At 46.8% G+C, this 58,965-nt stretch overlaps 2 protein-coding genes and 1 non-coding gene across 6 annotated transcripts in view; all 3 read left to right on the top strand.

The window, feature by feature from the left end:
• The window catches only part of KLHDC8A (kelch domain containing 8A), an 8,413-nt gene extending 5,096 nt beyond the window's left edge, over positions 1-3,317 (top strand). For all 4 annotated transcript variants that reach the window (XM_060178704.1, XM_060178706.1, XM_060178705.1 and 1 more), the window contains 2 exons: positions 524-625; positions 2,352-3,317. In XM_060178704.1, the coding sequence (XP_060034687.1) occupies positions 524-625; positions 2,352-2,545 (296 nt within the window). In that variant the 3' untranslated portion in view covers positions 2,546-3,317. The remainder of the gene's footprint in view (positions 1-523; positions 626-2,351) is intronic.
• A 10,007-nt stretch (positions 3,318-13,324) lies between these two features.
• TRNAK-CUU (transfer RNA lysine (anticodon CUU)) lies at positions 13,325-13,397 on the top strand. Its single transcript has one exon. It is a non-coding gene; the product is annotated as a tRNA-Lys (tRNA).
• A 9,021-nt stretch (positions 13,398-22,418) lies between these two features.
• NUAK2 (NUAK family kinase 2) lies at positions 22,419-42,603 on the top strand. Its single transcript, XM_007523135.3, has 7 exons — positions 22,419-22,772; positions 34,690-34,810; positions 36,958-37,109; positions 37,390-37,455; positions 38,567-38,686; positions 39,193-39,325; positions 40,576-42,603. The coding sequence occupies exons 1-7, from the start codon at positions 22,431-22,433 to the stop codon at positions 41,625-41,627; spliced, it is 1,986 nt and encodes a 661-aa protein (XP_007523197.2). The 5' UTR covers positions 22,419-22,430; the 3' UTR covers positions 41,628-42,603.
• Positions 42,604-58,965: the final 16,362 nt, after the last annotated feature.

The following is a 58,965-nucleotide window of genomic DNA, read 5'->3' as shown; positions in this document are numbered from 1 at the left end:
TGATTATGTAAATAGACTATAGTGTCAGCAATGGAGGGTGGAATGGGGGGCTGGCTTAAAGCCCTCTCCCCTTCACTCCCCCCACCCCAGAGACAGAAATTGAGGAGGAGGAGATAGACCACCTGTAGCACTGCTTCACTGCCCTTGAAGCTTTTCTCCTGCAGGTGGGGAGCAGGGGCTTGAACCCTGCTCCTTGTGCATGGGAAAGTGTGCATGCTACTAGGTGTGCCACTACCTGGCCCCCTCTTGTCTCTTCTCCTAACAGCCAGGCAGGCCACATGAGGACTGGATTTTTCTAACTTTTTGCTGATAAACAGAAAGAGTGTATTCCCTATACTTGTCGCCTCTAGTCCTCATTCTCTGCAGTTAGAACACTGAGGTCCTAGGTAGCGCAGGTGACTCACAGAGGGGCTGATGGCTCCTTAGAATGGAGCAGGCTCAGGGCAGGAGGAGATCAGGCAGAGTTGTGTGGGGCTCAGTGTTAAATTTTTCTGTTCATTCTGCTTTCATTCTTGGCATGTAGGGGGATGGCTGAAGATGGAACGTTCCTTCTTCCTCAAGAAGCGGCGGGCAGACTTTGTGGCCGGCTCTCTGAATGGACGGGTGATAGTGGCTGGAGGACTTGGTAAGGATGGATCTCACAGGTTGGTATAGGGGTCCTAGTGCTTGGTAGACCCTGAGGACTTGGTGTGGCTCATGTACAGTTCTAAAGAACTCAAATCCTGCACTTAACGTGCAGTCCCAGATGTGGCCTTTCTGCCCTTGTTCATAGGACAAGCTGGGGCCCATGTGGCATCCGTGTAGCATAGTCTTGGCAAACACAAACCCCGGAGGTCCTATCTAGGAGTGACAAGAGATGGAAGTGATGAGAACTAGCTTTGGTCCTCTTTCTCTTCCCCATATCTCCTTTCTGTGTCTCTGCCAAAGGAGAAGAAGTCTGATCAGGGGTCAGGGGAGTCGGGCAGTGGCACAGCAGGTTAAGTGCAGGTGGCGCAAAGTACAAGGACCAGCGTAAGGATTCCGGTTTGAGCCCCCGGCTCCCCACCTGCAGGGGAGTCGCTTCACAGGTGGTGAAGCAGGTCTGCAGGTGTGTCTTTCTCTCCCCCTCTCTGTCTTCCTCTCCTCTCTCCATTTCTCTCTGTCCTATCCAACAATGACAACATCAATAACCACAACAATGTTAAACAACAAGGGCAACAAAAGGGAAAGTAAATAAATACTTATTAAAAAAAAAAAGAAGTCTGATCAGTTAAGTCACTATGTGAACTCAGGGTTTATTGGGGGTTTTTTGTTTGTTTGTTTGCTATTTTTCCCCTTTTTGTTGCCCTTGTTGTTTATTATTGCTATTATCATTGTTGTTAGTAGTATTGTTGTTGTTGTTGTTGGATAGGACAGAGAGAAATGGAGAAAGGAGGGGAAGACAGAGGGGGAGAGAAAGACAGACACCTGCAGACCTGCTTCACTGCCTGTGAAGCGCCCCCCCTGCAGGTGGGGAGCCGGGGCCTTGAACCAGGATCCTTAGGCCGGTCCTTGTGCTTCATGGCATGTTCGCTTAAACTGCTGCACCATCACCCGGCGCCCCTGTTTTTTTTTTTTTATTTGATTTATTTGTTTGTTTTGCCACCATGGTATTGCTGGAGTTCAATGCCTGTACCACACCCGTTTCTGGTTGCCATATTTTTGACAGAGGGAGAGGGATGTATAGAGAGACAAGTGGAGAGAGAGAGAAGTAGAGAAAAAAGGAGAGACACTGCAACTCCACTCTAGTACTCATAAAGCTTCCCCCCTGCAAATGTTCCCATGTATCAATTTGGGGGTTCAAACCTAGGCCCTTGCACATGGTAGTGTATGTGCTTTACCAAGTAAGCTGCTTTTTCAGTAACCGGAGGGAGTAAACACAGGAATATCTAGAAATGTCTAGTTGACGTAAGGAGTGGGAAAGGAAAGCTCCCCCCTTTTTTTTTCTGGAACTGGACCTCCAGGCTACTTTTATTCAAAAAGACAGAGACAAAAGAGAGGGAGAGACACTGTAGAATTGAAGCTTCCTCCAATGCCATAGCACCTCCCATGTGGTACCAGAGCTCAACCCTCGGTCATGTTGGCATGGCAATGCAGGCATGCTCCCCAGTGAGCTTTCTCTCAGCCCAAGAAAGCTGACACATTATGAGATGGAAAGATGGGGACAAGGCAGGAGGGGCAACATGCTGGCTTGGCAGAGCCACTGACCCAGGGAAGAAATAAGAAGCAGCTAAGCTGTGGTTTCCAGAGGGAGGGCTGGTGGTAGAGCAGGTGCAAGGGGTGGACTGATGGCTGGACTCCTTTGTAAGGTCCCCTTCCTTTGGTGTTTTCAGGGAACCAGCCCACTGTCCTGGAGACAGCTGAGGCCTTCCACCCAGGGAAGAACAAATGGGAGCCCCTCCCAGCCATGCCCACGCCCCGCTGTGCCTGTTCCAGCATCGTCATCAAGAACTGCCTCCTGGCAGTAGGAGGCGTCAACCAGGGTCTGAGTGATGCTGTGGAAGCCCTATGCATGTTGGACTCTTAGCTGTCCCTGCACCCTGGCCCTGGACCAGCCCACTCTCAAGGTCCCCTCTGAGCAATCAGGGCTACTTCCTAGGAAACTTGTCACTGTCAGGGCACAGAGCTCTCAGTGACTTCCCTATTCTTCCAAACTCAGTGGTTTCCCTGGTCCTGGGCTGACCTCTGGGGCATATTCATACTTACTGCTGAGGCAGGGAAGGGCACAGGCACATCTAATGCCCCCTCCTGCCAGTTCACCCTCCCCATCTGCAGGGAAGAGCGGGGAAGACAGTGCTGAGTTGAGGGCATGAGCTGTTATCATTATCCTTTCAGCAGTTCAGAACTTGTGTGTGGGTCTGTCAGGATGGCAAATGGGGAAGAGTTGGAGTAGGGCCCCTAAGCCTCCCTTCTCCCTGGCTTCCATCCCTTCTTTTCACTTGGTGGCCACCTTTGGGGCTGTCCTGGACCTCATTTATTCAGCAAGACTTGACCTTGGAACCAGGAGAGCCAGATCGTATGGACTGCTCCAGCTCAGGAGGACCCATGCTGCTCAGGGTCCTTGATAGCAGTGTGACAGTGGGGAGGGAGCTGATTCCCAGTCCAAGGTCCACTAGCCACTCTGCTCACTGACTTGCTCCTGCAACCCCTCTCCACCAGAGATGGGAGCTTTTTGTCACCGACAGCCCTGGAGTGATCTGTGCGAGACCTTCTCATTTACACTGTGGCATCTAATCCACCAAGGCTGGATTCACTGCACTCTGGTCAACACAGCACAATGATTAAACTCTATATTCCTAGCTCGTCTGCCATGTGGTGTGTGGGGAGGGCAGGGGATTGACAGGCAGTGTCCTGATGGAGAATGGGGACCCATGAAATCATCCCTGATATTCTCAGGCCTACCAGGATTCTGAGTGATACCTGTTCTGGTCTCTTCTGTCTAAGGACAGCAGCCAGGGATCGATCCTGACAAACTGACTCCCCTTCTCTTAAGCACTGAAACTCTGCTTAGAAAAGGCTGTGTTTGCTGACCATATCTAGCCTCAACTCCTTTAGCTGAAGCCCTTTCTGTCTCAGCCAAAATAGTTACTTAGAAGCTCGAAGCATGTGCCTTCTTTTAGCTTGTATAGCACTTCATTTTAATTCCTAGTTTATTCTTAAAGAGAATGTGCTTATTATAGACAGAAAAGGAAGACACATACAGCAAGTGGACTATCCCCTAGAAAAGAATTAACCCCCAGTTATTTTTAAGATTTATTTATTAGTGAGAAAGATAGGATTAGAGAAATAACCAGACATCACTCTGGTATGTGTGGTGCTGGGCATTGAAGTTGGACCTCATGCTTGAGAGTCCAGTGCTTTATCTGCTGCTCTGCCACCTCCTGGACCACGCCCCCAGTTATTTTTTTGTTAGAGACTTATTTATGAGAAAGAGAGGAAGAGGAGAGAGAAACAGAACATCACTCTGTCACATACTGTGCTGGGGATTGAACTCATATTTGAGTCCAACATTTTATCCACTGTGTCACCTCCCAGGTCGCACCCTCCAGTTATTTTTATATGAAGATATGATTATTTTGTAAGTGAAGAGAAAGAAAGAGACCAGAGAACCTTGTTACAGCATATCTAGTGCCAGGGGTTGAACCTGAGGCCCCCACACATGTAAATCCTGCCCTCTACTGCCTGACCCCCATCCTCAACCACTCAGTAATTTTTCTTCATTTTTTTTTTTTTATCATTTTTAAAGATTTATTTTGAGAGAGAAACTGGAGTATCACATGCAGTGCTGGAGATTGAATTCAGGACCTTATGCTTGTGAGTCCAATACTGTTCTGCCTACCACCTCCCAGGCTACCTGTTTGCTTTTCAAAGCTGTGCTAGTTCTGGGACTGCAAGGATGGGAAAGTGTCTGCCCTGGAGGGGTTGTGGAGGAGTCAGGTGATACTACTATGACAGTATATTTACTCCTCAGGAGATAGGAAGGGAGGATCTAAGGGGTCTGGAAGCCTCCAAGGGGAGGGGCACCTCCACTGCACTTTCAAGCACAAGAGGAAGCTGGGTCCTCAACATAGGGGTGTTCTTCCTTCTCTGGGACCCTGAGTTTTCCCACATTTGAAATCTGGCAAGACACTGCTGCCACCTGCTGGCAGCCTCTCTCCGCAACTAGAGGCAGCTAGTGGCCTGGGAGGCCCTGGCAAGCAAACTGCAAACTGCAAAGGGGCCTGCCCTGGGGCTTGTGGGACCATGCTTTTAATTTAGTCCCCAGAAGAGCCTGCTGGGAAAGAGTGGGAGGAGCAGTGGTAGGTAGACCACATGAGGTAGAGCTGTCCTGTGGCCCCCACCCTGCCCTGGTCTCCAAATTTGACTCCTTTTTAATATTTTTCTTATTAGAGACAGAAACTGAGATGGAAGGGGGAAATAAACACCTACAGAATTGCTTCACCACTGGTGAAGCTTCCCCCCTGCAGGTAAGGACTATGGGTTTGAACTAAGTATGCATTACCCAGCCCCCAAATTCCACTTCTATTTCTTTCCCCCACATTTTCTAATCCCCTCTCCAAGAAAGGTGTTTATAAACACCCTTTACAGAAGGACATCAAGTCATGTGGGCATAAAGAGAGTAGGCCTTTCCAACCACACAAGGCACTAGCGATCAGCAGGTAGGGGTGGGGCATGCTCTGATGGCCAGCAGCCCAGAAGTCCCTTCCCTGTGTAAGACTGGTGCCTTGGCATCTGGAGCCTGTGAGGGTTACTCAGGCTGGAGCTGGTCTATGCTGAGGTCACAATTATACCTCACAGTGCCAACCACTTAGGCATCTCAGGATGCCTGGTGTTGGATGGCCCCACTCCCTTCCTCTGTTCCCCTCTGGAAGTCACCACCTCCTTAGTGTTTCTGCATGTCCTGACCAAAATAAGAACAGTGAAGCTACCACCTCACATGGTGGTGAAGTGCCTTCCTGTCCTCAGCTCAGCTCTGTGGAGCAGGTGGTAACCTCATGCTTTGACAAAAAGAAAACCTATGCTCATGAGGTGCCAGAACTTTCCCAAGGTTATGGGCTAGTAAGTGGCCAAAGCAGGTCAAATCCAAACCCCTGGCTACAGCTCTGCTCCACCCAGAGTGAAAGCATGCAGGGAAAGCAGGGAGACAGCGCTGCTGTAAGGAGCTCTTGTGTCAGCCTGGCCGGAGGGAAACTTTCCCAAGGAAGGTGAGGACTTGGAAGGGCTCCCTCTTGTAGTGTGAGCACAGGACATTCCCAAATTGGCAACTCAGGGAAGTTCCCTCCTTCCATTCACTATTTCCAGCCTCCACTTGGCATTGAACTCCTGTCCCATGCCTAGCACGGTGCTGGGCTTAGGTTCCTGCCCCCTAGCAGGTACAGTCTTCAGAGGGACACAGGACACTCAGCCTGTGGTGATGGCTTGATGAGAAAAGCGCCAGCCTTTGTCAGCATAACCTAGATTTGTGGCAACTGCAGAGGCTGAGGAGGAACTGAGGGTATAGATGCAGGCTTCCAGAAAACAAGTATCAGACTCTGCTCTGAAAAAGGACTTGGAAGACAGCATAATGGTTATGCAGAAAGCCTTTCATTTTTGAGGAATTCATATCTTGCTGTGCATTATGACTCAGGTTGGAGCCCCAACACCACATGCGAGGTGCTGTGATATAAGGGAAGCTCCTGAGTTATGACGTCTGCCCCGTCAGAATGAGAAGGCAGCCCAGATCAAAGAAATTATGCAGGGGACTGGGTGGTGGCACACCTGGTTGAGTGCACATGTGATCAAGGACCTGGGTTTGATCCCCCTATCCCCCACTTGCAGGGGGGAAACTTTGTGAGTGGTGAAACAGTGCTGCAGGTGTCTCTCTTTCTCTCTCCCTCTCTATCTTCCCCTACCCTCTCTATTTCTGGCTGTTTCTATCCAGTAAATAAAGATTATAATGAAAAAATTTGGGGGCAAATGGTGGTGCACTTCATTGAGTGCACATGTTAGAGTGTGCAGGGATCTGGGTTCAAGGCCTTGGTCCCCACCTGCAGGGCTAAAGCTTCACAAGTGGTGAAGCAGTGCTGCAGATGTCTCTGTCTCTCTTCTTTTCTCTCTCCCCCTTCTCAATTTCTGGCTATCTCTATCCAATAAATAAAGATACTACAAAAATTAAAATTAAAAAAATCATGCAAACTCAAGGTCTTGGCTTCACTGGGGAAAAAAAAGAACCTGGAATAGCCCATGTTTTTGGTCTTATCACAATGCTCCTTCACTTAAAATCATTCATTTGTTTCTAATTTCCTGTTTAGAGGGAGTCCACCTTCACAATGCGTATAAGGCCTCACGTGATCCATGCTGCTCAAAACTCTAGATTCTTTCCCATGCAACTATCTCCCAAACAAGCCAACCCCTCCCCATAGCAGGCTGGAGAACACTCTTACTTCTTCAACATCAAAGCTCATAATACAGCTGCTCACCTAACACCAGACATTTGACAAATAACAGGCAACACTTTGCCTCTGAGGGAGGTCTTCTTTGGTCTATTTTATAAATAAGGAAACAGACTCAGAAGAGACTAACAACATGCCCAAGATCAGTAGGTAAACGATGACCACAGCTTGAACCCATCTTCCTTGCCTTGAAGTCTGGGATCACCCTTCTCTGCCAGACTTGTTCTTTCTCTGAGGAGGCCATTCAATAAGAGTTCATGTGCAAGGTCCTTATTTCATTTCAGTTGTTTCACAAATCTATAAAGTCTATTGTCTCACAATTCTAGAAGTTTGAGATCATGAGGTAGTCAGCCACCTTCCTCACCTCTTCCATTTCCTGGTGGCTCCCAGCATGCCTTGGTGTCCCTTGGCTCATAGCAGTGTAACTCTGACTTCTCTGTCTGTAGTGTCCTGTGGGAAGTTTGTCATTTGCATTCTCCTGGTTTTGTTTGTCATTTGCATTCTCTATGGCACTTTGTTTGAATGAATCCAACAGTGGACAGTTTCTGTAGCCATCCCAGTGTACTTGAGCACCCCAGGCATGAGTGTACCTGGATCAGAGAACCCCCAGAGCCTGGATCCCAGTGGCAGGAAGCAAAGTGCTATGAAACCATGTCCACAGCCCAGTGGTCAAAGCATCCCTCTTTCCAGGAGCACGCATATTCTCTGCAGAGTGTGAGGAGTCAGTGTTCCATACCAGATGAGCTCCCCATGACTCCCTCTGGCTTGCCCAAACACACAGCCCTCCCTTCCTCTTCATCTTTCTCCCACATACAGGCTCAGGCACCCCACACATACTCATGCTTACTTCTGTCAGTCCTCTGGTGGCGGTTTACACTCCCAGTCATTCATGCTCACACACTCACAGCTGTACACTTCACACTTGTCCCATACTCTTACAACATACCTCACACTTAAATGGGTTGTAAACTCAATCTAAAAAAAAAAAAAAATTGTGGGAGTTGGGCAGTAGTGTAGCGGGTTAAGTGCATGTGGCGAAGCACAAGGACCAGTGTAAGGATCCTGATTCGAGCCCCCAGATCCCCACTTGCAGGGGAGTCGCTTCACAGGCGGTGAAGCAGGTCTGCAGGTGTCTTTCTCTCCCCCTCTCTGTCTTCCCCTCCTTTCACCATTTCTGTCTGTCCTATCCAACAATGATAACATCAATAACAACAACAATAATAACTACAACAATAAAAACAAGGACAACAAAAGGGAAAAAATAAATACTAAAAAAGAAATTTAAAAAAGATTACTTTTGAGAGATAGTACAAGTAAGAGAAAAGAGTAATAAACCAGAATACTGGGGTCAGAAGTTGGCACACCTGGTTGAATGAACATGTTACCACACACAAGAATCCAAGTTCAAGTTCCTAGTCCTATAGGAAAGAAGCTTTGCAAGTAGCAAATCAGTGTTGAAAGAATCTCTCCTTCTCTTTTCCTCTATCTTACCTTCCAATCTCAATTTTTCTGTCTCTATCTAATAAAGAAAGAAAGAAATATTTTTTAGAAGGAAAATTTAGTATTCTGACGAATGCAGTAGGGGGGATCAGATCCTGGCCTCACACATATGAGTCCCGTAGACTACCCATTAGCCACTGTAAGTGGCAACATGCCTTATACTTTTACACTCGCCCTCACACTTCAAATGCACACACCTCACCTTTGTTAACACACCCCACACCTATAACATACTCTCTCTCACTCACACCCAGGGACAGAGGCCTTATACTGTGGAGGGTTAGTCCCCAACTACATTTCTCCCCTACTTCTGCACCCAGTTGAGAAAAACTGGAGTCCTTCTGTTTTATGGATAGGGAAACTGAAAACTAAAGAGACTGACTACACACATTACTATGTGCAAGGACCCAGGTTCAAGCCTCCAGTCTTCATCGGCAAGTATCTGCAGGTGTCTCTCTCCCTCCCTATTTCTCTTTCCCTCTCAACTTATCTGTCTCCATCCAAAAAATAAAAATAATGGCTTAGGCAACTAGTCTCCCACTCAACACAACATGAGCCTTATCTCACCCCATTTAGCGATTGATAGTCTGAAAAACAAGCACTTGGGGGAAGGCAGTGGCACACCTGGTTGAGCTCACACATTACAGTGCACAAAGACCCTGGTTCAAGCCTCCGGTCTCAACTTGGGGGGTGGGAATGTTGTAGTTGTCTCTCTCTCTTGCCCTGTCTCCCCTTCCTTCTCAATTGCTCTCTGTCTCTAGCCATGGTAAATAAAAATAGGTAGAAAAAATGTTTAAATTAAAATTTTATTTGAAAAAAATACATATGGGAGTCAGGCGGTAGCACAGTGGGTTAAGCACACGTGGCACAAAGTGCAAGGAAAGGCGTAAGGATCTTGGTTCAAGCCCCCGGCTCCCCACCTGCAGGAGAGTCACTTCACAGGCAGTCTACAGGTGTCTATCTTTCTCTCCCCCTCTCTGTCTTCCCCTCCTCTCTCCATTTCTCTCTGTCCTATCCAACAACGATGACATCAACAATAACCATAACAATAAAAACACAAGGGCAACAAAAGAGAATAAATAAATAAATATTTTAAAAAAGAAAAAGAATACATATATAGGAACTGAAATCCACAAACCCCTCACCAGGCTTCCCATTCCAGGCCATGTCCATCCCCATGGCCTGTAGAAGAAGGAGAAGCAGGGAACTGGGCTGTGGTGCAGCGGGTTAAGCACACATGGTGCAAAGCACAAGCCCCTGGATTCCCCACCTGCAGGGGGTTTGCTTCACAGGCGATGAAGCAGGTCTGCAGGTGTCTATATTTCTCTCCCCTCTCTGTCTTACCCTCCTCCCATGATTTCTCTCTGTCCTATCCAACAATGATGATAGCAATAACAATAATAATAACAACAACAAGGGCAACAAAAGAGGAAAAAAGAAAAATAACACTTTTTTAAAAATATATGCTTAGGGGGCTGCATGATGACATATGGTGACATGTTATCATGTCTCCAAATAAATATTTTTTTAAAAAAAGAAGAAGGAGAAGCATTGCATTGTCTTTGGACTTGGTCTTGCTCCTCCTCAGACATCTGCTTCTGATTCCTGTACCTACAGGAAGTGGGCCCCAGCCTAGGCAGCAAAGGACACCTTATTCTCACACACACACACCCCTACACACACACACACACACACACACACACACACACACACAACTTCTCACACAGTCTCTTCTCTAGCCCCATGATCCCACCTGCTCAGGCCTTTGTCATGGTCTCACAGCCTTGAAGCCTCCTCCAGTGTCCCCTCCACATTGCTGCTAGGCCCCGCTATCCACTCAGAAATCTTTCCCATCTACAAATCCTACAAGTTGACAGGGGGTTCCAACACCCTCCCCCAACCACCCCCACCCCTGCCACAAGTCCTCCAGGTGATTCACAGCCCTTTTCTTGGCCTCTTAAAAAAGTTCCACCTTCCAAGTCCCCCTTGCTTGGCCAGTGCTCCATACTGGAGCCCCAGGATCCATCATTTCATGCCCCTGCTGCTTGCCTTTTCATCCTGCCTAGCCTGTCCCTCTGCCCAGAGGCCCCTTCCTCTGTGCAACTGGGGAACACAAGCCACCATATCTCTCCTCTCCCCCATCCACAGGACCACAATGACCTTCGTCACTCTGATCCTTGTCTGCCCCAGGCCTCTCAGTACTGGACAGGTCATGTCTAATGTGTAACCAGTCACCCAATGGGAGAAATCCATAGCAAATACTGGACTGAATGAAGGTCAGGAATCCCAGAGCCCAGCCTTGAGAGTGACTTCCAGTGTCCCTCTTCCTTGGAGCTCTCGCCCTTCCTGTGACTGAACCAGGGGCCAGGAAATCAGCAGGATTTCAAAGTCCCAGCTTAGGGGTAGTGCCCCTCTTTTGTGGTGAGCTTTCACAAGAGTGGGGGCTCAGCACTGGGCTGAGTCTCATGACTCAGGCCCAGTCAGCCTGTCTGTCCTGGCTGTGCTCTCAGCCCCAACATGAGGCAGTGCCATTGTCGTTCAGGGCCAGGAGGAATGCCAGCTCCCACCTGTCTTTACCTGTTGTGGTGGTGGTCTGGTGTCGGGCTGCACCGCAGAGAAGAGAGCGGACGTCCAGAGCAAAGGGGTACACAAATCTTTATTATAGGATGGGGGGGGGGGTCTGGTTCAGACCACGTGGAGCCAGCCGGCAATGGCCGACCACGGGGGGAGAGCAGGGAGTGAGACCTCAGAGAGGGAGAGCTGAGAGCCCAGGGGGGGGGGGGTGAGGGGGCTTTTTATTGGGCGACAACCAGGGGTGATGTGTAGGGCCAGGATTGGTTGAAGGGGGCAATGCTAGGGTTTCACGCGGCGTAGTGAAACCTGGGGGCGGAGACTGCATCAGAATAACTCCTCAGCAACATCTCCTCCTATCCCTTTATATCTAAATGGACACAGTAAAGAAAAATGGAATGGAGCAGGCTTAAATGTTTTAGAGGAATGCCATGCTCAGGTGGGAAGATGTAGGACTTTCTGTGGAGGAGGGAAGGCTTAAATGGCTGCGAACCTTGTGAGATTTATGCGTCCTCCTGTGCTCAACCCCTCTTTAGAGAGAGAGACTTACCTGGAGAGACTCATCTCATAGGTTTAAGCGCAGCCTGCTCAACCATCTCTTCACAATATCTCTACATCTTTTCTATCTTTCTATCTAGTAATTGCATAAGATGTACAAAGTCTGTAAAAGACTATCATGGGGCAGAAACCTTTTGGGCATAAGCCTAAATGATATAACAAAATAGGAAGGGACAAGTAGGGGAGTAGTAAAAGCCAGTGTGGTGTGAAGGGAAGGATTGGTGTGTAAAGGAACATTCCCTGCTTGGGTGGGGAAAGGGACAAGGGTACATAATGAGGGGGAGGTGGGAGGCATGACCCACCAAACAGAGGGGCTATTTGGCATTGTATAGTCCTCAAGGCAACAGTCTGTAAAGTCTATGAATTACTCAGGATCAGTCTATGAAAAACCAGCAGCGTGAAGGGAAATAAGCTGCTTCAAAATTGTGTAAAATGTATATAGGGTATGTCAGAAAGTCCGATACAAGTTTCAGTCCGAAGTAGATGGCTAGGGGAAGAATCGGCAGGGGATGCAACGCTGCATGAGGGAGGTCAGCCGCTGGAATGTTGCTTTTCTGTAGATAGCCAGCTGGAACTGCCAACACGTGACAAGCAGGTCAGAAGCAGGAACGGTAACCAGGCATGAAGAAAGTTCTGTCCTTGGAGTCTGTGTATCAGGTTCTTCAGATCGCGTTGAGTGACATCTAAGGTTTCGGGGGGTGTGCCACGGTAGTCGTGCCATCTAGTGGGTGACGTCAGGGTGTGCAGGGGTTCAGATGTTTTTTCCGGGATTCCTGTGAAAGAAACACAAACAATCTGCTTCTCATGGTTAATTTGAACTTGTAACAAGTTATAGGTTTGTTATAGTTGATACCTCGATGATTATAATTGGTTTAGAATCTCTTTATGATTTTATTTAAAGGTCATCTAATGTGACCTCCTGTAGCAGCCTCTACCGCAGGATCTTGAGACAATTTTAGCTAAAATATGTATTTTAAACAGACTCAAATTGCTTAGGGAGTTAACGCATATTCGTGACAATGATTTTAACGTTTACAGTGCCAGATTGATGCCAGATCTGTTGTGGATTAATTTCCACAAGATAGTTTATAGGGCACCTTTGGGGGCCCTTCAAAGGTGTCCTGTATATAAAATTTATATAGTTTAGTTTGGGGAATGAATAGTCACGTTGAACATTTAGACTTTTACCTAAATAGTAAGTTACCTTAACAAATTAATTTTTACCTTGTCTGGTAAAAGTGTAGCTGTAGGGTTACACTTTTGACCGTTAAGTTAGTGTTACCAAACTTGAGACATACCCATAAACATTTAGTTATAACAAACTGGAGGAAAAAGAACTTTTGTTATAAAAACACATTATTTAAAAATAAATTTAAATCTGTCATTAGTCACTCAGTTTAAGACTAAACACTTACATATATACCAAAACTATATATAAAATTCAAAAGAGAGAGAAAGAAAAAAAATTTTGGAATGTTTCTGGACGTCTCCAGAAACTTTGGCTGCATCCAGCATTTTTATATAAAGCCAATTACCTTTTAGAGTACTTCAAGCAGATGGGTCATGCAAAAAAAAAAAATTTTTTTTTTTGTCATTCAACACACTCACTCACAAAAACAACTGGCCAGTTATAACATAAGACATACAGGGAAAGGGTAGGAGAGAGGTCTCTGTGAGCCAGATTTTGTAGGTTCTGCCATGTCGTATTACGGGTCCTGGGATGTATCCTGCATCTGGTCCTCATGGCCCGGCTAGCTCAGTCGGTAGAGCATGAGACTCTTAATCTCAGGGTCGTGGGTTCGTGCCCCACGTTGGGCGCCAGATGTTGTTGTGGTGGTCTGGTGTTGGGCTGCACCGCGGAGAAGAGAACGGACGTCCAGAGCAAAGGGGTACACAAATCTTTATTATAGGATGGGGGGGTTTGGTTCAGACCACGTGGAGCCAGCCGGCAATGGCCGACCACGGGGGGAGAGCAGGGAGTGAGACCTCAGAGAGGGAGAGCTGAGAGCCCAGAGAGAGGGGGGGGTGAGGGGGCTTTTTATTGGGCGACAACCAGGGGTGACGTGTAGGGCCAGGATTGGTTGAAGGGGGCAATGCTAGGGTTTCGCGCAGCGTAGTGAAACCTGGGGGCGGAGACTGCATCAGAATAACTCCTCAGCAACATTCACCAAGGACCAGGAGCTGGTGACCTGGATCAAGAATGTGCTTTGCTTGGGGTTTGCATTCCAGGGCCAGCTTGGGAGGCCAACAGCTCGGGTTGCCAGTGGGAGCCAGGCACGGGACAGGGAGGTGACACTGGGCAGACCTGCCTCCCATCTCCTCCTGGGAAACCCTCCCAATACCTTCCTTGCCTCCCAGAGGCTCTTTGGGTGCAGGAGGGCAGCTGTGAAAACAGGCCAGAAGAGTACAGAGCAGAGGCAACTTTAAATGGAGGGTGAAGAACTGCATCCTGAGTTGTTATTTCCACAGCCACAGATGCCATCTGCTGAGGAGTCGTTCATAGTTTATGTCCACTTTCAGGGTTTTCTTTGAACAGTTGGGAAGTGAAGTGTCACCTGCCCTAGGTCATGAGATTAGCCAGAAGGGGGCACAAGGTATGGACCCCTGTGCTGAGTCCACCATCCCCTAGCCCCAGTCTCCTCAACACCCAGTTTCTGGACATGAAAAACTAAATCAGGATCCCAACTCTTCAGCTCAGTGAGTTAGTGAATGCCAACCTAGGAGGTTCTCTTCATTTTTTACTCCTTGTAAAAATATGGTAGTGTTAGTGCAGTGAAAAATATGTGATGATTCAGGGTGTTCTACACCCTGAACCCCATGAAATCCTCTACCCCAATCATAAGCAAAGGTACCCCTACACCTGTAGCAATGGGGGAGGGCACACAGCTCAGAGACATTAAGTGAGGGGCCAGAGAAGGTGCTTTAATTTTTGTTTCACCATGGGCAATTGGGTAAGGTAACCCTTTTCAGTGCACTGAGTAGAAGCCCCTCACCTCTCAACTCTCAGAATTCTTGCGTTTTAGCACTGAGGGCCCAGGAGATAGTGCCCTTGTATACAACAGACTTTAGAGCTGGGAAGCTAGCATGATGTTTATGTAAAAGACTTTCTTACCTTAGGATCTGAAATCCTAGGTTCAGTTCCCAGAACCACTATAAACTAGGGCTGAACAATGTTCTCGTAAAAGAAAATAAAAATAAAAATGTGGACTGCACACTTTGCCAAGCATGAGGACTCAGAATTAAGCCCCTGGCCACCACATGGGAGAACTGTGTGAAGGGAAAGTTTCAGGAATGGAGGGGGTGGTACTGTGGTGTCTCTTCTCTCTCTCCCTTTTTCTCTTTCATCCTCTATCTGGGAAAAAGAAGGAGGAGGAAAAGGGGAGAGAGAGGGAAGAAGGGGAAGAGGAAAAAGTAATCCAGACCAGGAGGTGGCACAGTGAATAAAGTGTTGGAATCTCAAGTATGAGGTCCTGAGTTCAATCCCCAGCATCACAGTTGCCAGTGATACTCTGGCTCTCTCTCCTCCTCATAAATAAATAAATTAAAAAAAATTATTCACTGCTTCAGGCACAGTTATTCAGGTGCATAAGCCCCAGTGAAGCTCTGATAGAAAACAACCACCACCAATCAGCTCTGAGACAGAACAGCCTACTGATCCTTCCTCCTCTCCCCCAGGCCCAACTCCTCCCTGTCTCCCACCTCCCACAGCATAAGCACCCTCCCTCTGGGCTTTGATTAGATATCCTCTGTCTGTGCCAGATAACAGGTAACTTCCAGGATATGATAAGCCCTTTGCTATCTTAATGTTTTCTCCCTCTCCCTTCTCTCTCTCTCTAATACACACACACACACACACACACACACACACACACACACACACACACACACACCTCTGCCAGGAAAGGAGACTTGGGAAGACCAGAGCCTAACAAAATCCCAAGCAGACATTTAGGAAATCATCAACCCCCCCCCCCCCCACGCTTCCTATCTCATTCCACCCCACAGCAAGCCCAGGGCTCAGTCACAAGATACATCAGGTTAAGTCAACAATGACATAAAGGAATGTCTACTGGGACTTGGGCAAATCAAGAATGTTCTGTAGATCAAAGCATGATGACCGGAAGTGTTTATGGAATCAGACTGCATGCCATTCCAGCCCCACCATTTGCCAGCTCTATGATCCTGGGTAGTGCATTCTTCTGTGTCTCGGTCTCCTCATCTGTGCAATCAGTTACCGTCTGCTTTACAGAGTTGTGGTAGAAACAGTTCACTGACACAGGTAAAACTCCCAAGGGTTAGTGCACAGTATGTGCAGAAGAGAGGTGAAGTCTGTCCATATATTTGCTGAGATAGGACAGTCACAGTCAATGACAGAGCAGAGCTGTCAGACTCCTAAACCAAAACCTCATGTCAGGCTGGGGATGGGAGAGGGATTGGGGCTTCTGAGTGCCCCACAGTGAGGAAGCCAGTTCCCAGGTGGGCAACAGAGCAGTGGTGAGTGAGGTTTCTATTTTAAAAATAGCTATTTAATCATTAACGAGAAAGAGAAGAGGAGGAGGAGAGGAGGAGAAGAGAAAAGAGAGGACACCAGAGCATCGCTCTGGCACATTTAATTCAATGTGGGGGATCAAGCTCAGGACTTTCTCCTTCTAAGTTCAAAACCCAAGCCACTATGCCACCTCCAAAGGCACTGAGGTTTCTAATTTGTTCCTATTCCAATACTGTAGAGAAGTGACAGCAGAAATGAAATGGAACTCAGAATTGATTTATTAACATGGCTTTTTAGACATTAAGTTTTTACTGTTAAAATTTTTAGGGAGTCAGGCGGTAGCGCAGGGGATTAAGCGCACGTGGCACAAAGCTCAAAGACGAGCATAAGGATCCTAGTTTGAGCCCCCGGCTCCCCACCTGCAAGGGGGTCACTTCACAGGCAGTGAAGCAGGTCTGCAGATGTCTATCTTTCTCTCCTCCTCTCTGTCTTCCCCATCTCTCTCCACTTCTCTCCTAACAATGGCAACATCAATAACAACAACAATAACTACAACAACAATGAAAAACAACAAGGGCAACAAAAGGGAAAATAAATATTTAATTTTAAAATGCTTTCATAGAGATGAGCAAAATTCTTCCAGGAGAGAAAGTCCTTGGCTCGGTCCACAGTGTGGGATGGTGGTGGAGTTAGAACTGGGGGCCCCTAATTTCTGGGTTCCATGTGTGTATTCCCTTCTGATTCAAGTGGGAGGCAGGCATGCTCTCTAGCTTGAGGACAAGGGCTCACTTCTCCTTGGGTCACACTTAACTCCAGGCCTGGCCTCTGAATACCTTTTAGCTTCTTATAGTAACTCAGAATTTGGGGACTGTTTTCAGTACAAAATTTCCCCAAACCCTTGGCCACCACAAGGCAACAAAATTCTTTTGTTGTTGTTGCTACAGTTTCATAGCTCCAGATTGACAGTTTCAGATAGAAAAAGAAGAGGTCTGGAGAGAGGGGTATCACAGAAACAAAGCATCTTCCAAGACAGAAAAACTTGAGTTTTGAGGGAGCCAGACTGAAAAACTTGAGTTGTGTGCATGGCAAAGTAGGAGCACTATCTAAGTGAACTATTTTGCTGACTATGGCAATGTGATGCTTGAATTCAGTCTATTATGGCAGATTGACAGAAGTTGCCTCCATGCTCTGGTTAGCTTTTTGTTTTCTTTTGACTTTTTTAAACCTCTGGGACTTCATGGGTACTTCATACCTACAAAAGTCCCCACTTCCACTGAATCTTTCCCTTTCAATTTCAGTTAGAGAGAAAGGGAAAGAGAAACAGAGATAGGAGAGGCCTCACAGCACAGTTCCAGTGTTCATGAAACTTCCTCTGTGCATGTGGTGCCAAGGCTCAAATCCAAGTCTTCATGAATAGGAAAGTAGTTTCTGCATCAGGTAAGCCATCTCCCAACCCACCGTGTTGTGTATTCTTGGGCATGATGCTACATTTAAGGTGTTTAAACCAGGATGGCTCAATAAATTTTGGATATCTTTTTCTTTTTTAAATATTTATTTACTCCTTTTTGTTGCCCTTGTTGCTTTACTGTTGTAGTTATTATTGTTATTGATGTCGTCATTGTTGGATAGGATAGAGAGAAATGGAGAGAGGAGGGGAAGACAGAGAGGGGGAGAGAAAGTTAGACACCTGCAGATCTGCTTCACTGCCTGTGAAGGGACTCCCCCTGCAGGTGGGGAGTTGGGGGCTCAAACTGGGATCCTTATCCTTATCCTTGTGTTTGTTTCATCACATGTGCTTAACCCACTGTGCTACCGCCCAACTCCCCAATTTTGGATAGCTTTATAACTATTATTGCAGTTAATCAGCAAATATCTTTTGAATGAATGAATGACTCATAGTAACAGATCACCTTATTAGGCCCCCTAACCTCCACTGGTGGCCAGTTTGGGACATCCAATAAAACTTGCTAGGCTTAGTTTGATCAGAAGAGGGCAGCATTCAGTTAAGCATGCCAATTTGCCTATTAATTACAGATTTTACAATCCTCTGGGGTCTCCAAGTTTCACTTGTAATGGTAAGTTCCTAAACAGTTCCAGCAGCCCCTGAAAGGGGAAGGTCAGTGTCTTCGAGGTCACAGTGTTCACCATCCAGGGGTGACTGTGGCCTGCAGCTCATGCAAAGGGCTCTGGGGAGGGAGAATGGTAGTTGTGGTCTGGGGTTAAAGATGAGTGATGAACTGAGCCTCCAGCCTGTATCCCTTTCCTAGAGCAAAAGAAAGAAGGGCTCAGGCACCCACATTATGACTAATCTCAAAGTAGGAAATGCTCAATATCTCCCTCCATTACCTCACCCCACCCCATCCCTGAAAGGCTTTCCTTGCAACTTGCCAAATCCACTCTCCCAGGACTGGTGAGATAGCTCAGTGGGTAAAACATGGGACTTTCATGCCTGAAGCCTCAAGTTCTAACCCCAGTATTACACATAGCAGAGGTGAGTAGTACTCTGTTCTCTCTCATAAAAATAAATCTAGGGCTGGGGAGATAGCATAGTGGTGACTCAAAAGCCTTTCATGCCTGAGGCTGAGATTCCAGCTTCAGTCCTTGGCACCAGAGTTGAGTAAGTAAATAAATCTACAAAAATACTGTGTGTGTGTGTGTGTGTGTGTGTGTGTGTGTGTGTGTGTGTGTGTGTGTGTGACTGAGGCTTTGCACATGCACTACTTCACTGTTCCTGGAGTGACTTTATCATCATTTTAAATTTCAGATAGAGAACCAGGGAGATAGCAATAGTGGTTATGCAAAAAACTTCTTGTCTGAAGCTCCAGGGTCCCATGTTCAATCCCCAGTACCACTATCAGTCAGAGCTGAGCAGTGCTCTGGTATAAATAAATAAATAAATAAATAAATAGGCTTCAGGCAAAGAAAGAAGCAGGCAGAAAAACACCACAACACCGGAGCTTCCCCTAGTGCCATGGTGCTCCCATGTGGTGTTTGTGAACCCAGGTCCCACACATCACAAAGCAAGTACCCTACTAGGTAAGCTATCACCCTGGTATGATAAGAATACATTTTTCAAAGCCTACCCTTCCTTCAAAATCCAATTGGCCTCTTCTGAGGTCCTCACTCAAACCTTGAGTTAGAATGAAACTATATATCCTTATAGCCCAGCACCTTATAGTACTTTCTACCCCTCTCTGGAGGGCCCTTCTTTGGAGATTGCATAATAAGCTGTGTTTCTGCGTTATTTTTCTTACCAGACTGTCAACTTCTGGACATGAGGGAGCTAATTCTGAGTCACCCAAGACTCATCTAGATCTGTTTCAGGAGCCATTTCTAAACCCCTAAGCTCTCACCTCATCCCCAAAGCATGTCTTATGTCCCTGCACCTCATACAGCTATCCTTACCCGAGGCTGTGTAATATCCCCCACACACTCAGCCTGAGTCCCCACCTCCAGCCCCAGCCTTTGAAGTGTATAAGGACACTGTTCCCAGTTCTTTTTCCAGGCTGTACCTGGCCTTCCCCAAGTCCTGCAGAGAGATAACCATCAGCAATTGGGGTGGGGGTGCCTGGCAGGATGCAAAGGACTAAAATAGCTCAACCCTGCCCAGATCCCCTCTGAGTACATAACCCAGGAATTCCCCAGTTCCTCTGTAGCTGGCTCCTCTGCTGCCAGCAGACTCTGCTCATCCTCACTCCCGCAGACCAGGTCCTCTTCTTGAGGAGTTCCAGGGTGATTCTTTCAGCAGTTCTGACCCTTTCAGAGCCACCTGCTCTTCTGACTCTGCCTTATATACTCTCTTGCTGGTCCGCTGTGAGCACCCATCTATCCCCAAAGTCCTTGGGCAACCTCCTTGGTTGAAACAGTGAAGATGTCTTTTTTCCCTGGACTCCCTGATGGGGGTTCACATTCTGGTCAAAGGAATTAAAAATGGGGCGAGGGAAGGGGCAGCTCCAGTTTGCTGATTTCAGGGAGACTCTGTTACCCTTTGATGCTCTTGTGTTATTCTTTTCATTCCAATGCACATGTTCTTTGGTTTGGGGGTAGGGTGTTTTTATTTATTTGTTTGTTTATAAGCATTTTTTGTGCCTAGCTTTGCACTAGGTGTTGGGAATGCGTGGGAGAATTCCCAGGAGTCTAGACTATGCCTGGAAGGGAATCCCCAGTTGTCTATGCACTCCTTTCATCTATCTTATGAGGAAAAGATGATTCATCTGGCTAATTGTCACATGTCCTTCAAGTCTCAAATAAGAGACTTTGTGTGCAAGAATCTGCCCCTGCCCAACTCCCTCCTTCTAGCAAAGGGCTTCCTCCTGCTGTACACCCTAAAAATATTCTCTTCTTCACCCATCATGGGGGAGGAGGTCCCGGTGTGGGAAGCAGAAATCTTCCTCTGTCTAAGATTTGCCTATTTACTTGTCACTAGACTGAGAATTCTCTGAGGACAGAGATCATGTCCCTCTTGTCATCACTCTGCCCTTATATAAACCCAATACCCCTTGGAGTAACTGTGGAATGAATAAAGTGATTGGTAGAAGGACATAGAGCTGGCTGGTGGCAGCTGGGACTAGAGCTCAAGTCTCCCAATACTCAGACCTGTGCTCTATCTTCTATTACCCATTCTGCCTCTTTAGACCATTAATCTACCCAGCTAACTAGAACCCCAAGAAGGAATGTAGATCTCAGGGGGGAGAAAGAAATAGCCCTTAAAGGAACCTTAGTCTATTGTCACAAATACCCAGAGGCAGAGGGGAGATCTTTAAAGGGATACCATGTGGGGAAGGGTCTCATGGCCACTTCACAGGATTGGGTTAACATAAAACTATAAGGGAAAAAATTTTAACACTTTATTTATTTTTATTTTATGAGAGAGAGAGACAGACCAGAGTGCTGCTCAGCTCTGGTTTATGGTGGTGCTGGGGATTAAACCTTAGAACTAAGAGCCTAAGGCAGGAAAGTCTTTTACATAACCATTGTGCTATCTCCCCAAGCCAGAGAAAATGTTTCTTCATCACACTCCACATTTAGAGGCAAGTGGAGAACCTGTAGATAGTCTCATCTCACTCTAATAGCCCTGAGAATGTGGATTCTGGACCTAATGCTTCAGACCTTAAAAGCCAAGTTAAGGGCTGGAGAGATAGTATAATGGTTATGCAAAGGAAGCTCTAAGCTCCCAGGTCCAATCCCTAGCACTACCATAAACCAGAGCTAGCAGCACTCTGGTAAGATAAATCAGTCAATCAGTCAATCAATCAATCAATCAGTGAAATGTATAAAAGCCAAGTGAAACTTCCTCACTACCAGTGCTCCACCTGACTCCAAAACTACAAAAGCAAAACTTTGGACCGGCCGTTATTTACAGATGGCAGGGACACAAGTTAAATACTAGTATTTATTATTATTATTATTATTTATTGATTCCCTTTTGTTGCCCTTGTTGTTTTATTGTTGTGGTTACTATTGTTGTTGTCGTCGTTGTTGGATAGGACAGAGAGAAATGGAGAGAAGAGGAGAAGACAGGGGGGAGAGAAAGATAGACACCTGCAGACCTGCTTCACTGTTTGTGAAGCTAACTCCTGCAGGTGGGGAGCCGGGGGCTAAAACCGGGATCCTTATGGGGGGTTCTTGTGCTTTGCGCCACCTGCTGCGCTACCGCCGACTCCCAAATACTATTTTTTAATGAATGGATATTTGCCTTTAGCTACCCCCACCTCCTTCAAATACTTCACAAATCCCACCACATCTTGAGGGAGCCATTCAACTTAACAAGGCCTCTTTGATAAAAGGACAAGAACTTTGCAGAATTTCATTTGGAGGATCCAATTATGTGAAGATGTGAACTCAGGCCCCCGAAACAGCTGTCTCCACAGCCCTCCCACTTGACTGGAGTCTGCCTCCATCCCTTCTCCTTCCCCCTTAAGATCTTAGAATGAATATGGATTTTAACTTGTGAAAGGCAAATTACCCTGATGGAGAAATACTTCAGTGCTTTGTTCCGCTTAGATTGTCCCCTTGCTACCTGAGAACACAGCACAACAGAAGGTCAACAGTCAGCTCTAGCCAGGATGGAGAAGCACTCAGAGCCAAGAACAGCTCCAGAGGCCCTCAGATTTCCAGACCGCAGTAGCACCAAGCCGCCAAATCACCTCCGCTGGGGTTCCCCACGATCCACGCCTGTCCCTCTGCGGCCTCGTGGGCGGGGCTCCCTTGACACCTTCCCGGCCCACAAGGAAGAAGGCGGAGCCGGAGGCGCGGCCGAACCAATGAAGGCGGCTCTGGTCACATGCCTCTAACCGGCAGACCAATGTGTGCGGAGGGGTGTGGCCGGGGCCTGGGCCACGAAGCGTTTATAACAACTTGGAATGCGGAGCTTTGCTGCAAGCAAACCTGCGATTTTTGAGTTCCCAGCTCCATCCCTCGCCGCGATGCAGAGCTCCCTCCAGCTCCCCATGGAGTCGCTAGTTTTCTCTGGGCGCCCGGGCCCCGCTCCCTCGGCCGCTGTCGCCGCCTCAGTGCTGGCCACCGACTTCCCCCGGCCTCTGGCCGACGGGCTCATCAAATCGCCCAAGCCCCTGATGAAGAAGCAGGCGGTGAAGCGGCACCACCACAAACACAACCTGCGTCACCGCTACGAGTTCCTGGAGACCCTGGGCAAGGGCACCTACGGCAAAGTGAAGAAGGCGCGGGAGAACTCTGGGCGCCTGGTGAGCGCACGTGTTGTGTGTGTGTGTGTGTGTGTGTGTGTGTGTGTGTGTGTGTGTGTGTGTGTGTGTGTGTGCATTTTTGTTTGTGCAAGACTCCTGCGCCTGAGAACCCGCAAACCAGCAACATGTGATGACTGCGAAGTAAAGTTGCTGGGGCGCATAGCGGACCAAGAGTGTCCTGTCTTGGGGGCGAGAAGGCTCCCCAGTAAAGAGAACACTTAGGTTGAATAGTGCTCTCAGGATAACGTGGAATGAGACGAGGAAGCAGAAGGCACCTGCTTTTCCTAGGGGCTAGTGGAGATAGCTGGATGAAAGAGCGGCGTGTCCAGTTCTTCAACTCGTTTCTAACTAGGCTAACTTGGCAGCCAGTGGGGTGGGCTTGACACTTAGGTTCTTTCCATCACCGAAACTGAATCAAAGTTTCATTCTGATGGGTTTGTATTGCGGGAAATGTGAAACCAGTCTCTGGCGCAAGATCCACTGTATCCAAGAGAACTTTGGGTTCTCAAGTCTTTCAGAAATAAGCCCTGTGAGCTGTGGTGGTGATAGTGGCAGTGGCAAGTATGTTTGACCTTGAGCAACTTATTTTCTTTCTGCAAAATGATGAAAATATAGCCTCCCTCGCCAGCAGATGTGGTGTTGCATGAAATCAAAATGAGCATCTAAATTGTGTGGAAAGGCCAGCTCTGAAAGGAGGCAAGCAGTGCCTCTCAAGCTTGAGTTTAATGTGTTTAGGAATCACCTGCGGTGTTTATATAAAACAATTATTTTCCGACTCCACACCCAGGAGTGCTTATTATGAAGTCTAGGATGGGGCCAAGTGATGTGCATTTTAGCAAGCCTTTTAGCACAGGTATGTAGGGATTATTGTGCCAGATCCTGTTGAGTGCTGGTTATGAGGCAGGTGTGTGTGTATGGGGGGGGGCGTATCAGCTAAGGAAGCTGTCACCTCCCCAAATTGTTTACTTCTGCAGCTAGTAGCTGGTTTGAAATCCCAACAAATCATTTCATTGGTGAAGGAGCTTGGATGCTGGAGAAAGGAGGTGGATTACGGCCCCTGAGTCTGTTTTTCCTGCTAAGGCCTGACACCCCTGTTGGCCGCTGCCAGGTTATGACTGTTGGGCAATCATTTACTTCCTGGCTTTCCTTCTCTTTCTCTTTCTATAAGGACGATGGCCCGGTGAGTCTCCAGTCTTGAGATTGCTGGGCCTGGCTTTGTCAGGGGATGAGCTGGAGAATAGCTACCCATCATGGTTCATAGCTTGAGCCCTTTATTGGGTGGGAAAATGGGGTCATGCATAGCAACTGGGGGTGCCCAGAAGCCAGAGAGCTTTGATTGAAGTTCAGAGGTTCCAGGAACCTTGACCCGAGTCACTGTGAGCAGGTGTGTATGTGTATGTGTATGAGAGAGAAAGACATCATTGATTCAGGAGTGAGATAAACCAGATTTCAGCTTTCAAGTCCCAGTGGCTATAGGCAGGGATTCTAGCTCTTATTACATCAGAACGGAGAGAATTCAAAAAGTCCTCTCTAGTCTCCTGGCTCACATTCAGGCACCAAGATCAGGCAGGTGGCAGCCACTCTGAAGTACTGAAGCCTTAGACTAAGGGCTGCTTGTGCTGGAAACCTGCCCTGGGGGCTGAAGGGGGTCTTCCCTCCTTCTTGAAGAGCAGCTTCCTGTTGTGTTGATGGCTTCTCCATTCTGCACAGCTCTCCTCTTCTCCGTTCCACCCCCATTCCTGCCGCTTCACTCTCCTCCTTGAAGGGACTCCCACATGGTGCTTCAGGACACTTCAGTGTAGAGAGAGGGGGCACGGAGCTGTCCAAGACTGTTCTGGAAGTGCACTGAGATTGTTGAGCAGTACTAAGAGATTGCTGGGGGGTGGGGAGAAGAGTGTTGGGAGTTAGGAGACTGCTGGTGGGAACTAGGAGATTGTTGGAGGGCTAATAGATTATTGGGGGCAAAGAGATTACTAGTGGGAGTTAGATGACTTGGTGGGACTAGGCAGTTGCTATTGGGGGCTAGGAGATAGTTAGGTTGGAGATTATTGGGTGCAGGAGATGGCTAGTGGGGTGAATAGATTGTTGGGGGACTAGATAGTTGTTGTGGGGGGAGGGCTAAGAGATTGCTGGTGGGGAGTAGGTTCACAGGAAAGGCTGCTGAGCCAGTCCCAGCCCAGTTCTCTACCTTTCTAGCACTTTCTATTCCCAGCCTGCCCAGATCAGAGCTCAGGGGCCAGATGGGGCTGCCTAGAAGGAGGGGCAGGTGGGCAGAACTAATGGCTACTCCAGCAGGGCATCAAAGGAAAAACAAATATTTGCTCTGGATCTTCTAGTGCATTCCTGGTTTCCAAAGGACACTTCCTCCTGGACTCTCCCCAGGCTCTGGTTATCCCTCCCCTGGCCTTGTAGTGGTGGAGCTCCTCAAAAGATTTGGGGTCTGCTTGGAGTCCTAACCTCCTAGGGGCACCAAGAGGGGCTAGAGTGGGGTCCTAGTGACATGGGGAGAGGGTGCTTCTCTCTTTTATATGTTGCATTGCTGGGGGGGGGATTTCAAAATGTTTAAACATGAATGAAATAGTCCTTCATTGACAAATGAGGAAACTGAGGCCTTGAGAGGCCATGACTTGTCCTGTGCTGGTTTCTGTCATGCCTGCAGCACTGCCTCCTGGCCTGACCACCCCAGACCCTGACTGATCAGGCTTGTGCTGTGCCAAGACTTGCCTGGCTGTGCAGCATCACCCCCCCACACACAAACACACACACACTTAGTAGGTGGGGTCATCCCCACTCCTGTACCTGGCCTATATTGAGGGAACCTGGTTTCCATGTGGTCAGCAGGGAGCCTGCCAGCTGGGTTGCCTCACCTGTAAAATGGAGATGAGACTGCTACCTCCTGGACTTCTCAGAGGATCAAATGGAATAATCTGTGGAAAGGGCTCAGCACAGCAGATGACATTTAAAGGCAGTGTCACTGTCCAAGTGAGGTCAGGTTTGACTAGACTCTACCCCCAATCCTGACCCCTGACCCTGTGCTGCCCAGAACAAAGGAATGGGCTGTGTTCAGCCTATCTCTTTTTTAAATTATTTATTTATTTATTTATTGGATAGAGACAGAGAAATCAAGAGGGAAGGGGGTGGAGAGCATGTGCATTGCTTCACTTCTTCTGAAGATTTCCCCCTGCAGGTGGGAACCAAGGGCTTGAATTCAGGTCCTTAGCACATTCATTCTCTTTAAACCAAACCACTTCGGTCTCTGTTTCTCTCCTCCAGCTCCTGCTCCAGAAAAGAGCTCCACTTCACCACCCCTCACTTCACCCCCAGCTACTCTGAGACTTTCTCTGTAGAGCAGAAGCCAGGGTTCACTGCACCTGCCTGCTTGCTCATCTGCAGGGAGGGCAGCTCCGGCTGCAGGCCACTCTTGTCCTTGGGCTCTGGCCAAACCACACGAGAGGGCTGGGCAGGGAAGCGCCTTGCCTAACAACCTGGCAGAGTGGGTAGGAGACTATCTTGGAGGGAGAGGGAGGGCACTGCATGGGCTTGGGAGAGGGGCTCAGTCTCTACTCAGAGCCCACTCAGATCTTCCTGCCTGGTTCTCCTGCAAGCTTGGTGGGCTGGTGAGTAGCCTGAAGACCCACCTCTGCCCTGCCAGACCCAGACCAGCCCAGACCCGCCCCACCTCCTCTCCCCAGTATCTAAGTGGGTCATCCTAAAGCTCCTTGCCTTCCAGACACTGCCTTCCAGACAGTGGCTGCTCAGGAATGGCCAGTGAGAGGCAAGTCCAACTCCAGGCCACTACTGTGACCAGAGGTGCTGAGCTTGCACCTTCTTTCTTGGCACTTGGAGCCAGAACTTCTAAGTTCTCTTTCTTTCTTTCCGCCAACATTATCACTGGGGCTTGGTGTCAACAAATCCACCACTCCTGGGAGTGTTTTTCTTTCTCCTTTATTTTATTTTACTTATATAGAAGCAGATAAACTGAGAGGGAAGTGGGAGAAAAAGAGTGAGAGAGACCTGTAGTACTACGTCACTACTCCATGAACCCCCCCACCCCACCCCAAAGGTAGGGACTAGGGGCTTGAGCTAGGGGTCCTTGCACATGGTAATGTGTGTGCTCTACTGAGTGTAACACCACCCAGCCCCCTTATTTTATTTCTCTTTTAAGATTTTTTTATTTATTTATGAGAGAGAGAATAAGAGCATTTCTCTGTTACATATGATGTTGGAGGTTGAACACAGGGCTTCATGCTTGAGAGTCCAATGCTTTATCCACAAGTCTTTTCCAAGACCTTTCTGCCCTCCTCTCCTGAGTCCAGATCACCCTTGGTTTGTGGTCCCAGGATAAGGGGAGGGAAGGAAGAAGTATTGAGCCAAATGAGCCCCAGCAGCTATCCCTCTGGCTTGTTTGTGTACCTATGAGTGGGATGGGGTGACTGGCATGCTCCCCAGCCTGATCCACAGCAGAGAGCAAGGCATCCCCTTCTCTGGGGGTAAGTAACAGAGAGCTGGAGGCAAGGCATCACCAAAGAACTTTTGTCTTTTGAGGTGGTGGTTTCTCCAGTCAACACTCCCCCATCTTGTGCCTAAACTGTTGGGAAACTTGGGAACCTAGCTATCAGTTTGCACCTTTCCAACATGTATCCCCTCAAGGGCAGGCAAGTCACTGGGGGTGAAATCCTGTAGGAATTTTGTTCAAGTCCATGATTATAGTACTTGGCTAGCTCCTTACTGGCTAGCAACCATGTCCCATTTCTGAAGCAACTCAGCAAAGAATACTAGAGTGTGGAAGGGAGCTTTTTTAGTGATTGTGATGTACAAATTCCTGAATGGCTCCTTTCTTCCTGGCCTCTGCTCCCACCTCTCTCCCTGCCTGGAATGCACTTGAAGGCCTTCCCTGGCCTCCCTCTCCTGCCTCAGCAGCCCCACTAAAGTTTTTTGTTCCCAGAGATGATTTTCCCTGTTCCCCTAGACAAAGAAATATCCAGGCAGGCAGGGTTATCCCTTGTGATGTTCATCATACTGAACTGGAGATGACATAATTGCCAATCCTTCTGTGGACCCAAGACTTTAATGCAAAAACTGTTTAAGTTTTTAAGCATTTTCTTTTGTATGGGAGTGAGAGAGAAAGGGGAGCAGAGCATACTTCCACCACTTAGGATGTTCAACTTGTTTTTGTCATTCTTCTTTTTGTGGGACTGAATCCCGGGTCTTACCCATACCAAGCATACATACTGAGCCACCTTCCTGGTCCATGTTCTGTCCAATTTTTTTCTGAATCCTTAACTTCTAGCAAGGTGCCAGGCACCTAGTAAGCATTCAGTTGATGTTTGAAGATCACATGTCCTTCATTTTTCAGATGAAAACTAGCTAGACCACTTAGCCTAATCATTTAAGTGGCTTGTCTTGCATGGCATAGTTTACAAAGGCTCACTGACTTGGTACTCAGTGGACATTTTACCACCCTTGTGCCTGGGTCTCCCACCTCTTCTGAGTAAGATGGCTATAGAATATATCATTGGGGGAGTCTGGCAGTAGTGCAGCAGGCTAAGGGCATGTGGCACAAAGCACAAGGACCCGCGTAAGGATCCCAGTTTGAGCCCCTGGCTCCCTACCTGCAGGGGAGTCGCTTCACAGGTGGTGAAGCAGGTCTGCAGGTGTCTATCTTTCTCTCCCCCATCTCTGTCTTCCCCTCCTCTCTCCATTTCTCTCTGTCCTATCCAACGACAATAATAATAATTACAACAATAAAACAACAAGCAGGGAATCAGGCAGTAGTGCAGCGGGTTAAGCGCAGGTGACGCCAAACGCAAGGACCGGTGAAAGGATCCCGGTTTGAGCCCCCGGCTCGCCGCCTGCAGGGGAGTTGCTTCACAGGCGGTGAAGCAGGTCTGCAGGCGTCTTTCTCTCCCCCTCTCAGTCTTCTCCTCCTCTCTCCATTTCTCTCTGTCCTAGCCAACAACAATGACATCAATAATAACTACAATAAAACAACAAGGGCAACAAAAGGGAATAAATGAATAAATATAAAAAAAATTTAAGTCTTTAAAAAAATAAATAAATAAAAATAAAACAAGGGCAACAAAAGGGAATAAATAAATAAATAAATAAAAACAAGGGCAACAAAAAGGAAAATAAATAAATGTTAAAAAGAGAAAGAATATATCATTGGAAGGTGAAGACTTTTAGAGAGTAAAAAGGCATTATTACTGGAAGTTGGGTGGTAGCACAGTGGGTTAAGCACAGGTGGCTCAAAGCGCAAGGACTGATGTAAGGATCCCGGTCGAGCCCCCAGCTCCCCAACTGCAAGGGAGTCGCTTCACAAGTGGTGAAGCACGTCTGCAGGTGTCTATCTTTCTCTCCCCCTCTCTGTCTTCCCCTCCTCTCTCCATTTCTCTCTCCATTTCTATCCAACAACAATGACACCAATAACAACAACAATAAAAACTACAACAATAAAAAGTAAGGGCAACAAAAGGAAATAAATAAATATTTTTTTTAAATGTTAAAGGCATTATTAATAATCTTGCCTGTATGAGCAAGGGTTGGCTCAAGTCCATTCACCTCTGGGTGATCTATTCTATGCTCCTTGGCCCCAGTCACTATACTTTATTCTGGGGCATGGCTGCTCAGCTATCTTGCAAGTGAGAACAAAGATTCCGCAAAAATTAGTTCTCAGAACCAAGGTTGACTCTCCACCCTTGCCTGAGAAGGATAGAGTATCTTATCTGGGCTGTTAGTCTGGGAATGGCCCAGTAACTTCATCAATAAATATTTGTAGCACAAGCTCATCAGTAAACAATTGTGGGGTGTTCTCTTTGTGTTGAGTGCTGTCTGGGCCTGAGCAGCTGCTGTGTCTATTTTACCAAAGAGAACAGCCCCAGGGGGTGGGGGAGTAGCCCCACCAGGTCAGTGATAAAGCACTCTCCTTGTCTGTCATCTGCTTGGGGACTAGTAGAAAACTGATGACATAAACTGTTTCCTTCTTGGAAAGTGTCAGACTAACTGCTCTCTAGGACCTAACTAAGGTGGTTAACTGAGGGCCCTGCGCCTTACATTCCTTTACCTTCTGAGGCCAGAACACTGAGGACTAACACCTCTGATTTAGAATCATAGACCTGGAACTCAAATGGGTATCACCTTTATGCCTGGGTCTCCCACTCTTTTGAGTAAGGTGGAAAAAATGGGCAGTAGGGTTCAACTAAGTTAAATTTATTTTATTTTAACAAAAGAGCTCTGCTCAATTCTTGCTTCTTATAATACAAGGGATTGAACCTGGCATCTCTGGTACTCTGGCATGAAAGCCTTGTGCACATCTGTGTTTGCCTCCATGGCCCTGCCCTTTTTTTTTTTTTTTAAGATTTTTATTTCTTTATTCGTAAGAAAGATAGGGAGGGAGAGAGAAAGAACTAAACATCACTCTAGAACATGTGCTGCTGGGGATTGAACTCAGCACCTCATGCTTGAGAGTCCAATGCCTTATACACTGTGCCACCTCCCAGACCACAAGACCCTGCCTTTTTTTTAAATTTTTAAAAATATTTATGTCCTTTTGTTGCCCTTGTTTTACTGTTGTAGTTATTGTTGTTGTTATTGATGTCATTGTTGGATAGGACAGAGAAAAACGGAGAGAGGAGGGGAAGACAGAGAGGGGGAGAGAAAGACACCTGCAGACCTGCTTGACCGCCTGTGGAGCGACTCCCGCTGCACATGGGGAGCTGGGGCTTGAACCAGAATCCTTATGCCAGTCCTTGCACTTTGCACCACGTGCGCTACCTGACTCCCAAGGCCCTGCCTTTTTAAAAACTCATTTCTTTTATGCCTTATTTTCTTCAGAGCTCTTCCCCTATGCCTATGCTATTCATCTCATTGTTGTATGTTTTTATGTGCAAGATATGTCTGGTTTTGTGTGTGTAACAGACTCTCAAATGTTTGTTTCATTATCTAGATAACTGATTTATGTATGATTGTTTTTATCATCAGAACAAGTTTATGAGACTTTATCTCCAAGGAGCTCATAGCATTGCAACTGTTATCTAATTTTAAAATAGCAAAGAACTTTCCTAGCCAGAAAGGTAGTTCAGGAGGTGGGTAGAGAACAGGACTTGCAAGCATGGGGCCCTGTCTTCCATCCCAGACACCATAATATGCCAGATCAGTGCTTTGCTCTCAGTCTGTCTCATTAAATAAATAATTGGGGGCCAGGTGGTAGCATAGCAGGTTAAGGGCATATGGTGCAAAGTGCAAGGACCAGCTCAAGGATCCTGGCTCAAGCCCCCAGCTCCACACCCACAGGAGAGTCACTTTGCAAGAGGTGAAGCAGGTCTGCAGGTGTCTATCTTTCTCTCCCCCTCTCTGTCTTCCCTTCCTCTATCGATTTCTCTCTGTCTTATCCAACAACAATGACAACAATAGCAACAACAACAAGAGCAACAAAAGGGAAAAAATAGCCTCCAGGCCAGGAGCAGTGGATTTGTAGTGCAGGAACCAAGCCCCAGCAATAACCCTGGAGACAAAAAAAAAGAAATAAAGAAATAATTAAGCAAAGAGCTTATGTTATAACATACAAGGACCTTAGGGGGCAGGGAGGGAAAGCTTCCTGAGTGGTGAGGCAGTGCTGCAGATGTCTTCTTCTTTTTCCCACACTATCTCTCCCTTCCCTCTTGATTTTTTCCTCTGTGTTTATCTAATAAATAAATAAAATGTTTTAAATGTGTCCCTTAATAAATAAAAATAAGCAAAGTAAATAGGTTTAAAAAGAAAATAACTAGTCTATTAAGTCCCCCCTTCAGGGAGAAGGGTGTGCATATTGAATCCAGAAGAGAGAGGTACCTCCTAGTTGTAGGATTCACACACACACACACGCACATGCACACACACACACACACACACACACACGCACATGCACACACACACACACACACACATGCACACACAAACACACACACACACACACACACACACACAGATTCCTTACATCTGCCCCACCAAGCCTGAGAGGTGTCTGCTTAACACATTTGGTTGGTTTGTATCCCGAGGGGTGGGGGTGTGGAGAGAGGACCTGAGGAGCAGCTGCTGCCTGGGCCTCTCCTGCATCTCAGAGATGAGGCTCCCTGGTGACCTGCCCTTATTGTCCGTGCCGCCTTGCTCACTGAGGGCTGGCGGCTGGGCCTCCCCTTTTCAGGGATGCAGCGCCGGGGGCGGAGCAGGGCGGGAGGGCACGCCATCCCCGGCCGTTGCTGGGGTGACCGGGCCACTGCTTTGTGAGCAGCTTCTCTTACGGGATGGCCCTGTTCCGCATTCTTGTCCGATGGGGAACTCTGCCTAGCCGCCCCGCTGTTCTGAGAGCCCGAAGCCATTGTCTGCGTCCACAGCCCTGTGAAAGGGGGGATTAGAGGCCCCTCCCTCGAGCTGGGGCTTCCTTTCTTCTGTCTCCTTTTGAACCTTGAAGGCAGGCAAACCCTCCTGGGAAACTGAATGAGACCTGTTTACCTCAAATTTCTCTTAGCTTGCTGTCTCCAGTGAAGAGGAAAACTGGTATTTACCGTCCACTGACGTCCTTACACAGGCCTTGTCAGGAACTGACCAGCCCTGCGACATCTTCCCCACCCCCACGGGCACCCCTGCCAGCCTGTGGGCCTGGCTTCCCTGCAGCTTTTCTCACAGAGCCAACGGGCGGGGAAAGCACCTCAGATACCTTGGCTCAGCCTGTTTATTCCAAGAACAGAAAACACAAGCACCCCAATGGGGACAGCCCCAGAACCTGCAGGTGAACTCTGGGTCCCAGACTTGCTCAGGTGTTACTCTCCTTTTTCTGTCACCCTCACTGCTGAGGGCTGGGGGTGGAGCCGAGAAAGTGACTGGGTTTTGCCTCAGCTGCATCTTGGCAGTTCTCTCCATTTCCTCTTGCTTCACTCCACCCTTCCTGAGCCACACAACAGCCAGAGGCTTTAATCCTTATATGGCATTTTCACCTTTAAAGACAGTAGTGAGGAGTTGGGCGGTAGCACAGCAGGTTGAAGCACAAGGACCAGATTAAGGATCCCGGTTTGAGCCCTGGCTCCCTACCTGCAGTGCAGTCACTTCACGGGCAGTGAAGCAGGTCTGCAGGTGTCTATCTTTCTCTCCCCTTCTCTGTCTTCTCCTCCTCTCTCCATTTCTCTCTGTCCTATCCAATAACAACATCAATAGCAACAACAATAAAACAACAAGGGCAACAAAAAGGAATAAATAAATATAAAAAATTTTTTAAAAGACCATAGGGCAGCTCTGGTTCTGTGTTTGTTTGTTGCTGGGGAAGTCACAGTCTTCATTCAGACTGAAGAGAATACCATAATAGTGCTATCTCCACCATTTATGGATGGTTGTTTTGGGCATGGTAGAATGTATATAACATCATGTTTATAATCTTTTTCCCCTTTTTAAAATTTATTTTATTTATTCCCTTTTTTTCCCTGTTGTTTTATTGTTGTAGTTATTATTGTTGTTATTGATGTCGTCATTGTTGGATAGGACAGAGAGAAATGGAGAGAAGAGAGGAAGACAGAGAGGAGAAGAGGAAGATAGATACCTGCAAACCTGTTTCACTGCCTGTGAAGTGACTCCCTTGCAGGTGGGGAGCCGGGGGCTTGAACCGGGATCCTTATGCTGGTCTATTAACACTTTGTGCCACTTGCGCTTAACCTGCTGTGCTACCGCCTGGCTCCCCCATGTTTATAATCTTAAGTGTGCGATGCAGTCACCTATTAGGCACACTCACAGTGTGGTGCAGCCATCACTATTATCTGTTACCAAAGCCCTTTTATCCCTCCAAACAGAAGTTCTGGGCCTACTAAGCAATCATTTCCCCCACCCCACCATTCCTACTACCGATAACCTGTATTTCTGTCTGTCAATTTATCCATTCTAATTTCCTATACAAATGAAACAGTACATTTGTCCTTGTATTTGGCTTATGTTATTGACATAGTGATTTCAGGATTCATTGATATTTTTTATCACCAGGGTTATCCCTGGGGCTCAGTGCCCACACAACTCGACCACTCCTGGCTGCTTTCCCCCACCCCCAATCTAAATAAAAGGATGAAACATATAAAAAAGGACAAATATAGTGGGACTGGGTGGTGGCACAGCTGCTTGAGTGCATAGGTTACAATTCACAAGGACCCGGGTTCAAACCCCCAGTCCCCACCTGCAGGAGGAAAGCTTAACGAGTGGTGAAGCAGTTGCAGGTGACTCTCTTCCTCTTTATCACCCCCTTCCCTCTCAATTTGTGGCTGTCTCTATCCAAAAAAGGTAATTTTTTTTTTAATTTTAAAAAGAGAGAGAGAGAGAAGGAGGGCTACAGGGAGAGTGCCAGAAGAAAGATGCCAAAACACCACTCCATTGCCATGAAGCTCCCTGCCCTCCGCTCCATGCACCATCCCAGGTCCCCATGCAAGGTGAAGTGTACACGCTCTTCAGATAAGCTCTCTGCTGGTCCCTGCCTGGTTTATTAATTTTCACAACTGTTGGTGTGTGATTTGAGCAGGCCATTTTAAGTTTCCCCCCCCAGCCCCCACCTCCTCACTGTGAAGGTCAGTAGGCAAAGCAATCTTTGTGCTCACAGTGCAGCAAATTGCTTATAAGTCCTAAAGCACCAGCCTTAGGAGTGAAGCGGGTTACCTTCTTGCTTCATCTGGGAACTCTGAATAAGTTCTGTCCTGTTACATGGGCTGCAGCATCCCAGCTGGGGACCCTCTCTAGAAAAGGGGTCTCCAGCCCCTCTGCACCCTGTGCTGATGAAGGCTGGCAGGGTGTCTAGGTATGCCATGGTCAGTGTAGCCAGCTGTCCAAGGGTAGCTCCCCCAGGGTACCCTCCTCAGGTCTGCCCTGCTCTGCTAAGCCTCTCTTCTCACTTGCCTGCATTCTCTGCTCCCAGGTGGCCATCAAGTCAATCCGGAAAGACAGAATCAAAGATGAGCAGGACCTGCTACACATTCGGAGAGAGATTGAAATCATGTCTTCACTCAACCACCCCCACATCATCGCCATCCACGAAGGTACGGAGTTTGGGTGGTTGAAGCCAAAGCTGTGTGTGTGTGTGTGTATGTGTGTGTGTGTGTGTGTGTGTGTAACAACTATCAGAAGAGATGACACCAAGGAGTTAGAAAGAAACATATAGGTGTTACAGCTGGCTAAAAGTTGAGTTTGAAAGCCAGTTGGATGACTTTTGGCAACTGATTAAATCTAGTCTTGGGCTTCAGTTCCTCACTGAAACTGGGTTGCCCTTTGGCATCACAGAATAAGTTACAGAGTTCAAATCAAATGCCACTCAGTTCTTCTTGGCTCATAAGAGGAACCCAGTGGATTGGAGGTTTGTTGTTGTCATTGCTATTGTTAGGCTTCCCAGACTTGAGCACTACCTCCTCTGTTGCCCCCATGAGATTCTCAGCAATCCGGGGGAGGCTGCAATATACATAGAGGTACACCTGTCTGAGGTATGTGGGTGCTATTCTTCATAGAACCTAAGAGTCAGTCTCCGACAATCTGTCCTGTAATCTGAATCATTCCCGCAGGAGGCTGGCCATTGCCTTCTTCCCTTGTCTCTCCCATCCTTTTCTTAGTCTGACATCAGTGCTGGTGTTCCACTCCAGCTGCCCTGCTCCTTGTGATCCAGACAACAAAGTGAGCAAGAAAGGGTGATGAGGGAATGAGGAGGAGCATCCTCCCACATGTACCTGTCTGCTCTGAGACTTTACATAATAGCAGCACGATGAGCAGTGAGGGGTAGCAGAAGCCAGGAAGAGTGGGGAGGGAGTCTGAAGTTCTTTTCTGCCCCTGCTCTGAGTATTCTTGGTGGGAAGTAAGAAAAGTAAGTCTCCTATTTTGGGGCCAGCCACAGGAAGATTACGGTAGAGCTGCTGGTATGGCCCTGTGGCCTGAGCCTGTCCCATGAGGAGTCCAAGCAAGTGGCTGAGAAGGCTAATTGTGTCTCTGTACATTTCCCTAGGGTAGAGTGGGCGAGTGACAGAGGGTTGGTTAAGCCAGGCTGGACTTAGTGATTGGTGTGTGTGTGTGTGTGTGTGTGTGTGTGTGTGTGTGTGTGTGTGTCTCCCCCACACCCATATCTCCATCTAAGTCTGAAATCTGAACTTTGATGTTTGGGATGTGGCTAGTTCTCTAGCTTTTGACTTAGTAGTCAAAGGGACTTCACAGTTACTCTGTATTTGGCAGGACTCCCCTAGGCCTGCCCCCTTCCTGCTACAGGGATCAGGAGAGGTGTCCTGACAGTATCTCCAGTCCAGGGCACTGACCTCTCATCTAGGAGCGCCAATAATGGGCCCTGGTTAGCTGCTGACCCCACTTCCATGGCACAAAGTGTGCATGCACCCCTGCAGAAATATGGGGGACCTCAGGAGTAAAGTCTCACCTAGATACCCCCAGAGGGCCAGCATGGGCCATGGCCACCCACTCATGCCATCTTTAGGGGAAGTCCAGTCCTTCTGGTCAAGCACCCAACTGCCTGGGAGTTAGGAGTCCTCTTAACTAAGTCTCTTCCCTGAGTTGTTTCTCACAGACGAAACAGCAATTGCTCTGGGGCTGGCCCAGCAGGCCAGACTCATGGAACCCGTTTGACACAAAGATGCAATGTCATGGGTGTACAGGCTTTGACACGTACCCAGCTGAAGGACCAGTTTGGTGAACCAGCCATTTCCCTACCTTTCCAAGCGGGTGGAGCTAGAACAAGGCCTGGGGTGGCAAGAGGGCCCTTCCTGTGTGTGGAGGTGGTCCGGCTATGGCAAGATCGTGGCCAGGGACCCAGATAGTCAGCTGGCAAATAGTCCTTCATTATTTCTACATACAAAGCCCAGACCTGGATACTCTACCTAAGTAGCAAAGACATTGAGGATGGTGAATAGCTAAGGGTCCTTAGTACTTCTAAGTTTGTAAACCACCTTTGTGTGCCTTTAACCCTCTTCTGACCTTCAAGGCAGGTGCTACTACAGGCATTATGTTTCAAGTATAAAGTAGAGCCTGTCCTCTGAGTCGTGGCCACTGGGATACATGCTTCTGAGTCCCCCAGAGTGCCTCTTTCACCATCAGCAGGCAGTCTAAAGGGAGGGTCTGTGGAGCTAAGGTCTGGGAGGAGCCCCCGGGCTCAGGGGAGGAGCCTGCCTTGACATCCATCTGCCTTGCTCTGCCCCAGTGTTTGAGAACAGCAGCAAGATTGTGATTGTCATGGAGTATGCCAGCCGGGGCGACCTGTACGATTACATCAGTGAGCGACAGCATCTGAGTGAGCGTGACGCTCGCCATTTCTTCCGGCAGATCATCTCGGCCGTGCACTATTGCCACCAGGTGAGCCTTCTCCCACCCCAAGGCTGTGCTTCCAGGTATATAATCCTCTGGGCTCTGGGGCTGGCTTGCACCTGAGAGAGAGCCAAGGCTTGCCCAGGATCACACAGGGAGGGGGGAGTGAGGGGCAGAGATAACTCAGCATCTAAGAATCGTGTGGGTTTTCAGTTTCTCAGTCTGACTCTGCTCACTCCCACCTGGCCCTTTTGTATTTACCCCACATTTAAAATTTTCCCTCCATTCTCAGTTACCTTCCTTTGACCCTTGTCCTTCCCTCTTTCAGAATGGAGTTGTCCATCGAGATCTCAAGCTGGAAAACATCCTTATAGATGCCAATGGAAATATCAAGGTGAGCCCCACTTCTTATTTCTGGCAGCTCCCCAGCCTGTCTGTACTGTGCCTGCCAAGTATCCCAAAGCTCACAGATTAGGGGGTTCCAGAAGGAACCAGGCAAAGCTCAGACCACCTATCAGCCATCCACTCCAGCACCTTTTATGGCAGGAAAACCACTTCCAAGGAAAGGGGTGACTTATACTAGGTCCTGTGGGCAACAAGTGACTGAGCCTGGGCTAGAGCCAAGGTCAGCCTGTGCAGTTATAAGGGTGACAAGCATCCTTATGTCAGCTTGGCCTCTGCTCACAGCCCTGACATGGGCAGGGAGGACGTGGCCATGGCATGAGCTCTTCTCTGCACCTGCATCACATACACACTCACACATGCAGGTGCATTTTACTTTGTGACAGTCAGCTGGCCCCTGGCACCTGTTCCCACAGACCCTGCATTCCAGCACCAGCTTCCTGCAGCTGCTGAATTTCCAGGTCCTCTGAGTTAAATTTAGGTCTGGGTAGTGCAGGTTGATAAGAGTAGACTCAGCTCTCTGCCACCCATCTTCCTCAGCCCTTCAGTGGCCTCTGAGCCATGCCCCAAGGTGCCCTGGACCTGAGTTCATTCTCCTCATCCAGCCATTTCCTGGATTGGGCAGGGCTCACTTTGATGCTGACAGGTGGAGGGGCACCAGGTCCCAGAAAGCAACACAGGCTAATAGGCACGAACTTTCCCATCCTAGCGATCATTGACCTTGTTATGGGCTCTGCCTAGTAACAGTTTGATAAGAGGTCAATAAAGCCATAAACGAAGGAGCCAGAGGGAAAGCACCTCCCTTGTCACATATGACACCTGCTGGAGGTGAAGGGGTCAGGCTTTATCTGACAGTTCTTGGGGGAAGGGGTCTCTGGGGCATGAGAAGTGGGACTGGGGCCCCTTGAACCCTAGTACCAGGTGGCTGGGGAGGTCCTATAAGATGTCACCCTCCTGGGCTATAACCATGGCCCCATCTATGCTCTGTGTGGGGCTAGAGATTACAGACTCCCTTTCCTCCTTCTGGGATGGTGTGGATGGACAACTAAAGAACTGCCAGGACTTGGGGTGACCACTGCCCATGTTTCATTCACCCCCCACAGATCGCAGACTTTGGCCTCTCCAACCTCTACCACCAAGACAAGCTTCTGCAGACTTTCTGTGGGAGCCCCCTCTATGCCTCCCCCGAAATTGTTAATGGGAAGCCCTACACAGGCCCTGAGGTGAGTCTGAAACCCCTCCCCCCCCACACACACACAGTCTGTAGCTACTGTGGTTGAGATCCTGGTGGGCAGGTTGATTAGAGTTCTAGCCAGTTCCCTTCTCAGAACACAGAACTCAGAAATGCACACACACACACACAGAGAGAGAGAGATTGTTGAAATCAACTAGATCTCTAGCCAGGTGTTGTAAGTTTGCTAATTACAACTGAGGTCTCAGGATGCCCATTCCAGCTCTGGCCCCCTCCCTTACACAGTCACTCTATCCTGACCCAGAGGGGAGCTCGCACCACTGCTTGTGGTTGCCTCTCTGCCCCTGGGGGTGTGATTGACAGCATCTCTTCCTATGAACCTTAGGCCCTTCTGCAGGGTCACCTCTTTTTTCCAGGGCATGAGAGGTAAGTGGTCCTTAGATGCCCTGGTCCCTGGGTCCCCCAATATGTAGGTAGTGTTTTATTTTCCATGATACCCTAGCTGATCCTCCCTCCTATACTCCCTCCTTCTCTCAGGTGGACAGCTGGTCTCTGGGCGTCCTCCTGTACATCCTGGTGCATGGCACCATGCCCTTTGATGGACAGGACCACAAGACGCTGGTGAAACAGATCAGTAGTGGGGCCTACCGGGAGCCACCAAAGCCCTCCGGTGAGTGACAAGATAAGATTCCTCATCCAGGCCCTGGTGTCCTCCCTGGCTCCCAGGGAACCAAGTGCAGAGGCAGCACTCAAGTGAAGAGGGCATGGGTGTGTGGCAGCCCCTGAACAGTTTCCTGAGCTGCCCCACCCACTCCTGCTGTCATCTCTGCCTCCAGTGACTTGGCCTCCCAGAGGGAGGGGCCTCAGGCATGTCTGCTCTCGCTGTGAACTGTGTGTGTGGAGAGGTCACTCTGAGATCATTTTTTGCTGCAGTCATCTCTTCTGTCCTCACACTTAGCAATTTTCCTGTAGGGTCAGAAAGAGAGCTCACTGGGTAGGGCCCAGGCTTGAGTCCTGGCACCATATGGAGAGTGCTAGGGCACTGAGGGAAGCTCCAGCAATATAGCATTTCTCTCACTCTGAGTTAAAAAGTGGCCCAGAGCAATGAATGAATGCATGCATGTATGATGTCCTCACTCCACAAAAAGAAGGAGGAGGAGGAGAAGGGAAATCTTTTTGTCTTTTCACACTTGATGAAAGCTGGAAGGGTGTAAAAACTTGCAGTTTTCCCTTGAACAGTGGCTCCATTCTTCTAATCCTAGGCACTGCTTGTGTTATAGTGATGCTCTGATCCTCTCTTTCTCTCTCATAAATCAATATTGGAAGAGTAATAAGAAAGATTCAGGTGGTGGTGCACCAGGATGAATGCACAGTGCACAGGATCCAGTTTCAAGCCCCCAGTCTCCATCTGTAGGGGGAAGCTTCACAAGCAGTGAAGCAGGTCTGCTGGTGTCTCTTTCTCTCTCCCTCTCTATCTCCCCTTCTCCCCTCAAGTTCTTTGTATTATCCAATAAAAATTAAATAATAATAATAAGTAAAAAAGAAGCAAAGAAGTCTGGGGAGCAGAGTGATTCCACAAAAGACTCTCATGCCTGAGGCTCTGTGACCCCAGGTTTAATCCTTAGGACCACCATAAGCCAGCAATGAACAATGCTCTGGTCTCTTTCTTTCTGAAAGGAAGAAAGGCATACTAACATCCATCAAGGCTCATGATGTGAAGGAAGGGGACTTTGGGGGGGGGGGGAAGAAGAGGAAACCGGCATTCACCCCAGCAGAGTTGGAGCCTATGACATCAGGAATCTGGTATGAGTGACACCCCTGACACAAGAAGGAGCCATGTTTTAGCTAATACGGGGGTCCACCCATGGGGTGTTCATTCTCCTGGCCACCAACCTGAAGTCCTCATCCTTTGTCTTCCAGATGCCTGTGGCCTGATCCGGTGGCTGCTCATGGTGAACCCCACCCGCCGGGCCACCCTGGAAGATGTGGCCAGTCACTGGTGGGTCAACTGGGGCTATGCCACCCATGTAGGAGAGCAGGAGGCACCACACGAGGCAGGGCACCCTGGTGGGGAGTCAGGCCGAGCCTCCATGGCCGACTGGCTGCGGCGTTCCTCTCGGCCACTCCTGGAGAATGGGGCCCGTGTGTGCAGCTTCTTCAAGCAGCATGTGCCTGGGGGGGGGACTGCTACCCCTGGCCTGGAGCGCCAGCACTCACTCAAGAAGTCCCGCAAAGAGAACGACATGGCTCAGACCCTGCAGGGGGATGCCAACGAGGACCCCCCTCGCCTCAGCAAGGCCAAGCTGCCCAAGGGCATCCTCAAAAAGACCCCCCTCTCCTCAGAGGGATCTGGGAAAGACTCAGAGCTGAGCCCGGTGCCCTCAGAGCTGGCTCCCCAGGTAGCTCCCCTGCTCCCCAAGAAGGGTATTCTCAAGAAGGCCCGGCAGCGTGAGTCAGGCTACTACTCCTCTCCAGAGCCCAGCGAGTCTGGGGAGCTTCTGGACTCAGGTGACGTGTTTGTGGGTGGGGACCCAGAGGAGCCCAAGCCCCCCCAGCCCTCAGGGCTGCTCAGGCATCGCAAGGGCATCCTCAAACACAATGGCAAGTTCTCCTGCACCACCCTGGACCTCCCTGGTCCTGCCACCTTTGGCTCCCTGGACCAACTGGCCACCCCTCACCCTGCTGCCCCAGCCAGCCGCCCCTCAGGGGCTGTGAGCGAGGACAGCATCCTGTCCTCTGAGTCCTTCGACCAGCTAGACCTGCCCGAGCGGCTTGAGCCCCTGCTGCGGGGCTGTGTGTCTGTGGACAACCTTAGGGGCCTAGAGGAGCCCCCCTCGGAGACCCCAGGGATCAGGGGCCTGAGGCGCTGGCGGCAGGACTCCCTGGGAGACAGCTGCTTCTCCCTCATGGACTGCCAAGAGGTGACTGATGTCTACCGACAGGGACTAAGAACCTATTCAAAACTCACCTGATGTGGGGATGGTCCTTCCCCCACCTGGGGCAGGTTCTAAGCTGCATCATGAGGAAAGGCGGCCACCTCAGCGGCCTCCTGGGGCCAGCCTCCCCAGCCAGCAAGGCTGAGATGGTTTGCGACTGAGCCTCAGAGAGGGCTGATGTGGGAAGTAGGTGAGCCAAGGACATTGATGGCTCGGTATCTCCAGCCCTAGAGGGGAGACAGTAGTTGAGTGGAAGGTTAGTGACCCAGGCCAGGCTGCCTGTGCCTTGTACCCTCACACCCTCAGAAGATCCAGGCCCAGTTCCTCCTTTATACTGAGTAGGTATGTTTTCTTCAAGGTGGAAATGGAAATGCCTCACAGTCCCATCTCATCCCCGCCCACTGAAACTGAAATGTACTAGCCCCATCCCACCCCCAGAGTTCCTGGGGTACCCTAGCTGCAAGAGGATAATCACCTGCCTCCTCAAAGATTTCTCCCCATCCTCTGAACCATGCACCAGCCTGATAGAGTTGTTGCTCTGAATCTTCAAGACTTGAAAAGGCTCAGGCTGCAATGGGACTGTACCTCAGGGGGCTCAGGTTCCCCCCAGAGCCCACCTTGGACCTCAGAGACTGCACTCTGGCCTCCATGCTTCCCTTGCTACCGAGCTGATGTGGCTATTTCCACGGGCTGGCCAGGCATGGAGTGCACTTATTTATTTTCATGTGTTCAGTTGTTCTGTGTTGCTGTGTTTATAAGTGAATCTTGCTGTCTTCAATAATGTGAATACAATGTTCTGGGGAAAATACACTGTGAGCTTTCAAGTTTTGTGTACAAAGTGATGTTTTTGCCATGATTCTCTACTCATTGGGGGGGTGGGAGGTATGTGTAGAAATCCACCTATCTGGTTATCTCTTCCATACCCTGATTCTGTCTGCCCCATGGTCTATCTTCCTGCCCAGAATGACCAAAAATACCCACTCCATTAAAAATCACAACAGTGACTAGAAAAGGTCTTTGAGTCTTCTCTTATCTATTTTACTTCCATGGGCTGCCTTAGTGGGAAAGAATGCATGCTTAATAGAAGCTGATCACAAGTGTGCCACCGCCTAGCCCCAGAAAAAAATAAATTTCAAAAAGTCACAAGTACCTCATATGTAGTGCAGTGACTAGAGCATTGAGGTGACTAGAGCATGAGGTTCCCAAATTTGACCCTCTCAATATTGCCTTGCCACAGTGATGCTCTGCTTATCATTCCTTTTTTGATATCTAATTTACTTATTGGATAAAGACAGAAAGTGAAGGGAAAGGGGGGAGATAGAGGGAAAGACAAAGAGACACCTGCAACACTGTTTCTTTCACCAGTTGTGTAACATCCCCCTTGCAGATGGGGGACAGGAGGCTTGAAGCCAGGGTCCTCATGCATTGTAGCATGTGTGCTCAACCTGGTGAGCCACTACCTGGGCCCTCTCATGCTCTAAATAACAGCAATAGCAACCTCTAGGCTGGTAGTTCCCCAGGCCCGAGGTCCCTGGGTCTGCAATCCACCCTGCTCAGCTCGCTTGTTGTTCAGTCCCGCCCCATTCTCCCCCTCCCCCACCTGAAGACGCCCCCTCGGCCCTTATTCTCGCCTTCTAAAGAAATCTCTCGGGTCTGGGCCTCGGCTCCCCGCCCGCCCCGGGCACTGAGGAATGTCTGGAATGCCCCCCTCGGCTGCCCGGCAGCCCCCTGCCGCGCATTCCTGTGCGCCTGCCCCATTGAGAAACTCCCGGGCAGCCGGCGCCGAGGGAAGGGGAACCAGGACAAAGTGCAGGCGGACGGTCGGCTGGCTCCGGCCCCCTCCATCTCCAGACCCGCAACCTACCCTCTTCAGGTGCCACCTCCAGTCCCCGCCGGCTCCAGCTGCGCCACCTAGACCTGCAACCTTGGGTACCGTGGGGTGACACTGCCAACCCTGTCAACCCTCCCAGCTTCTGGACTGCTGGCAGTTATTGAGCTTGGGAGAGCGACAGAGAGAGCGCGCTTCACCAGGCATCTCTGCTTTGAGACCCTGGCACAACACAAGTGTGCTAAGGACAACATCGGGGGAGCTCCATGGATGGTGGATACTGCTGTGGTCTCTCTGTCTCTCTCTCTCTCTCTCTCCCTACTTACCAGCTGTAACAAGAGTAACAGAAAATGTTGACAGGGTCTGCACACTTTGAGGCCATGGCACCTCAAAAGAAAGAAAAAAGAGGGAGAAAAAGGAACAGCCTCGACACACACTGGGGTATTTCCGTCTGACAGCTTTAAGGTCCTACTGAGTACTGAAATTCCGGGCTCAGGAAGGTCTTTACCCTAAAAGAGAGAGAGAGAGAGAGAGAGAGAGAGAGAGAGAGTCAAGGAAACAGCATAATGGTTATGGAAAAAGACTTTCATGCCTGAAGTTCTGAGGCTCTGAAGTTCCAGGTTCAATCCCTAGTGCCACCATAAGCCAGAGCTTTCTAGTTAAAAAAAAAAAAAAAAGAGGAGCCGGGTGGTGGCACACCTGGTTGAGCACACATGTTAAAGTACACAAGGACCCAGGTTCGAACCCCTGGTCCCCTCCTGCAGGGGGAAAGCTTTACAAGTGGTGAAGCAATGCTACAGTTGTCTGTGTGTCTCTCTCCCTGTCTATCACCTCCTTCCCTCTCAATTTCTGCCTGTCTCTATCCAAAAAATAAAGATAAAGATACTTTTAAAAAAAGAAAAGAAAAGAAAGAAAAAGCCCAAGGCATGCAGAGTACAGAGGGCTATGGAGTTGACTGTGTTAATTTATTCACTGAACCTGGGATTGGACCCACCATGTACTTGGCCTTGGAAGACAGCCATGTTGGCCACATCCCAGGCACAGTTCCAACAAACTTAGCCTTCAGGAGACTGTAAGCTAACCTGCATAAAAAACAAATAGAACTCAGTAAAGAAAGTGCCTACGTCATGTAGAAGGGGCATTTGGGCAATGACAAAAGAGGATTCGCAAATTGGGGAAGGGTGAGAATACCATCTATGCAGATCTTGTATGTCAAGCTCTGTGTGTACCCCTCCCCTAGTGCTATGAGAGCTCTGTCAGCCTACTCGCAAGTTCCAGAAAATGAGCCTCAGAGCCCATCAGTGACTTGCAAGTGGAGTAGCAGACCTCAAACTCAGGTCTGCAAGATATCAAATCTTAGAAGGCATGAGGAATAGAGGCTCCCTTATTGAAAAATATTTTAATGTTTTATTTATTTTTTTAAATGAAAGATAGGTAGATAGGTACATAGATCAAAGCACTGCTTGAACCTGGAACCTCAGAGCCTCAGGCATGAAAACCTTTTGTGTAACCATTATGCTATCTCCCCAGCACTACTGAAAAATTTTAAATATATATTTATTTATGAAAGAGAGAGACCAGAACATCACTCTGGCATATGCAATGCCAGGATCAAACTCAGGAACTCATCCTAGAGAGTCTAATGCTTCACTGGAGGGTTCCTTTAAAGTGGTTTGGAGAGTTAGGGGAAGGAAATTTGAATTGAAAGAGAATATTTAGGTAAGAAGAAAAGCCCCAAACTCAGGGCTGTGGACCCCAGCTGCATGGTCCTGCCCCTCACTGGCCAGTATGCTTCATACCAAAAACATTCCAGAAAGCAGGCTCAGGGAGGTGACACTGGGCCTCAGGGGGAAAGGCTGGAGTAGTAGGGATAGTTAGTGCCACATCAGTGCTTCCGGAATGTGAGTCACCCCAGACAACAGCAGGGCTCAGCATCAACAGACAGGAAAAAGCCTCCTGAAAGCAGGACTGGAAATGTCTGAAAGAAACAAACACCATTCCCCAATGTCTCCCCCACATACCTTTTCCCAGAGCCAGACAGGCTTCCCCTCAATGATAGGCCTTCTCTGGGAGAACCATCCCCCCCCCCAGTATGTAAACCATCAGGACCACCCCTTCTCTTCAACCTGGGCCCCATCCTGTCTGGCACCCTCCCCTGGTGGGATTTAGTGAAAATAGGGACTGAGATGTCTGGATCAGCACCCTCTGCAAGATCCCATGCCCACCCAGCCCACCCCAGCATTCAGAAGGATTCAGAACAAATAATTTTTAAAATATATTTTTATTTAAATTTTTATATTTATTTATTCATTCCCTTTTGTTGTCCTTGTTGTTTTATTGTTGTAGTTATTATTGATGTCATCGTTGTTGGATAGGACAGAGAGAAATGGAGAGAGGAGGGGAAGACAGAGAGGGGGAGTGAAAGACAGACACCTGCAGACCTGCTTCACCACCTGTGAAGCCACTCCCCTGCAGGTGGGGAGCCAGGGGCTCAAACTGGGATCCTTCCTCCAGTCCTTATGCTTTGCGCCACCTGCGCTTAACCCGCTGCGCTACCACCTGACTCCCTAAATATATTTTTTAATTTGTCATTAGTAGTATGTTACAAGAACCAAAATTCTGTATCCCTACCCTCTTACCTCCCCAAAATAAGTATAATTTTCACATGTCTTATAACAGTCTGCTTGCTTCTGTTTTGTTTGGGGGGACAAGTTCATGTAAATCAGATCTCTAGATTCACATATGAATGAAACCACTTGGGAGTTGTCTTTCATCTCTTTACTTATTTGACTAAGTATAATCACTTCTAGTTCCATTTATCTTGTCCCAAAGGACATAATATTATTTTTTAATATTTACTTATTTATTCCCTTTTGTTGCCCTTGTTGTTTTATTGTTGTAATTATTATTGTTGTTGTTGATGATGTCATCATTGTTGGATAAAACAGAAAGAAATTGAGAGAGAAAGGGAAGACAGAGAGGGGGAAAGAAAGATAGACACCTGCAGACCTGCTTCACCACTTGTGAAGTGACTCCCCTGCAGGTGGGGATCCGGGGGCTCTAACCAGGATCCTTAAGCTGGTCCTCCTGCTTTGTGCCACCTGCACTTAACCTGCTGCAATACCGCCCGCCCAACTCCTAATATTATCTTTTTTGACTGCAGAATAGAATTCCATGGACTATATATCCCATAACTTCTTTAGCCAGTCATCTGTTGATAGGTATTTTGGCTGCTTCCACCCTTTGGGCATTGTGAACAATGCAGCTATGGACATAGGGGTGCATATGTCCCTTTTAATTGGTGTTTGAGTGTCCACTGGATATTGGAACATAAGATAATTCCATTTTTATTCATTTAAGACTGTTCATATAGTCTTCCAAAGAGGGTGTGCCAGTCTGTATTCCCACCAGCAATGTAGCAGATGAAACAAAGAATTCACTGAAGAACCTGCATACTTTGAGTAGAAAAGGGGTTGCAACATGTGTAATAGGTGTCAGAGGGTGGATTTAGAGTCTTATAGCTCAGAGAGTAGGACCAAATCCATGGGTGGAGCTGCAAAAATGCAGGGTTTTTGTTTTTGTTTTGCCACCAGGGTTATCATTGCAGCTGGCTACCAGCACTACAAATCTATCTTTTATTTATTTTTATTTTATTTTATTTTATTTTAAAACAGATATTATGTATTTATTTTTGATTGATTACTGGATAGAGACAAATAGAAGTTGAGAGGAGAAGAGATAGAGAGGGAGAGAGACATCTGCAGCCCTGCTCCAACACTTGTGAAACTTTTCCCTTGCAGGTGGGAACCAGGGGAGTGAACCAGGGTCCTTGTATACTGTAATGTATTTGGATAACTAGTCACTGCCTGGCCCCTATTTTTCTATTTGTAATTGATAGGACTTAGAAAAAATGATAAAAGAGAGGGAAAGAAAAGAAAAGAGAGAGAGAACAAAGGGTTTTTTTAAATATTTATTTTTTATTCCCTTTTGTTGTCCTTGTTGTTTTATTGTTGTAGTTGTGATTGATGTCATTATTGTTGGATAGGACAGAGAGAAAAGGAGAGGGGAGGGGAAGACAGAGAGGGGGAGAGAAAGATAGACACCTGCAGACCTGCTTCACCACTTGTGAAGTGACTTCCCTGCAGGTGGGGAGCCAGGGGCTTGAACCCAGATTCTTGTTCTGGTCCTTGCGCTTTGTGCCACATGTGCTTAACCTGCTATGCTACTGCCCGACTCTGAAAAACAAAGGTTTAACAGCCACTGTGCTTTTCTTCAAGGATTGAGGGAAGAAAAAAAAAAACTTAAAATTTGCAACTGTGAACTCTTAAGTACCTTTCAATCAGTGGATTGAAAAGTAATAAGGAAGAGGGAGTCAGGCGATAGTGCAGCGGGTTAAGCACACATGGCGCAAAGCTCAAGAACTGGCCTAAGGATCCCAGTTCAAGCCCCTGGATCCCCACCTGCAGGGGAATCTCTTCACAAGCGGTGAAGCAGGTCTGCAGGTGTCTATCTTTCTCTCCCCCTCTCTGTCTTCCCCTCCTCTGTCCATTTCTTTCTGTCCTATACAACAACAATAACAACAATAAAAAAAAGGGCAACAAAAGGGAATAAAATAAAACACAACTATCTCAGCAAGCTCATACAATATCTGAACAGGGTAACAAAATAGTTGAGCTACAGAAAACAGCAGATGGGAGCAATAACAGAATAACTGAGGCAGAGAACAGAATTAGCAAAGTTGATAACGAATTAGAGAAAACTAATAAAGAAATTGGAGAACTAAAAAAGAGAATAAGAGATACTGGAAATAACAACATAGGCATATGGAATGACCTCAAAAGAAATAATATATGTGTTATTGGCATTCCAGAGGAAGAAATAGAAGAAGGAGAAGAAAATATTTTACAGAATATAGTAGTGGAGAACTTCCCTACCCTAAACAACATAAAGTACATAAAGATTCATGAAACCCAGAGAGTCCTAAACAGAATTGACCTGGAATTAAAAACACCAAGACACATCATATATAGAATGAAAAGGAATAAAGAAAGGATTCTGAAGGCTGCAAGAGAAAAACAAAAGGTTACAGAGGAAAACTCATAAGATTATCAGCATATTTCTCCACACAAACTCTAAAGGCCAGAAGAGAATGGCAAGAAATCTACCAAGTCCTCAACAAAAAAGGCTTTCAACCAAGACTAATGTATCCTGATAGTCTGTCATTCAGATTAGATGGAGACATAAAAACCTTCTCAAGCAAACAACCTTTGAAGGAATCAACTATCACCAAGCCTGTGCTGCAAGACATTATTCTTTTTTAAATATTTACTTATTCATTTATTTTCCCTTTTGTTGCCCTTGTTGTTTTATTGTTGTAGTTATTATTGTTGTTGTTATTGATGTTGTCATTGTTGGGTAGGACACAGAGAAATGGAGAGAGGAGGGGAAGGGGGAAAACAGAGAGGGGGAGAGAAATATAGACACCTGCAGACCTGCTTCACCACCTTGAAGCAACTCCCCTGCAGGTGGTGAGCCGAGGGCTCAAACCGGGATCCTTATACTGGTCCTTGTGCTTTGTGCCACCTGTGCTTAACCCGCTGCGCTACCACCTGACTCCCTGCAAGAAATTCTAAAAGGTCTTCTATAAACAATGACAGCATTACCAAAAAGATGCCATATATCAGAACAATCTAAAAGTTTAGGGTAATGGCATTAAAATATCTTTAATCTGTTATGTCAATTAATGTAAATGGCCTGAATTCACCCATTAAAAGGCACAGCGTAGGAAGATGAATCAGAAAACACAAATCAACCATATGTTGTCTGCAGGAATCCCACGTAACTCAACAGGACAAATACAGACTCAAAATGAAAGGATGAAAAACTATTATGCAAGCTGATAGACCACAAAAAATGGCAGAAACAGCTATTCTTATATCTGACACAACAGACTTTAAAATAAATAAAGTAATAAAAGATAGGGATGGACACTCTTTAATGCTCAGAGGATCCATCAACCAAAAGGACTTAACAATTTTTAACATCTATGGACCCAATGAGGGACCATCTAAATACATCAAGCATCTACTGAAAGAACTACAGCAATATATCAATAGCAACACAGTAATAGTAGGAGAATTCAATATCCAACTCTATCAACTTGACAGATCATCTAGGAGGAGCATTAATAAGGAAATGAGAGAATTAAATGAAGAGATAGATAAACTAGAACTATTGGATATTTTCAGAATCATTCACCCCAAGAAACTGGAATACACATTCTATTCAAGCCAACATGGAACATTCTCAAGGATAGACCATATGTTAGGCCACAAAGACAGCATCAGCAAATTAAAGAGCATTGAAATCATCCCAAACATCTTCTCAGACCACAGTGGAATTAAATTAACACTTAACAACAGGCACAAAATTAGTAAAAGTCCTAAAATATGGAAACTCAACAGTACACTATTTAACAACTACTGTGTCAAAAAGGAAATTAGGAAGAAATCAAAATGTTTTGAGAATTCAATAAAAATGAAGACACAAGCTATCAAAATATTTGGGACACAGCTAAGGCAGTTCTGAGAGGAAAGTTCATAGCCATACAAGCATACATTAGGAAACAAGAAAAGCCTCAAGTAAACAACCTGACTACACACCTTAAAGATTTAGAAGATGATGAACAAAGGAATACTAAAGCAACCAGAAGGACTAAATTTAGGAAATAACTAAAATTAGGGCAGAAATAAATAACACCAAAAATAAGAGAACCATACAAAAAATCAACCAAACTAAATGTTGGTTCTTTGAAAGAGTAAACATAATTAACACTTTGCCAGACTCACTAAAGAAAATAGGGAGAAGACTCAGATAAATAGTATTGTAAATGAAAGAAAAGATATAACGACACCACAGAAATCCAATGTATCATGCAAGGTTTCTATGAACAACATACAAACTTCGAAAGTTAAACAAAGAGGAACTAGAAAATATGAATAGGCCAACCACACCCAAAGAAATTGAAACAGTTCTCAAAAACCTTCCCAACAATAAAAGTCCTGGACCAGATGGTCTTACAAATGAATTCTATAAAACTTTCAAGGAAGAGTTAATACCTCTACCTTTAAAACTCTTCCAAATGATTGAAGATACAGGAATACTCCTTTCCAGCTTCTATGAAAACAACATGACACTAATACCAAAAGCAGACAGGGACACAACAGCAACAACAAAACAATACTAAAGACCAATATCTCTGATGAACATAGATGCTAAAATATTGAATAAAATTCTAGCTAACTGTATACAGCAGCATATTAAAAAGATTTTTAATCATGACCAAGTGGGGCTTATCTCAGGGATATAAGGTTGGTTTAATATATGTAAATTAATCATTGATCCACCACATCAATAAAAGCAAGACCAAAAACAACATGATTATATCAATAGAAGCAGAGAAAGCCTTTGACAAAAATCCAGCATCCTTTTATGATCAGAACAATACAAAAATGGGAACAGATTGAAAATTCCTTAAGAGAGTGGAGTCCATATAGAGGAAACCTACAGCCAACACCATACTCAGTGGTAAAAATCTGGAATCATCTTCCCTCAGATCAGGTACTAGACAGGGATACCACTATCATCATGATTATTCAACATAGAGTTGGAAGTTCTTTCCATAGCAATCAGGCAAGTGCAAGGACTTAAGGGATACAGATTGGAAGAGAAGAAGTCAAACTCTCACCATTTGCAGATGATATGATAGTATACATAGAAAAACTTAAAGACAGCAGGTTAAGCGCACGTGGCGCAAAGAGCTAGGACCAATGTAAGGATCCCAGTTTGAGCCCCTAGCTCCCCACCTGCAGGGGGGTGGCTTCACATGTGGTGAAGCAGGTCTGCAGGTATCTATCTTTCTCTCCTCCTCTCTGTCTTCCCCTCCTCTCTCCATTTCTCTCTGTGCTAGTCAACAATGACAACATCAATAACAACAACAACAATAAAGCAACAAGGGCAACAAAAGGAAAAATAAATAAATATAAAAAAAGAAAAGAAAAATCTAAAGAATCCAGCAGGAAGCTCTTGGAAATTATAGGCAATATAATACAAAATTAACATATAAGTCAGTGGCATTCCTCTACGCAAACACTAAATTAGAAGAAGATGAAATCCAGAAATCAATCCTTTCATTATAGCAACAAAAACAATAAAATATCTAGGAATAAACCTAACCAAAGAAGTAAAAGACTTGTATTCTGAAAATTATGAGTCACTACTCAAGGAAATTGAAAAAGACACAAAGAAGTGGATATTCCATGTTCATGGGTTGGAAGAATTAACATCATCAAAATGAATATACTACCCAGAGCCACATACAAATTTAATGCTATCTCCATCAAGATCCCAAACACATTTTTTTAGGAGAATAGAACAAATGCTACAAATGTTTATCTAGAACCAGAAAAGACCTAGAATTGCCAAAAGAATCTTGAGAAGAAAGAACAGAACTGGAGCCATCACACACCCAGATCTCAAATTGTATTATAGGGCCATTGTAATCAAAATTCCTTGGTACTGGAACATGAATAGACACACTGACCAGTGGAATAGAATTGAGAGCCCAGAAATAAGCCCCCCTAAACCTATGAACATCTAAACTTTGACAAAGGTGCCCAGACATTAAAAGGGGAAAGGAGAGTCTCCTCAAAAATGATGTTGGAAAATTAGGTTGAAAAATGCAGACGAATGAAATTGAACCACTATATTTCACCAAACACAAAAGTAAATTCCAAGTAGATCAAAGATTTGGATGTTACACCAGAAACCATCAACTACTTAGAGAAAAATATTGGAAGAACTCTTTTTCATCTAAATTTTAAAGGTATCATCAATGATACAAATACAATTACAATGATGGCTAAAACAAAAATAAACCAATGGGACTACATCAAATAAAAAAGCTTCTGCACGCGAGTTGGGCGGTAGCGCACGTGGTTCGAAGTATAAGGACTGGCTTAAGGATCCCAATTCAAACCCCCAGCTACCCACCTGCAGGGGAGTCGCTTCACAGGCAGTGAAGCGGGTCTGCGGGTGTCTTTCTCTCCCCGCTCTGTCTTCCCCTCCTCTCTCCATTTCTCTCTGTCCTATCCAACAATTCTTCTTCTAGCTTTTGCCCTTCTTCCATAGCCAGTCAACAGTGTCAGGTTGAGCCTGATGTAAAGTTTCGAGACCTCCTTTGAATCTGGAGAGGTGGCAGTCATTGACTATGTGGGTCATAGTCTGTAGCCACAGGGGCAATTCGGGTTGTCTCTGGCTCCCCAGCGATGGAACATAGCGTTGCACCGGCCATGGCCTGTTCGATAGCGATTGAGGAGGGCCCAATCATAACGTGCTAGGTCAAAGCCGGGTTGACGCTTGCAGGGGTCTGTGATGAGGTGTTTGTTCTTTACCTCAGCTGACTGCCAACTCTGTTTCCAAGAGACTGGAACAGAGAAGTTCAGTGTAGGCATAGGGGACCAGATTGGGTGACGAGACATCAAGCGTTGGACAGGATGGGCGAAGATATCCGCGTATATTGGCAGGTCTGGTTGAGCGTAGACGTGGGAAATGAACTTAGATGATGCCGCATCCTGACGAATATCTGGCGGGGCGATGTTGCTAAGAACTGGCAGCCATGGAACCGGGGTGGAACAGATGGTTCCAGAAATTATCCTCATGGAGGAATATAATTTGGAATCGACCAAGTGGACATGGGGGCTACGGAACCATACTGGGGCACAGTATTCTGCAGTGGAATAGCATCATGCCAGAGATGATGATCGTAGTGTGGAAGCGCTTGCGCCCCATGAGGAGCTGGCCAGTCTTGCAATGATGTTATTCCTCGCGCCCACCTTTGCTGCAGTTTTTATGAGATGTTCGTGAAATGACAGGGTGCGATAGAGAGTAATGCCAATGAGTAATGACTGGCTGGGCTTCATGCCGGATTCTCGTATCACCAAGCTGCACATTAAGCTCACGCGAGGCCGAGGCATGGTGTAGATGGAAAACAGATGATACAGTTTTTGCAGTGCTAGGGATTAGTCGCCATTTTTTACAGTAATCAGATATCAGAGACATGTCTTTCGTGTCTTTGTTGATCTCACAGCAGCCTATGACACGGTCTGGCACCGTGGTCTCCTAGTCAAGATCTCAAGATGCCTGCCTCCATGGGTGGCCAACACTATATCGTTTCTTCTCCAAAACAGAAGATTCCGGGTGTATCTGGGTGACAAGTCTAGCAGATGGAGACCTGTCTCAAGTGGCCTCCCCCAGGGCTCTGTTCTGGCTCCTACACTATTTAATATTTACATCAATGACCTCCCAGAAACTTCTTCAAGGAAGTTCATCTACGCCGATGACATCTGCTGTGCAACTCAGGCATCAAAGTTCTATCTAACAATGACGACATCAATAACAACAATAACTACAACAATAAAACGAGGGCAACAAAAGGGAATAAATAAATAAATGTTAAAAAAAAAAAAAAGCTTCTGTACAGCAAAAGAAACCACCACCCAAACAAAGAGACTCCTAAAAGAATGGGAGAAGATCTTTACATGCCATACATCATACAAGAGTTTAATAACCAAAATATATAAAGAGCCCACCAGACTAACAATAAAAAAAAAATGAACTTGGGAGTTGGTCGTTAGCGCAGCAGGTTAAGTGGGTGTGGCGTGAAGCACAAATACTGGTGTAAGGATCCTGGTTCAAGCCCCCAGCTCCCTACCTGCAGGGTGTGGCTTTGCAAGCAGTGAAGCAGGTCTGCAGGTGTCTTTCTCTCCTCCTCTTTGTCTTCCCCTCCTCTCTCCATTTCTCTCTGTTCTATCCAACGACGACATCAGTAATAACTACAACAACAACAAAAAATGACCTTATCCAAAAATAAGGAAAGGATATGAACAGAATATTCACCAAACAAGAGATCCAAAAGGCAAAAAAATATGTGAAAAACTGCTCCAAGTCATTGATTGTCAGAGAAATGCAAATAAAGGCAATGAGATACCACTTCACTCCTGTGAGAATGTCATACATCAGAAATGATAGCAGCAGCAAATGCTGGAGAGATTGTGGGGACAGAGGAACCCTCCTGCACTGCTGGTAGGAATGTAACTTGGTCCAACTCCTGTAGAAAGCAGTCTGGAGAACGCTCAGGCTAGAAGTGGACCTACCCTATACTATGCAATTCTTCCCCTGCGGATATATCTTAAGGTAAGAGTCATACTCATCCAAAAAGATGTGTGTATACCTATGTTCATAGCAGTACAATTTGTAATAGCCAAAACCTGGAAGCTACCCAGGTGTCCCACAACAGATGAGTGGCTGAGAATGTTGTGGTTTATATACACAATAGAATACTACTCAGGTATTAAAAATGGTGAATTCAGCTTCTTCACTTCATTTCGGATGGAGTTTGAACAAATCATGTTAAGCGAGATCATCCAGAAAGAGAAGGATGAATATGAGATGATCTCATTCATAGATAGAAGTTGCAAAATAAGAACAGAAGGGAAAACACAAAGCAGAACTTGGACTGGAGATGGTGTATTGCACTTCAAAGTAAAAGTCCCTGGGGTGAGAGGGGAAGGTTCAGGTTCTGGAACATGGTGGCAGAGGAGGACCTAGTGGGGCTTGAATTGTTATGTGGAAAACTGAGAAATGTTACACATGTACAAACTATTGTATTTTAATGTTGACTGTAAATAAAGAATAAAGAAAATGTTTTGAAATATATTTATTTATTCCCTTTTGTTGCCCTTGTTGTTATTATTGTTGTTGTTATTGGATAGGACAAAGAGAAATTAAGAGAGGAGGGGAATACAGAGAAGGAGAAAGATAGACACCTGCAGACCTGCTTCACCGCTCATAAATTGACTCCCCTGCAGGTGGGGAGCCAGGGGCTTGAACCGGGATCCTTATGCCAGTCCTTGTGCTTGTCGCCACATGTGCTTAACCCGCTGTGCTACCACCTAACTCCCGAAATTTTTAAAGAGAAAATAATAATACTATTTTGAAAAATAATTGCTCATACCACTCTTAAGCATTTACCCAGTGGACACTCAAGTAATAATTCAAAAGGACATATGCACCCCCTATCATTATATCTTCATTATTCAAAATAACCAAAGAGTGGAAGCAATCTAGATGCCCATTATCAGTTGACTGGCTAAAGTTATGGGATATATATTCTAAGGAATACTACTCCGGAATCAAAAAGATGATATTGTGTCCTTTGGGACAAGATGGATGGAACTGGAGGTAACTAAGCCTAGCAAAATAAGTAAAAAGATGAAAGACAACTACCAGATAGTTTCATTCCTATGTGGAATCTAGAGATCTGATTTATATAAATTTGCCAAAAAAAAAAAATACAAACAAAACAGAATCAAGCAAACTGTAAATCTTATAAGAATTCTGGCGGTTTTCTTTGGGAAGTGGGAGGGTGAGAATATTGAACTTTGGTGGTGGGTATGGTGTGGAATTATAAATTGTAACCTTATAATCTTACAACAAACTATTAGTAAAAAATAAAAATTAATAGAAAAGAAAAGCTATTGTTAAATATAACTAGGGTTTTAATAAGGATGTAAATGCTTTTTGTGTTTACTAACATTAAATTTTGTGTATTAAAAAAGAGAGAGAGAGAGAGAGAGACCTGCAAACATGCTTCATGAATCGTGAAGCTTCCTTCCTGCAGGTGGGGAACAGGGGCCTATGCATGGTAACATATGTGCTCAACCAGGCCCCCACAGGCTCCCCCCTTTTTTAAATAAGGTGTTCATTCTTCCCTTCAGTGAGTATTGGCTCAGTGCCCCTAACTTTCCCTATGTTGGGCTCTGGAGATACATTCCTGAATGAAACCAACAAAATCTCTACCCTGCTTGGGCCTCCTTTCATAGTGGAGAGACATCAACACAGCAGTACATAGAAGGAGCAAGTGACCTCTTTTATTAACAGGTCCTATGGATCTGGAAAATGGGGCTGGGGTTCAGGAATGGAAGGGACTAGGGTGATGGGAGAAACCCTCACTGATAAGGTGACATTTGTGTAGCGATCCAAGGAGGGGAGGGGGTTGAGTGTGTGGATATCTGGGGGAACAGGGACCAGTCAAATAGCTCACTTGGATGGTGCGCTGCTTTGCCAGCTTCCAGCCCAGCCCCCACTGCATTGAAGTAAGTTTGGGTGCTCTGGGCTCTGGCCTCTCTTTCTCTCTCTCTCTGCATAAATAAATAAATAGGAATAGTGTTCCAGATGAAAGGAATAGTCATTACAAAGACCTTAAAGTGGGAGCAGATCAGGCAAGTTCTAGAAGAGCAGTGGGGCTGAACAGGGTGTGAGAAAGAGAACATAGACGGGAGTCAGGCAGTAGCACAGTGAGTTAAGTGCAGGTGGCACAAAGCACAAGGACTGGCAGAAGAATCCTGGTTCAAACCTGTTGGGTTGCTTAGCGAGGGAGAGAGAAGAGACCAGGAACTCGTGGTGGAGCAGATACGCAAATCTTTTGGATGCCCCAGAATTGGGTCTGAGCACAGCGGTTCAGGCCACATGGAGCTAGCAAAATGGCCACCTCCCACTATGCCCACCAGCCCTTCTCCAGGTCAGTCACGAAAAAGAGCAAAAGCAGAAACAGAGGAGGCTTTTATGGGAGAATTCTGGAAGTGGCAAGTCAGGATGGGATTGGCTAGGAAAGGGGTTGGAGAGAGGCAAAAGGCATGTTGGGAAGGTGGAAGCATCCTTAGCAATTGTTGCAGTGGTTTTAACTGAATTCACAATACACTGAGGAGATAACATGGTGGAGATCTGTAAGTAATACTTGCATGGAAATATAGTGGTTTGTGGGCCTTGCCAATGTTCGACCACATCTGCACAATTTCCCAACACCTCCCCCTTTCCTTTTATTTAATGGCCGTAGTATAGGAAATTTAGAGTGAAGAAGGCTTAATGTTTTTTAAGGAATGCCAGGCTCCAGTGGGAAGATGTAGAATGTTTTTGTGGGGGAGGGAAGACTTACATAGCAGCCAACCTTGTGAGATTTATGTGTACCCTCTTTTGCTCAACCCCTCTATAGAGAGAGAGAGACTTACCTGGAGAGACTCATCTCATAAGTTAAGCTCTGCCAGGCTTCACTATCTCTTCACAATATTTCTACATCTTTCCCTTATTTTTCTATCTAATAGTCACATTTAAATTGGTCAATGTCTGTAAAAGACTCCATCTCTGACACAAGCCCCCGGATCCTCACCTGCAGGGGAGTCACTTCACAGGTGGCGAAGCAGGTCTACAGGTGTCTATCTTTCTCTCCCCCTCTCTGTCTTCCCCTGCTCTCTCCATTTCTGTCTGTCATGTACAACAACAACATCAACAATGACATCAATAACAACAATAATAATAATTACAACAATAAAAAACAACAAGGGCAGCAAAAGGAAATAAATAAATATTTTAAAAAAAAAGAAAGAAAGAGAACATAGACATGGTGTTAGAAGAGAGACAGGCCACAGGAGTGGGTCCTACGGGGCCTGCTGAGTCCTCACACAGGCAGTGGTTTTTACTCTGAGTAAAATGGGGAGCCAGGGGTGTTCTGAGCAAAGAATTTGACTACTTTTCTAAATATTTATTTCATTTATTATGAAAGAGAGATAGACAGACAGGCAGACAGGGTGGTGGCACAGCTGGCTGAGTGCACATATGTGCCAGGATACAGGTTCAGATTCCCAGTCCTCACTGGCAGGTGGGAAGCTTCATGAGTAACGAAGCAGCGCTGCAGGTCTCTCTTTCTCCCTCTCCCTCCCCCAACCTCTCTCTTTCCATCCCTCTCTCTCTCCCTCTCTTTCTTTCTCCCTCCCCTTTCCCTTCTCTCTCAATTCTTTCTGTCTTATCAAATAAAAGGAAGGAGAAAGAGAAGGAGAAGCCTGTACATGCAGTGCAGGGAATGGAACTGGGAACCTCAAGCATGAAAGGCTAACGTTCTACCAGCAGTGCTACTTCCCTAGCTGCAACTCATTTCCAGAGTGTGTGTGTGTGTGTGTGTTTGGCTGGAGCCATGCGCCTGCACAATTCCACTACTCCTGGTGTACTCTCTTTTTTCAGATAGAAAGAAGAGATAGACAGAACTAGAGGAGAGGGACACCACAGCTCCATTCATAGACGAAGGTGCTACCATGTGATGCCAAGGGCTTGAGCCTTGGTCCTTGAACATGGTAAAGTATGTGCTGTACTGAGTTAGTTATGCTTCAACCTTTATTTATTTAATTTAATTTAATTTTGCTTTAGTTCCTAGCTGCTTGTGAAAATTGCTGGGGGAAGGAGTAAGAGAGATAGTCAATGACACAGTTTGGGGCCTGAAGGACTAGGAGGGAGGCCTACGCACTCACTAACCCTTAGAAGAACTGCAGGTGGCAGGACAGCCAGTGGAGATAAGAGGCACAGGATGTGATTGGGGATGAGGCTGAGGAGGAATTGTCAGAGGAATTTCTGCTTTGAGTGAAAATCTGACTTGATGAT

The sequence above is a fragment of the Erinaceus europaeus genome, chromosome 19 (assembly GCF_950295315.1).
Source record: "Erinaceus europaeus chromosome 19, mEriEur2.1, whole genome shotgun sequence".
Lineage (NCBI taxonomy): Eukaryota > Metazoa > Chordata > Mammalia > Eulipotyphla > Erinaceidae > Erinaceus > Erinaceus europaeus.
Note: the sequence above shows the minus strand (reverse complement) of the source record. Positions and strands in the feature narration are given on the sequence as shown.

What these genes read in the sequence shown, in the direction of transcription:
- NUAK2 (XM_007523135.3), top strand. Translation starts at nt 22,431, where the DNA reads ATGCGGAGCTTTGCTGCAAGCAAACCTGCGATTTTTGAGTTCCCAGCT. An exon ending in AGCCCTACACAGGCCCTGAG is followed by an intron (nt 38,687 to 39,192) that starts GTGAGTCTGAAA and finishes TCCTTCTCTCAG; the next exon opens with GTGGACAGCTGGTCTCTGGG. An exon ending in GGAGCCACCAAAGCCCTCCG is followed by an intron (nt 39,326 to 40,575) that starts GTGAGTGACAAG and finishes TTTGTCTTCCAG; the next exon opens with ATGCCTGTGGCCTGATCCGG.